At 54.3% G+C, this 70,497-nt stretch overlaps 1 long non-coding RNA gene across 1 annotated transcript; it reads left to right on the top strand.

Annotated features, from left to right (window-relative positions):
- The first annotated feature begins 39,483 nt into the window (after positions 1 to 39,483).
- On the top strand, positions 39,484 to 69,793 carry LOC147917254 (uncharacterized). The gene is made up of 3 exons (XR_015552078.1): positions 39,484 to 39,643; positions 67,401 to 67,491; positions 69,659 to 69,793. It is a non-coding gene; the product is annotated as an uncharacterized LOC147917254 (long non-coding RNA).
- Positions 69,794 to 70,497: the final 704 nt, after the last annotated feature.

The raw sequence follows: 70,497 nt of genomic DNA, 5'->3' as shown, positions 1-70,497 counted from the left end.
TGGGGCTGATGCACAGGGCTCCTTAGGGGTGGGGGAAGGCCAATCAGAGGTGGAAGGGGCTGTGGAATGGGGACTCTGTGACCTTGGGCATATTGTTATTTCTCTCTGGGCTTCATATTATTATTATTCATAATGACAACAGCAAGCCTTTATTGAGCAATTACTGCGTAAATCAGTTCCCAGCACGCCTGCTGAAAACCTCCAATGGTTTTCTGTGGCCCTTGGAATTAAAGCCAGACTCCTACCAAGGTCCTTGAGGACCCCCAATACCCCTGCCTGTACATTCCCTGCTTCCCCTGCTCTAGCGCACCAGCCTTCCCACAGAGCAAACTCTTCCTGCCTCAGGGCCTTTGCTCTTGCTGTTTCTACTCCTTGGAACACCCTTCCTCTGCCTTTCAGCATGGTTGACTCCTCCTCATTATTCAGGTCTCGGCTCAAATGACAACTCAGAGACAAGGTCCCTGACTATCTTATCCAAAACCACCCTCCCCACCTCCAGTTATGCTGTTGCATTATCCTATTTGTACTTTCACTGCATTTGTCATAATGTGAAATTCTTTCATTTACATATTTGTAGTTTACATTCATTCTCCCTCCCTCTCTAGAATGGAAACCCCTGAGACAGGGGATCTTGTCTGATTTACTGTTGAAACCCCAGTGCCTAAAACAATGCCTGGCACATGGAAGACACTCAATAAATAGAAAATGATTAAATAAATGAAATTCAGGCATTCTGTTAAGTACTTCATCCAACCTAATTCTCACAAGAATCTTAGAAAGTTGGTATTATCTCCATATGAGGTGAGGAAGCAGAGGCTCAAGAAGATTCTGTGACTATAAGTTATGGTAACTGGAATTACCCCAGGACGGTGTGACCCAAGAGGTGTAAGGGCTGTAGGATGATTGTGAAGGGCTCTGCCAACCTGGCTGCTCAGCTGAGCATAGGCTGGTGATAGGGGCATGCACAAGGGTAGGAGGTCGCTCTGGGAGCTCAGCTGACGGCACTCCAGGGAGCCTCTCCTGGGTCTGGGGGCGTCTTAGTCCATTCGGGCTGCTATAACAAAAATACCATAGACTGGGTGGCTTAAACAACAGTTATTTCTCACAGTTCTGGAGGCTGGGAAGTCCAAGATCAAGGTGCTGGCTGATTCAGTGTCCAGTGCAGACCTGCTTCCTGGTTCATAGAAGGCCTTCTCACCCTGTCCTCACATGGGAGAAAGAGGGCAAGAGGGCTCTGTGGGGTCTCTTTCATAAGGGCACTAATCCCATTAATGAAGGCTCCACCCTCATGACCTAAACACATCCCAAAGGCCCCACCTCCTAATACGATGACATTGGGGGTTAGGATGTCAATATATGAATTTTGGGGGGACATAAAAATTCGGTCCATTGAAGAGGCAGAACCCAATGTGCTGTGCAGGGAGGTGGGTGGATGGGGTTGATGGTGCACTGGGGACATTCACTGGGCCTGATACTTTCCCTGCCCCAGGACAGGGGTGAGGTGTGAGATGTGAGGGAGGGAGGCAGCCTGGGGGGTCTCAAAGCCTCTTCCTCATCTGCATCTACCCTTTAGGCCCCCTCCTGCCTGTCAAAGTGGTGGCACCTGGGCCTGGCATTCAAGGCCCCGCATAATCCAGCCCTTGCCTACCCTTCCTTTCTCCTCTCCCCCTGCCGTCCCTGACACTCTGAAGCAGGCCCTGCCCACTGGTACTTCAGTCACATGTCTTGTCACTTTCTCTACCCATCTTTTGAAGCCCAGCCCCTGTGCTGCCACCTCTAGGAAGGGCTCCCAGGGCAGTGTTTGTGCAGTGGTGTCAGTAGGTCTGAGGATCTCTGCCAGGCTATCAGCACCCTGTGTCACCCATCACATGGTTGGCACAAAGCCACTCAGTAAGTATCCTGCTGCCTCCCATCCATCCAAGTACCCCAGGTGAGCCCATCATTCTGAGTTCCCGGGTCTCTGGTTCCTACTCAGTGTCTGGGTGCCTCCAAGCCTGAAAACTAAACCTGGAGTTCGGGAAAGGGCATGTTGTGGGCTGCAAGATGCCTCTGCACATCACAGTCCTCAACTGCTGACACCTCGTGGCCAATCAGAACCCAAGACACTCATCACAATGATGTCTGGGTCCAATCAGGACAGGTTATTGGTGTCTGGTAACTCATGTGGGTCACACCTCCTCAGCCAATCACAGCAGCTCCCTTCTCCTACTTCCTCATGTCAGGGCCTCTTAGGAGGCCCTGACCTGGTTTGAGGTCCACGCTGAGGCCAGGCTGTGCACACTCTGCCCCTCTTCCCCCAGGATCACAGAGCCACAGTTTCTTTCTTCCTAGTCCTTGCTACCATCTTATTACCGGCATCTCTATTTCTTCCTGTCCCTTCCCTCCCGTCCCTCCAGCCCAAGCAGCCATATCTGAAGGGTGTGTACATGTGAGGTTGGCTGTGGGGGAGGCAGACTGGCCCTGTGTGAGGAGAGGCTGGGGTGTGAGGATCCTACTGGGGGGCAGCCCAGCCATCAGCAGCAGCAGCAGCAGCAGCAGCAGCAACGCCTCCTCCTTTCCTTTCTCCTGAACCTCTGTCATGGGGTGGCAGGCACCCAGACCCCAGATGTTTCCTGCTGCACACGTGCTTGCGCCGCTGGCTCCCCTGCCCTGCCCCACCACACTCCATCCCCAGAAAGGCAGGCACGAATCTTCCCATCTCCATCCCCACAACATTGGAAGTAGACAAGCTTAGGTGGACCCTAAATGTGTTCTCTCCAAAACCCCTACCCCCTGTTCTGGGTCAGCAAGGTGGGGGGGCATACCAAGAGGGGGAATAGGGTACCATGTCCTGGCCTCTGTTCATTTTGATGTTATGTGAACAACATGCAAAGCAGATGCAAATATTATGCAAACTAGAACTTTTATTTTTCTAGTTAACAGCTCTGACAGCCTCTGAAATGGGCAATAGGGGGCCCAGAACCCACAGGGAAGTGTGGATGTGAAGGCAGGCATCATCACTGCTTTATCAAGAAGATGCTGGGCCGGCCCCGTGGTTTAGCGGTTAAGAGCGTGCTCTCCGCTGCTGGAGGCCCGGGTTCGGATCCCGGGTGCGCACCGACGCACCGCTTCTCCGGCCATGCTGAGGCCGCGTCCCACATACAGTAACTAGAAGGCTGTGCAACTATGACATACAACTATCTACTGGGGCTTTGGGGGAAATAAATAAAAATAAATAAATAAATAAAAAAAAAAGAAGATGCTGTGTCCAAGCAGTACTTGAGCACCTACTGTGTACCTGGCACCAGGCTGGGCTCTTGAGGATTCAGGTGAAGACTCAGGCACACAGCAAAGTTGAGGGAAATAAGGGCAAGATCTGTCTCCACAGGACTTTGGTTGAAGGCCTTTCAGAGACATCCTTCCATTTAACACCATATGAGAACAGATAGCAGAATGGTTACGTTTTCCTGTTCTGGCCTGGTTTTATTCCCAGTTCCACCATTTAATCGTTGTGTGGTCTTAGGCAAAGCACATCACCTCTGGAAGCTTCTGTTTATTTGCTCATAAATTAAGAACAGTAACAGTATTGACCTCATTGGGTGGTTGTAAGGACTCAATGACATGTATGGACCAGGGCATGTGCTTGGCCCTGGGTAAAGGCTCCATAACATGGGAGTTGAGACTGGAGTAACTGCTTCCCCAAGGGAGCCCCCACGCCTCCCCTGTCTCCTGCCCTGCTCTGAGCTCCTAGAGCACAAAATATCATAACTAACAGCAATTGAGTTGTCCAGGCATTTGCCTGGGGCCAGGGCCTGGGTTTGCTTTGCTTTGTCCCCACCACAGCCCTGCCTGGAGGGTCACTCAACTGATTCAAGGAATGATAATTGAATGCTCTCAAACTCCTCTGACAGGCAGGGAGGGCAAGCCCATATTAAGACCACTGAGGGGCTCAGAGGGTTACCCCAGGATGGTGAGTCCAGGTCCTGGGATGAGGAGGGATCCCAGCAGTCAGTTTAGTGAACAAAGACTGGGTGGGTCTCTTCCCAATGATCCCCAACCCCTGGACTGCCCTCCAAACAAAGGTGTAGGGGGGAAATGGGAGGAAGAGGAGCTTCTGCCCTCAGCAAATGAAAACAAAGCCAGAGGTGGGGTGGGAAGGCCGGGGATGGTTCTGGTACAAACATGCAGGTGTGTGTGTTGGCGGGGGTAGGGGGTGGGGGGCGTGGCATAGCAACAACACTTACAATAGCCAAAATTTATTGAGCACCTACTAGTTACCAGACTCTGTGATAAACACTTTTCACATGTTATATCATATTCAAACCTTACAATGACAATCTCGATTATCATCTTCCTTTTCTTTTTAAATGCTTGAGGAAATTGATAGAGATGCTTGCCCAAGGTCACTCATTGGTGAATATCAGCACCGGAATTTGAACCCTGGCATTCTTGCTCCATAGCTTTACTCTTCACCTCAAAGCAGCTCCTCCACGCTCCCAAAGGCTGACCTAGGTTCAAATCCTGACTCTCTCGATCACCAAGCTTCTGTTGCTCTACCTCACCCCCCCATCCACTTCATCTGCCAAATATATCATTAATCCAGTAACCCCTCCTCCACTCCCACTCTCCCCTCCAGCCCCATCCTCTGCCCCTCCTCCCTGGTCTCCCTGCTTACACCTTTGCTTTCCTCTGATCTACACAGTAGCCAGAGGGATCTTTTAAAAATTTAAGTCAGACCATGTCACTCTCAGTCTAGAACCCACCCAAGGCTCCCACTGCACTTTGCATAAACTCCAACCCCCTGCTCTATCTGCTTCCCCTTTGGGCCTAAGGTCATGTCCACAGTGGCATGCTCCATCCCCTCTCCTTTGCGTGGCTGGCTCCTCCTGGACTTTTCGGCCTCAGTTCAGACCTCACCTCCTCAGAGAGGCCCTCTCTGATTACCATAGCTAATATGGTCCCTTCCCTGAAGTCAGTCTCACATGACCTTTTTTGCTATCTTTAAGGCTCTTCAGATGCTCTGAAATGCTCTTGTTCAACTAGGTATTTATTTGATGGTAGTCTGTCTCCCTGAAGTAGAATGTAAGTTCTGTGAGGCTGGGGAACGAGACTATTTTTGTTTTCTGGTGTCTGCATAGTTTCAATAGTGCCTGGCACTTAGTAGGCACTCAATAAACGTCTGAAAGAATGTTGTGGTTGGTGTGACCTGGGTCAGGAAGTCCTAGCTCCTCTCTACCTCAGTTTTCTTTTTCTGTTGGGCTCTGCCTCCTCTCAGGGAGCCCTGTGGATGAGATCAGAGATGGCAAAAGGTTCTCTCCGGGGGAGGGAGGGCACGATGCCCGCCTGGGGATGAGGTCAGTGCGGCAGGCACCTCTCTGCAGTGCAGGAGGCAAGCAGAGCCGCAAAGATCCTCTTGGCTAGACCCCTGCCCCGGCATGAGATCCTAGACGGGCAGGGGAGGGCGCGCAACCCTTTCCTCCGGTGGGAAGCTCCTCCCGGCGGGGCCTCCTCTTCCCCCCTCCCCGGGGAGGCAGGTGGAGCTGCGTCCTCATCTTTGTTCCCATCTGGAGCGCGTTTGGCGCGGCGTGGCGGAGGCGGGGCTGCGCCCCCGCGGTGCCCGGAGAGACGGGCCCGCCCGCTTATCTGATCTGCGGCTAATTGAAACTCCCTGCTCGCGAAGGTCAGCTCGGTCCCCTGACAGCTGCCGAGCCGGGCCGGATGGAAAACCCGGGCTGTGCAGGGCCCGGCGGGGCGCGGGGGGAGGGGTTGTGGGGGGCTGCCTCTGAGGCAAAGTAGACAAAGGCGGCCCCTCCCGCCTTGTGCGCGCTGCTGGGGGTCGCTAGAGGTAGCGGCCTTCGCCCTCACCCAGCGGGGCGCTCCGGCCTGGGTCACATGGCCTAAGGCTACAGAGGAGGGGGGCACCCTTAATCCCTACGCGCCCGCCCACCCCGCTCCCACGCCGGGGCCCCGTCTGGGGTCTCTGGGAGAGTCACCCCCAACTTCCTGCCCCTACCCCGCCTCCACGCCCCGGCTCTGAGACTTCCTGCCTCCCCGGCTCCGGGCAGCTCAGGCTGTGGGAAGTTGGCGGGGCGGGGGCGGCCTGGTCCCCTCCCCCTGAGCGCTCGACGGGGCGCTGGGGGGGGTTACGGAGGAAGTGTGCGCGGTGGGGGGCAAGGCCTGGCCCCGGGGCGGCCATCCGGTGGGGCAGGTGCGGTCTCAGCCCTGGGAGGGAGGGTAGGCAGGCCTGTTGCTAATGGTGCCGGCGCGGGGGTGGGTGTGGAGACCGCGGGGAGCCCCCTTCCCAGGGTTCCGGGTGCGGATGTGGCTAGCTAGGGAGACTCCAACTCCGCCCGCCGCGCCCCAGGCGGGCCCAGGCCCTACACCGCCGGCACGCGTCCCTTCACCTTCCGCCTGTGAGTCTAGGCTGAGGTGCTGGGGAGCTCCCAAGGTGTAACTGCCAGCCTCCAGGCTGACCGCGCTCGTGAGCAAAGCCTTTTGGGCCTTGGCTTCCCCAGCTGGGAAAAAATAACCCCAACCACAGCTACCATTTTTCAGAACCACGTGCCAAACATAGTGTTAAGCGTTTGACGTACTTTGTCTCAGGCCTCACAATAATTCCATTTTACTGATGTGAAAGCTGAGGCGTAAAGAGGTTGTGACTTGCCCGAAGTCACATAGCTAGTAAGTTACCTAGGCGGGACTCTGCTGACTCCAGAGCCGGCGTTCCTAACCACGGGTGGTCTCGTTTTAGCAAGAGCTCTGGAGTTGTGCGCCAATATAGGTCGATCTCCCAGTGCATTCGCAAGTGCCTTGAGCCCCTCGGCGGCGTCTTGCCGCACGTGTTCCCCTCTTGGACCTGGGCGCGTGTTTCTTGGCGCATTCCCGCGTACCAGAGCCCGGGGACAGAGGCATAGCCTAGCGCACTGGTGCCCAGGTGCGCCGTTCCGGGTTGGGACCTGGCAGAGTCATACGGCCTGAGCCGCGGGCGGAGTAGAGCGGGGGCGGGGAACTCGGAGTAGAGTCCACGCGGGCCGCGGCGCCTGGGAGGCCGCAATCCCGGCGCCTGCAGCGGGCGAGGCGCGGGGTGACGCGCGGGGGCCCAGCTACCGTGACCTCCTCCGCGGTTTCCATGGAGACGGTGCACTATAAATAAAAAAAAAAAACCGAGGAATTTCAAACCCGTTTTCTACGGCGCTTGGCGGGAGGGGGGAGGAAAGCTCTCTTTGAATCGAGTTTCCCATTTCACCTTCCCAGGCGGTGGGAGCGCTTCCCCCGCAGCCCAGCCGGGAAATTGCCGCCCCTCACGCCGCGTGGCGCCCCCCGAGGAAGCTAATTAGCGCAGCTTGGGGAGCTGGGGACTGGGGACCTGGCCCCAGGGGGCCGGGGCCCGCCTCTTGTGTGTGTGGGGGTAGCGCCTACAAATTGCCACACCCCCAATCTCTCCAGGCGCGCACGCAGCCCGGCGCGGGCCGGGGCACAGGGCGCAGGCGGGAGGTCGCATCTGCAGCTTTGGCGCAATGAATCAGGCGCGGCCGCCGCCGCCGCCGCGGAGCGCGTCTGGCATCCGGAGTCTCCCGGGATCGAAAATAATTTGGGCAAAGCGGTGGGAGGTGTGTGCGCGCGCGCTCCGAGGGGAGGGCGGGGGAGCAGGCCGGGCGGGGTGCGCGGGGCGGGGGGAGGTGCCATCCGACAGCCCCGCTGTGGTGAGAACAGAGTTGACACTTCTTTCCTTTCCATTTACTGCGGCAAGTACCGCGAGGAGGCTTAACCCTCTCGCTGCTTGGAGGATTAGAGGCGCCGCGAGCGCCCTCATGAGGGCGCGCCAGGGTTGAGGGCCAGGTGTGCAAGCTCTTTTGAGACCGGACATTGCGGCCCTCTGGGTTCAGCTTTCTGGCTCCTCAGACCGGCGCTCCCACCTGGACATTCCTCAGGGCATCCTCCCCGGGGCTTTTCTCGATCCTTCCTTTTACCTTCCTCAGATGTGGCTAGTGTCAGCGCTATGGCCTCAGTTTCCCCACCTATACAAGAGGGTGGGGGGTTTCTGTACCAGCTTCCCTGTTTGGCGCCCTTAGTTTTGTGACCCTCTGGCTTGGGCACTGGGCAGAGGCGGGAGTGGGCGGTTAGGGTGGGGGGTGCAGTAGTCGGAACCCCATCCTCCTTCATCTACTGCCCGCACTTGGGGTGCCCTTCATCAAAATGGCCGGGTTCCTGTTTTTGCCTCTGAAGGCAGAAATGTCACCGCCGGTGCATTAAGCACGCTTGGTGGGAACTCGGTTTGGATCGAGGAGCTGGCGCTCAGCCCTGCCAAGCTGCCTGCCGCAGGTGGGTGGGGGTGGGCTAGCCGGCCAGTCAGCCTGGCTGGGGTCAGCCTTTGTCTGAGCAGGTTTCCACCTTCCTGCCTCTCCAGTCCCCCAGGCTCCTCCTCCCTCAGCTATGCGGGTTGCTCCCACCCCACTCAGGTTTTTTTTTGGGGGGGGGCATCTATTCAGACCCTTCTGCTGTCTGACTCAGGGATGGCAGGGGGAGATGATTGCGGGGCAGAACTCACTTCTTCCTCCTCTCCACCCCATGATGGGGAGCACCTCTGGAATTCACATATCTTCCCATTAGTATTGCCCATTAGATGAGGAAGGAGTGATAGTCAGGCCTCAGAGCATCCCCTGCTTTGTGACCTCAAGTCCCCCCAGCAGGACTTGAGGGGAGGTTCTTTCCACTTTGCCCTAGCTTCCTTCTGATCAAGGGACTCCACCACCCCAGGAATTCTCAAACCTTGGTGCACAGCAAACCACTTGACCTTGTGAGCTTGCAGATGTGGGGAGAGATGGTGGTGGGACAGGAAGTATTGATGTTGGGCATTCTGAGAGCAGGACTAGGATAGGAATAGGATACTGGAATGGGAGAGGCCTTTGGGAATGTGGGATCCCACCTCCCTCCTTTGTAAAGGCAGAGTGGGGGGAGCAGAATGAGGGCGTAGGACCAACATGTGCCTGGAATGTAGGGCTGATGTCTGTTTCATTCAGGGGCTTTGGGACTGCTGGTTTCTGAAGTGTCACCCAGGAATTGTGGTCAGAATGCTGGAAGGACTTCCTGAAAACCAGGGCTACACCCCGAGGAGGGTCCTGGGGTGGATCTCTAGGCACAAGAGCATTCCAGTCTGACCTGGGGAAGGGATGTGTGTTTCCTTGAGTCTGGAGGGTGGCTGACATGGCCTCTCAGAGCTCCTTCTTGGCTGTAGGCAGCAGAGGCCACCAGCTTTGGGCCACACTGTTCTCGCATACACTTGCCCACATCTGCTCTTGCTCAGCCCACTCATCGAGACTCACACCAGCCCATATGTTCTCATGCCCCCACATGTACATTTATGTACACCCACACATGCATGCACACATATCAAAGCACAACATACGTGTACACCTATGCATGAACACACACAGGTATGCACTTGGGCACCCAGATGCACACTCACATGTGTGTGCACATGGACATCCTGATGCACACGTGCACACATTAACACCTATGTACACACATATGCATATATTAACACCCATGTACACAGATGTGCGCACATGGACAAACGCCTAGGCATTTGCTCTCCCATCGGCTGATTTGTGTGTATGTGGATTCTTGTCTGTTTCCCATGAGGATAAGGCTATCTTTGTTCGTAGCCAAGTGCTCAGAGGACAGAGATTTGTTCAACCTTAGGGCCTGGTGCCTGGTGCACAAAAGGTGTACAGTACAATATTATCTGGAATAGATGAGTAAATGTATAAGTGTATGCAGGAATGTATGAGTGAATAATAACCGTAGCAGTAAAAGCAACTACCATTTATTGAGTACATGCCGTGTGTCTAATCCTGTGCTAAGTGCTGTCTTGACAGGTACCACCTCGTCTAAGCCTTGTAGCAACCTATGAGGCAAGTACTGTTATAATTCCTGCTTAGGCCTATGGGAACTGAGACTCTGAGAAACAGTCACTACCTGTGTTAGTTTCCTAGGGCTGTTGTAACAAAGTACCACACACTGGGTGGCTTAAACAATGGAAATTTATTGTCTCACAGTCCTGCAAACCAGACGTCCAAAATCAAGATATTGGCAGCCTCCCTTTGAGGGCTGTGAGGGATGGGTCTGTTCCAGGCCTCTCTCCTTGACTTGTAGATTGCCATCTTCTCCCTGTGTCTCTTCACGTCATCTTCCCTCTATGCATGTCTGGATCCAAATTTCCCCTTATTGTAAGAACACCAGTCCTATTGGATTAGGGCCCAAACTGATGACCTCGTTTTAACTTGATTATCTCTGTAAAGGCCCTATCTCTAAGTAAAGTCACATTCTAAGGTAGTGGGGGTTAAGGACGTCAACAAGTGAATATTGGGGGGGGGCACAATTCAACTCATAGTGCTACCCAAGGTCGCACATCTAGGAAGTAGAGTAAGTGGGATCTGATCCCAGGTCTGGAATGGCAGAGCCCACAGTATCATCCTGCTATGTGGTACAGAGCGTGTGTGTGTGTGTGTGTGTGTGTGTGTTCTAGTGGTCACTCTCCACGGCTCCCCATCTCCCACCAGCATGTGGACGTGTAGTGCCTGCTTGCATGAGGGAGTTCGCCCTTTGCAGCTTTGGCTTGCTGGCATTCTGGTAGCTTTAATTCTCCTTCGGCGATGAATTGGGCACCCAGAGCCATCCCCCAGGACCTGGTGGCCAACGCTGCTCAACAAGTCAACATGACAGGAGTGCCTGCAGATACACACAGGGGGCCAAGGGGCTGCCTGACTCCCCCCACCAGCTGCCATCTCAGATTCTGCGGCCTCATTTCAGAGACTGCTGGCTTTGAAGCGCTGAGCCCTGTCAGGTGGGAAGCTGGAGCCAGTGCTGGGACAGGAGGGGCAGTCACGAGGCCTCCCTGCATCAGCTGGGGCAGCTAGGACCAGGCAGGCCTCATGCCGACCTTTGTCTACAGCCTGAGCCTCTTGTGCTGCAAGGAGGCAGGGGGCTGGACCGCACCTCCTCCTGCTCCACTGAGCTTGGCTGGGGGGTGCTGAAAAAGAGACCTGGTCCCTGGGCCAATAAGAGAGACAAACCCCTAGTCTGATGGGGGAGGCACAGCCTCACTCCTATGGGGAGCCCAGACTTGGGAGGCATGGCTTCTGCCTTCAAGGATTTTTCAGTCTGAAAAACCCTAGCTTTTCTGAGCCTCATTTTGCCCATCCAGGAAGTGGGGATGACATTTTAGTTTGCTGTGAAGGTTCTGGGAGTTACTGTGGTACAGAAGGACCAGGATTAACAGGGACGTCTTATGCCATGAAGAGCTAGAGCGTTTAGGGGAATGATGATGATGATGATAATGATGATGATAATCGGTAATATTTATTGAGCACTTACTGGGCCTCAAGCTGAATGCTAAGTGTATTCTTTACCTAATTATTTCATTTTATCCTTCTAAGAAATCTGGGAGGCAGCTACCATTATCATTGCCATTTTATAAGTGAAGAAACTGAGGTTGAGTGAGGTGGACTTGCCCAAGGTCACAGAACCAGAGGGGGGCGGGGGAGGTTGACTCTGCTCTTAAGGTTTCACAGCAGGCCCTGCAATTGTATGAAGATAGGGGTCTCAGGGTGGAGGCCTAGAGGTGAGACTTCCATGGCTGATAGTGGCCCTGGTTCTAGGGGTCCCCAACTTCTGAGCCCTACCCTGGCCTTGGTGGCATGTCCATGACAGTGATGATGTATATCCTTTATCAAGGTGAACCAAGTGCCAGTCTCCACACTTGTGAATTTGGTCCTCACTCAGTGAGGTCAGCAGAGTGGGAATTATTCCTGTTTTACAGAAGAGGGTACTGAGCCTCAGAGTGTTGGAGTCGGTCTCCTAAGCAAGTCAGAAGGGTGGTGCAGGTCTCAAACTCAGGTCTCCTAATTCCATGTGGCTGTTCTTTCTGCTAGAGGCAGGTAAGTGTCTTCAGGTCATTTTAGAACAAAAGCCCTCTCTGGTTCCCTTCCCCACCCCAGGTTGCTGGAACTATGACTGAGGGTAGGTGCAGGAAAGGAGAAGGTACAGGTTCCCAAGAACCAACTCCCAATAGCAACATCAATGTTAACAGTTGACATGTATTGAACCCTTGCTTTGTGGCAGGTGTGATGCTTATATGTGTTATGCAGCCTCAGAATCCTTCTTAACACAGTGCTTCAGGCAGCCACTGCTGCCCAACACGAGTAGGCACAGGAATTCAGTTCAAATGAGCCAATATTGGTGAACACTTACCATGAGCCAGGCACTAGGCTGGGCCCGAGGGTTGCCGGGGAGAACAAGGGCAATATCTGGGAGGCAGATGTGAGATGACTGTGATAACATAGGGGAACGGCTAGATTGTGGGGGCACAGATACAGGGCCCCTAGTGTCAAACTGAGGGGCTAGGAAAAGTTTCTTAGAGGAAGTAATGTTTAATCTGAGGACTGAGAGTTCAATAGGACTTAGCCAGGCAAAGAAGAAAGGATGTGAGGAAGAGTTCTAGGCTGGGAGAACGGCCTAGAACCACAGAGGCCTGAAGGTGGGAGGAGAATAACCCATCTGAAGAACGTAAGGATGATAAATGTGGCAGAGGGAGGAGTGGGAGGGGGAGAGGGAGGGCAGGGCATTGATTCAGGGCGCTGCAGGCCAGGATGAGAGGTCTGATCTCGCCCTGCAGCACGGGGGCCACTGATCCAGCTTCCTGCCCCACTTCCACATGGAACTTTCCTGCCTCCAAGACCCTCTCACATCAATCAGAGTTGCCCAAGACCTCTGAGCAGTAGGTGGAGCAGGGGTCACCACGCCCATTTTACAAACGAAGAAAATGAATCTCAGAGGTTACAGGGTTGGTGCATTTTACCTGGCTGGTAAGAAGGGCATTGGGCCTGGGCCTCAGACCTCTTCAGGGTGGTACTGAGCTGAGGGCCTGGACTATTTGCGGGACATCTGTGTGGATACTGGGATGATGGTATGGGGTGGGGTAGGAGCACAGTCTGGTTTGGGGAAGCCCTGGGGATGTAGAGGGAGGGTGGGGATACCTCCTCTCCAAATCTCCAAGCTGGAGAGGGCTGCTGCCGCTTCCCTCTTGCAGTCCATCCCCAGGGGCTGGCTGGGGGTGAGTCAGCCTGGATGAAGTCACTTGCTTCCGCGCAGCCTGTGCCCCCTGACCTGGGAGGCGCCTGCCAGGGGCACCAGCGGAGCCGGAGGACGGGCTGGGCAGCTCTCCAGGTCACTCCATCGCAGCTGATTTAGGGGGGCTGGAGGTGTCCGGAGCCATCAGAAGCAGCTGGGCGTCTGGGGCTGCGAGGCCCATAAGTCATGCCGCCACCCGCTGTTCCCTGCAGTGCTCCCCGAGAGGCCTGTGATGTATCGCCAGGGACTGGGCTCATCAAAATCAGTTTATGCCAAAGGGAAATTAATTTCTGTCTCTCTGAGATGGGGTGTGGGGAAGGGAAGGGCAGCTTCAGAGGCAGGCCTGTGACAGTGCTGCAGGGAGGAAATGGGATCCTATAGGGTGGCCGTCATAGTCCCTGGGCTGGGGGCCCTGCCCATTCTACAGAGGGGGTGACTGAGGCTTCAAAGGAGCCTCCTAGTCTTGGGGACAAGAACCCAGATTTTGTTCTTTATTATCTCTTTCTCTCCTTCCTCCCTCCCCTTCTCCCTTCCCTACACATAAGTATTTATTGAGCACCTGCTGTGTGCCAGGCATGGTTCTGTGGTGGCGACACGATGCTGTACAAGACAGTCACAGTCCTGCACTCTTGGAGCATACATTCTGGCTGGGTAAGCCAGGCAGACTGGTAATGGAGAAATAGGGAAGTAGACAGGGAAGAATGCCAGGTGAGCATTAAAACAGGGTGATGTGGCCAACCTACCCAGCATGGGCAGGGAAGATCTCCCTGAAGAGGAGACAGGTAAGCTGGCACTTGAGAAGATAACCCTTCAGTTGTGAAGCAGATTTTCTGAAAATCTAGCCCTCCTGGGGCTGGGGCTGGGGCTGGGATAGGAGGAAAGTGCATTTCAGGGGAAGTAATCAGCAGATGTAAAGGCAGGGAGCTGCCGCCAAGCACTCGCCTTGTGAGGCCAGCCCCGGTCTGCATCCATGACTCCATCCACCTGTGCCCCTCAGCCTGGGGCCTGGCTGTGTGGGCGGCTGGGGGGCAGGCTGCATAAATGGCACTGCTTCCTGGAATGTCTCTCTTACTGGGGGAGAGTTCAGTTAATTTAACACATTATTTTTATTAGAAACAAGCATGGCTTGCTTATAGGGAAATTTACAAGACTCTTTAAAGATAAAACAGGAGATGTCAAAGACACCTCGGGTGTGGCAGCTGGCGCTGACCCAGGGACCTGCTTCCACTCTTCTGAGCCCAAGGTTCCGTTGTGATGAGGTATGAGCAGCTGAGTCAGTCCTTTCCCAGCCTATAGCTTTTTTTTTTTTTTGTGAGGAGGACCAGCCCTGAGCTAACATCTGCCAATCCTCCTCTTTTTTTTTGCTGAGGAAGACTGGCCCTGGGCTAACATCCGTGCCCATCTTCCTCTACTTTATATGGGACACCACCACAGCATGGCCTAACAAGCGGTGCGTCGGTGCGCACCCGGGATCCAAACCGGCGAATCCTGGGCCGCCGCAGCAGAGCGCGCGCACTTAACCGCTTGTGCCACCGCCAGCCCAGCTTTTTTTGAGTCCTTCTCTGTCAGGAGTCCTCTGTGGCTCCCCATTACCCAGTAACAAGAACGCCAGTTGTCAGTCCTTGACTGATTATCTAAGGCTGGGCATAGTGTCTGTCTGAATCCCTCAGAACAACGCTGTTAGGCAGAAACTATTATTATTTCCATTTTACAGATAAGGAAACTGAGGCTTGGAGAGGAGAAGAGACTTTTCCAGGGTCCAAGGTGGCAAAGCCACGACTCAAACTCGGCCTGAGCCATGAATTGCCACTGGTTCTCCCGTAGCTACGTCCTCACTCTTACCTGCTCTTGACCCACTTTCCCCTTATCCTGTGCTCCACAGACTGAGCAGACAGCCTCTTTGCTGCTCCCCAAACATGCCACACAGGTTCCCACCTCCAAACCTTTGCATGTGCTGTTCCCTTCGCCTGGAGTCCCCTGCCTCCCATCTCTGTTTGTTGAAAGCCTAACCATTCTTCGTGGTTTTGTTCAGCTTCTTCCTCTTCCGTGAAGTCATGTGCTTATTCCCAGAAACAAGGGCTGCGCTTTATCTCTCATGCCCCACAGTTCTGTCTGCCCTGTTCTCTGGGCCCTTATCACAATATTTTGTGTGTCCAGGGATTGGAGTGTGATAGACCAGGATTTAGGTTCAAGTCTAGTTTCTGTCACGTATCTGCTCTGTGATCTAGAGGAAGCGACCTTTGTCTCAGCTTCTTCATTAGTAAAGTGGGCCTATGGTGGGGAGCAAGTAGACGATGAATTAGAAACACTCAGCATAGGGTCTAGTTAGTGCTGAATCAATGGCAACTGTTGTTACATAGCCTGTCCCTGCCTCGGTTTCTTCATGTGTAAAGTGGGGGAAATACAGTAATTCAATGCTCCCTTGTAGGGTGGTCATAAAAGACGGCAAAGGACATCCGGCACACAGTCAGTTGGTGCTCACTCAGAGAGTGCAGATCCAGGGACTCGTCACATCTCTCTCTCACAGCCCTAGCCCAGGGCTTTGTGGTCTGGAGCATATTTTTTCAGTTGGAGTTGAGGTAGATTTACGTTTCCAAGGGATGTGGCTCATTCGGTCCAGGCAGCCCTCACACCAGCCTGGTGGGAGGGGGGAAATGACTTGGCGTCCACAAAATCTCCATCATCATCATAATGACAATAATTAATTTTTTGTTAGAGGCAACTGGCATTTTCTTCATTTTATGTAAAGAACTTTTGGAAAACTTTGCTATTTTTATTGATCTGTAACCTATTATTTAAGTACAAACGGCGGCTGCACACACAGCTTCAAGCAAAGCCCGCAGCTCCCTTCCAAACAGACTGCTGCCTGAAGTCCTTCCTGAGTAGAAATTTGGGAGCTCCCACTGTCTAGCCACTCCCCACTCCACCCTCCCTTGGTTATAAAGCAAATTCTCTGGAAACTGCCCTTTGGTGGCTGGGGTTGGGGGTTGGAGTAGGGGAAGACCGCAGGGGAGACCAGATCTGAAGAGCATTAGCAAAAAGATGGGCTGACCCAGGGACAGGCCTGGAAATGTACTTTGAGATGGGGGAGGGGCTGTCCTCTGAAGGCCAGTGGGGCCTCCATCCCTAGAGACCTGCAACCTTTCCCACCCATTCTTCAGAGCACCTCAGCCTAATTTCAGAGCTGGAAAGACTGAGACTGAAGTTCCAGTGGCCCCCATCTTTGGGCTATTTCTCTGGGCAGTGGGATTGATCCTACTTTAGAAGTGCAGAGACAGCCAATGGGAAGTTGGGGCTTGGTTGTGTCTCCTTTTGGGGCCACAGATGATGGAAATGGAGCTTTTCAGAGGAAGAGACTCTGTCCAGAGGGCAACCCTTAAGTGTGAGGTCCCTGCAGTCTGGCTGGTCCACTGGGTGCCCAGGTGTCCCTCTCTACTGGTTGGGGTCTGAGCATCAGTTTGAAAACATTGGATAGGAGCTGGAGAAGCTATCCAATAGTTTGGAAAATTGGATGTAAGAAGAGAGAAATTGGGCAGCAGACCCTAAGAAGGCTCTGTCTTTTTGGTTCATGGTACCAGAGGATTTCAAGTGACCTTTGGCTGGAGGGACATGGAGACCTGAGAGCAGCTGGGCCTCCAGGTGTCCCTGTAGAGCCTGGTAGCCCCTTCCTCCCTTCCCAGTTTTCCATAGCCCCGTGTACCCTGGGACAGCCTTGCAGTGAGTGACAAAGCAGATGGTGTGTGGCCTCGGGAGGAGAGAGAACTCCTTGGGCCTTTCTAGGCAGCTCCTTGCCTCCTCCCTGCTTGGGTATTGGGAGTCCAGCCATCCTTATTGTGCTTAAGGTTTCTTGAGAGTCTGCGTGGCCCAGGTTTGTGCTGGGTATGTACCCCATGGGAGCCCTCAAGGGCTCACTGTCAAGAGAGGGGAGCCAAACCAGTGGACAGCTGATTACACCTCACACAGGTCTGAGGTTGGGGATGTTCACAGCAAAGGCCCCTAATCTGGTCTGAGTGGCCAGGGAAGGCTGCCTGGAAGTGACATGCTGGGTTCCAATTACGGCTCCACCACTTACTTGCTCTGTGACCTTAGAAGAGTTCCTTAATCTTGCTGTGCTTTACTTTCTTCATCTTTAAAATGGGAATAATAGAACCTACTTCAAAGGGTTGTTATGAGGATTTAATGAGTTAATATATGTAAACATCCCTTAGAACAGTGCCTGCTGCACAGTAAGTATTCTATAAATGTTAAATAAAAAATAAAAACAGCTCCCACTTGGATGAGTAGGACTTGGCAAGCAGATGGATGGGAAAGTATCCTAGGCGAAGAGAACAAGGGCAGGGATGTGAGAAAGCAGGCTCCTCCATGTAACTCCCTTTTGTGTCACCTGCGGGGGTGGTGACTGGTGGCTGTTCTGGTCTGATTTGGACTGGGGACTCCATCCTCTCCCTCCACTGCCACAGTGGGCTTTTGGGGCCTGAGATGCGACTGAGTCCATGGGCCTGGCCATGCCCACTCATCCATTCCTCTGCCAGTCCTGCCACTGTCTGTGAGCAAGGCCCCGGGCTGGGCACTGCTGGGCGTTCTCCTGTGGGCATCTGGAGCTCCCCGTTTGGTGGGGAAGCCCAGGGGTCAGGAGGGCTTCTTGGGGGAGGTGCTCTCTGAACAATGTCCTAAAGGAAAATGAAAACTTCCCCAGACAAGGGGAGGGGAGGGAGTTCCAGGCAGAGGGAATGACCTGTGCAAATGTTGAGAGGGAGGGATTCGAGGAGAAACAAAAAGACCTTGGGTGCAGTTTAAACTCTGGGCCTCGGGGCCTTTCTGGGTCAGTTTTATCAGGACGTCTGGATTGTCCTCACCTTGCCCTTTAGCCCCAGCAGGGGTGGTGGCCTGAGAGGTTAAAGTCCAGTCTTGCTCCAGGGCCAGCCCAGGAGCTGAGGGTAGGGGCGTCAGTTGCCCGGGTCCCTCCCTCCCACTCCAGAGCCGGGAGGGTTTGGCAAAGCAACAAGGCAGCCTTTGTGTCCCTCTGTGGGTCTAGGCACGTCTGGCCCAGCCTAGGCGGCTGCTGGTTTCTATGCCCTGTGATTCCAGCCAGGCAGTGCAGGGTGGGGCAGGCAGGGCGTCCTCAGGGTCCCCAGTGTGGCTGCCTTGTGTCCCCTGCACCCCAACTAGGGCTCCCCAGGTGAGGCTGCCTGTGTCTCGGAGAACTTGGGGATGTGTGGGGCTGGCAGTGAGAACCCAGAACAGGTAGCGGGTGGGCAGAGGTGTGCACAGAGGTGGGGGGGTGGGGTTGGGAGCCAGGACCATCCGAAAGCTCCTGTGTGCTGCAGCATGGGCCTGAGGGCTACACCATGCTGAGTCTGTGAGTGTGCACTGGGGTGAGGATGTGCTTCGGGGTGTGAGGGTCTGGGCTGGAGCACATGAGCAGCCCCCAGCCTGCTCAGAACAGAGCGCTGCTGTCTCTCTGGGCAGCGCCAACAACGAGGCCTCTCTCCCAGCACATAATGTCCCCTCTGTATTGTCTGCTGCGCAGTGGTGACGATAATTTTAAGGCCCAAATCCTTTTCATGGGTGGTAGGGGGGAGGATAGAGGCTGTCTGGGGAGGGCTAGAGCTCCGGGGCACGGTTTCAGCCCTGTGTGTGGGGAGGTCTGTTGTGTATTTGGGCCTCCCGCTTCATACTCACAACCCTTACAGAGAGGTCAGGGACCCCCAAAACCCTCTGCCAGAATCCCCACCCTGAAGTCACGCGGCCTCTCCCTAGCTGCCCACCTAGACTTCAAGGCCTGGGCACGGGACCTCTTCAGAGGAACTAGCTCTGGTAGCCCATTTTGGTCACTGCCTGTCTCTCTGCTGATCCAGATGTTTCTTCAAGTCTACCCCTAGTCTTTCCTGCTGTGGAAGCACTAGACCAGCAGTTGTGAACCTTTTTGTTCTCAGGATGTTTTTACACACTTGATAATTATTGAGGACCCCAAAGAGCTTTTGTTTGTGTGGATCATCTGCATCAAGATTTAACATATTAGGGCCGGCCCCGTGGCTTAGCGGTTAAGTGCGTGCCCTCCGCTGCTGGTGGCCCGGGTTTGGATCCCGGGCGCACACTGACGCACCACTTTTCTGGCCATGCTAAGGCCGCGTCCCACATACAGCAACTAGAAGGATGTGCAACTATGACATACAACTATCTACTGGGGCTTTGGGGGAAAAATAAATAAAATTAAAAAAAAAAAAAAGATTTAACATATTAGAAATGAAAACTGAGGGCCTGCCCCGTGGTTTAGCGGTTAAGTGCTTGCGCTCCGCTGCTGCCGGCCCGCCTTCGGATCCCGGGTGCACACCGACGCACCACTTCTCCAGCCATTCTGAGGCCGTGTCCCACGTACAGCAACTGGAAGGATGTGCAGCTATGACATACGACTATCTACTGGGGCTTTGGGGGGTAAAAATAAATAAATAAAATTATAAAAAAAAAAAAGAAAAGAAAAAACTGAGAAAATTTAAAAGCATGTATTTATTCATTCATTAAAAATGACGGTAATAATTCCATTACATGTTAACAAAGATAATATATTTTTATGAAAAATAACTTTATTTTCTGGAACAAAACAAAATTAGCAAGAAGAGTGGCATTGTTTTTACATTTTTGTAAATCTCATTAATATCTGGCTGCTTAGAGCAAACAGCCCTCTTGGGCTTGGATTCGCATATCTGCTTTTGCTTTCAATCTGTTGTGATGTTTTTGTTGTTGTTATTGTTGAAGTATATGAAGAAAATCTGGCCTCACACAGATTTCTGGTTGGAAAAGTGAGGAGTAGATTTTCATAGCCTTTTCAGATAATTTGATACTACACCAAAACTTGACAAGTGGTAGTTTCTTAAAGGTTAGTTGCCTTGTAGAATCTGAAACCATGTCAATGAGCTTTTCATATTCTCTTACATTAAAGTCCATTTATCTATCTTGCACTTTGAATAGGTCTCTTGCCCATGCATGATTTTATAACATCACGCTTTGGTCATTTAGAAAACATTTGTTCACTGAGTTTTGTGGATCTCTCAAATGTTAACACATTTCATTATATAATATTAAATAATCTCCTCCACTGTATCACCACCAATTTCATCAGAAGTGTACCAGGAAGCTGTCAAGCTCATGGTCACCTATGCAAGTATTCCAAAATTCGAATTTTCACTTAATAAAATAGAATTTTATCATTGGCAATAAATACTGCTAATTGTTTTTCTTGAAGTGACAGGCTCGCTTTATTATTTTTGAAAGATATCTGCCAAACATCCAAGTCTAAAGTTTGTCTGTCAGTCTTTCTTGTCAAGTAAAAATGGTGTTCCATCAGAGAAGCATCTAGTTCAGCTTGTAACTCAAACAAACTGCGCAAATGCTTTTCCTTGAGGCTATAGTCACACTCTGCTGTATTACAGAAGGGCTTCATGTAAATTTCCCATGTTATCACACATAATGTTAAATACATGTGTACGTAAAGGTTGGGATTTAATAAAATTACTAATTTTACTGCTTCACTTGAACAGAGACATTCTTTTTTTTTTTTGTGAGGAAGATCAGCCCTGAGCTAACATCCGGGCTAATCCTCCTCTTTTTGCTGAGGAAGACTGGCTCTGAGCTAACATCTATTGCCAATCCTCCTCCTTTTTTTTCCCCCAAAACCCCAGTAGATAGTTGTATGTCATAGCTGCACATTCTTCTAGTTGCTGTATGTGGGATGCAGCCTCAGCATGGCCGGAGAAGCGGTGCGTTGGTGCGCGCCCGGATCTGAACCCAGGCCGCCAGTAGCGGAGCGCGCTCACTTAACCGCTAAGCCACGGGGCTGGCCCGAACAGAGACATTCTTAAAGTGAAATTAGCTATTTGTTTAAAAAATGGAAGCTCCTAACAGTGACAAATATAATGACTTGCGATAGAGTTTGGTGTCGCTGCTTTGAATCATGCTAAGGCACCAGCAATTTTAGCCACTATTGCACTTTGCACCATCAGTGCAAATCTCAACACAGTAAAAAATTCAAATAATCTCTTAGTATTACTAGTAAAACAATTTTGACCTCACCCATCCCTGAGAAGTTCTCAGAGACTCCCAGATGTCCGTGGACCCTGCTTAGAGAACCGCTGTGCCAGGTTATTCTGCCTCATTCTATTCTCAGTGGTGATGGACTGTGTCTTACATATTTCACTGATTAGAGGCCCAGCGGAGCCCCACATGGGTCCTCGTCTCTCATTCCAGCACTGAAGTGAGAATTTTTTTTCTGGTGGCGATTGGGGAGGCTTCTCAGGGGAGGTGGGATTGATTTGACAGAGGGGCAGAACACCAAAAGGTGGGGGTGGGGGCCTGGGAGTGCAGTCTTGGTGGAGGAAACAGCATTGGCAAAGGCCTAGGGAAAAGAACACAGGATGAGACCAGGTAGCTAAGGGCCTCATATGCCAGCCCCAGGGCAATGGGCACCACAGAGCAGTGTTGACAGGGGAAGCAATGGATGAGATGTGCCCAGAAGCAGGGAGGATCAGAGAAGAGGGCCCTGGTCCTTTACCAGGAGGCCTTCCCAAGTCGGGTGGCCTCAGGGCTGTGTCCTTAGGGTGGGGTTGACATGTGGCCACCCAGATGGACTCACCTGTCATGACCATGACTGGCAGAGTGTGGTCTGCTGCCCAGAATTGCCTGCCGAAAAGTGTCTCCACAGGTGTTTGCATTGACTGTCAGCTTCTCTTTTCCTTTGTATTGGTTTTATGGTGACAGTGGCTAGCCCCATCCAGTTTCTTGTGCCACGCGTGAATGTGAGGGTGACCTGGGCAACAGGTCGCGGCTGAAGGGAGAGATTGGTAGTGGTGGTAGGTCAGTGTGTGATGGGGGCCTGGGTCCGAGTCCTGTGAAAGTGGGGACTGTAGAGCTGACTCGGAGCAGGGACTGCTTCCCATTCCCACCTCAGGCCTGGCTGCCCTTCTCCTCCGGGCCCTGTGTCCCTGCCCCAGGTTGTCCCCTTGAGCTGCTGGGGCTCAGCTTCTGGCCAGGTCTGATATGGGGCGACAGACCTCAGTTTCTATGCAAGACAGGCATCTCTATCCTGCTGCACACATCTGTGCCCCTGGGCTGGGTCCCTGGGCCTGTGTGTGCCACACACATGTTCACGACTGTGTTGTGGGACTGTGTGGGATGTCCGGTACCATGTGTTTGTGACTGTGGCACATGATGTACTCTGCCCCAGAGATGCTTGTGAGCTGTATACCCTGCCGTGCACATTGAGTCATGTGTGTGTTTGTCTTTGTGCCTTTAATTGGGTGGTGTGTATTTGTGTTTATAGTTTTATATATCTTTTAGGGGGTGTGAGTGTCACTGTGGCTGGTACGTGTTTTTGTATGATCGTTTGTCAGTGTAGATCTTGGCTCAGCCCCAGAAGAAGGCCTGCTGAGGTGTGGGGGGTAGGGACTGTGCCGGGATGGAGCCCACAGGCAGGAGGTCAGACTGGGAACAGACATGTCCTCACTCGCCCAGAGAGCGCCACAAGCCCTGAAAGAGCCCCTGTCCAGCCTCACCACCGTTGGCCAGTCAGGCTGGATGACTAGAAAGGGGGCATGAGGGAATCAAAACAACCTCAGCCCCCCTCCCTCACCTTGTTGGCACTTGACCCTAGTGGTGATGGCCCGGTGCCCTGGGCCCGTCCTCCTAAGGCTCCAAGCACTTTGTGTTGTGGGGTTGGACAGGGGACAGAGACATGGCTCAGTTTGGCTGTTGTGGCCAACTTCAGCTTGTAGTGGACCATGGAGGCGAGTACCCCAGGTTGCTGCACTGGGGACCAGCCCCACTGAGATAGGCCTGAGGCTAAGTTCATCACATGTGTCACTCATTCAACAAATATTTACTGAGCACGTGCTCTGTTCCAGGCCCTGCTTTAGGTGCCGGGAATATGCCAGTCACCTCACTGAATTAGAGGGGAGGCGAGGGGGACTGCTGCTGTGCATTTTACAGATGAAGAAACAGATCCTGAGAGGTTAAGTGATTTGCCCAAAGTCACAGCAAAGCTGAGATTTGAAACCAGGCTTGTCTCATGCCAGAGCCCCCCTCCCCCTGCCCTTGATGATCACAATTACAGCCTACATGCCCAGTGAGCTAGGACCAGCAGGGCAGGGCGAGGGGGTGGGCAGACAATGCTTGCCTAGCCTTGTGCCCTGGGCTATTGGCTGATACAGGAGAGTGGGTAGAGCAACTAGATAGTGAGCTCCTAACTGCTCTGCAAGGAAGGTGGGTTGCCTAGGGTGGTCCCTAAGGCTGTGCATAGAGATGGTCAGGTAGAGATTCAGGTGTGGGGAGGGAGTGGAGGATGCGCCTTGTGTCTCCAGGGTGCACTGGGACCCAAGGGAATAATTCCTCTCTGGCTGTGTGGCCTGGGATGGGCCCATGCTTCACTCTGAGCCTCAGCTTTCTCATCTGTAAAGTGGGCACAAGAATTGCCCCCTCCCAGTGGTACCAAGGCTCATGGCACAGTGCCTGGTGCACAGTAGGGCAGCTGGGGGGATGGGGCCGAGCTGGAAGTTGGCAGGGCCTCCCCAGGGCTCTCTGCTCAGCCCCAGGAAATGGGTAGGGGGTAGGGAGGAGGAGGAGCAGATGTGCCCGCGTCTCACAAGAGCAGCCGCATTTAGCCATGAGTCGGGATTGAAATATTCCTGAGGGAGAAGAACCCTGAGGCTTTAGGGCGGCAACAGCTCGTCAGTGGGGAGCGGGGAAGGGATGTTGTCACCATCTGCCTCGTGTCTGTCTGCGACTAAAATAATACTGGGGTGAGACTCGCCGCAGGCACGGGCCCAGCCGCAAGGTTCCCCGGAAGAGGGAGGGGCCAGGGGGTGCTGGAAGGCTTGTTGGGGGATCAGCCTCATGAGTGCAGGGCCAGGGGACCCCCTAGACACTGGAGTCTGCCCCAGAGGGGAGACCAAGCATGTGCTGAGATCCCAGTAAAGCAGAGGCAACAACAGAGACAAAACAAGAGGGACAAATTGCCTGATTCAGCTTCCATGAGGTGATCCAGAATATGAAACCAGAAAACGTAGCAAGAAGCTATTTTAATTTCAGTCGACGTATAAGTTTTGGGTGTATGGTTTACTGTGGTTTTTATTTTGAATTACATATGGAGGCTGTTCCATAGTCTCTTCAGAGCTCAGGGCTCTGGGGATGGAGTGCCGGCCTTTCCCACTGGGCACGGTAGTCACACGCCATTGCCTCCAAGTGTTGGTACCCCTGGGCCTGGGCAGGTGCCCCTTGAGAGCGGGACCTGGCTGGGAGCCTGATGCTTGACCTCTGGGTGGTGAAGCAGTCACGTCTGGTCTTTTGCTGTGGGTCTCACCAGACGCGAGCAGTTGGGTATTTTTGTTTTTGCAAAGAGAACAGACCCATGACCTCAGCAGTTTATTTTAACTGCACAAGCATCCTAACTGCTGGTTGCTGTGTGCTGACAAGGTGCAGGACTATCACTTCAGCAGACAACACTCGTACACCTACTGTGTGCAGGCCCTGAGCTGGGGCAGGCTGGGCCCACTCTCAGCATACAAGGCCAGCCACCTGGGTGCCAGGGAAGGTGGTGGGGAGGTCAACAAGGGGTCCTGGATATGGCAGGAAACCACAACTGTCATCCTGGAGGAGGTGGCAGATGTCCTCAGCCTTGAAGAAGAGACACGTGGTGATAGCAAAGGAGAGTGGGGAGGATGCCCCAGGCAGAGGGAACTGCATGTACACAGACCACCACGTTATGGCTGTCTCTTTGTGGCAAGGGCATCCGCATCGTGATCTTAGCTGCAATGTGGAGCTCTTCCTATAGGCCAGACCCCATGCTAACTACTTTATGTGTTTTCCCAGTCAATCCTTACAAACACCCCATGAGGTTGGTACACTTAGTACCCATCTTACAGATGAGGAAACTGAGGCTCAGAGAAGTCTAGTAACTTGTGTAAGTGGTAGAGGCCTGGCCTTGGGTCACTGTGGGCCACTCCTGCACGATGCCCTCAGGCAGCAGGCAGCAAATGAGCACCTACTATGTGCAGGCCCTGAGCCAGGGTGCTTCCTGGATTCAGACCCTACAGTATCCTCCAGAGTGTCCTCAGATGGCTGGAGTCTCTCATCTCCATCCGAGGACAATAACCAAAGGAACCTCCCTCCAGGGTGTGTGCATGTGTACATGGGGAAGAGGGATGCAGGTGGGAGCCTGGAGACCCCTGCCCTACAACCTTGAGGAAATCTCTTCCTCCTCTGAGCCTGTTTCTTCATCTGTAAAAGGAGGCTACGGTACCTGCCGTGCAGGCTCCTGGAGAGGATTAAGAGTGAAAGCTTGTGTGAGAAGTCCTCTGTGAGTTCCATGAGCCCCTAGTCAGGGCCGTTTCTCCTCAAAACACCTGGAGCCATCTTCCCAGAATAATCCAGCCACCAAGCTTTCCCTGCAGCTGACAGCCTGCCCCCTCACTCCCCCCCCCCCACGCCACCACAGCAGCCACTACCCTGAATTATTCAGGACCCTCCAGGCCTCTCTGGCAGCCCATCCCCTCCTCCTGCACACCAGGCTGTCAGCATGAGCCTCTGAGCCTCTGCCAGGGCTCTGCTGACCGTCAGGGCTCCAGAACTTCATCCTGTTCAGGTGGGGCCGTCAGTGTGAAAGGGTGAGTGTGACTTAGTGTGAGAGGGTGATGGTGAGTGTGTGACAGCATGAGTGTGAGTGCATGTGACAGTGTGCAAGCGTGTAAATGTGAGTGTGTGAAGTGTGACTATAAGTCTGCAAATGTGTGAGTCTGTGTGAGAGGACAGCGTGAGTATGTGTGAACGTGTGAGGGTGAGTATGAGTTTGTGTGTGAATATGTGAGTGTGTATGAATGTGTGTGAGTTTGTGTGAGGATGAGTGTGTGAGTGAGGATGGGAGTATATCTGGAGCCTGGGCCCTTCTTAGGTGTGGGGAAGCCAGGTTCAGAGAGGGGGTCTCTCTGGCTCATGAGTACACAGTAATCTGGGAGTCAAATTCCAGCCTGGAGAGGGAGGGGTCAGCTCACTTCGACTTCCAGAGTCCCTTAAGGGTTGAGTGCAGGGGAGAGGCAGAGGTCTGGGGAGAAGGATACAAAGCGGTTGGATCATGGACAGGACCTGGAGTTCACCGCCCTGGGGGAGTTCACTGCCACACTATTCCTGGTGTGTCTCATTGCCTGATGAATTGAGACCCTCAGAGCAGAGGCAATTCCCTCCTACTGGTCCCTTTCCTCCTCCTGAGCCTGGGAGAGCTGAAAGCCCCTGTGAGTGAGAGGTGGGGACTATTCTCTTGGATCTGTGGCCAGGTAGCAGCCCCCCAAGGTCTTAAGGGGACATGGGGGGGTCCACTGGCACTCTCAATGGAGGGCCCCCACGCATAGGCAGGGAGTACAGAGCAGACCTCTGTGTGCTTGACCCCTACTCCCATCTACACACGTGCCCCGCCTGGAGGGTTACGGTTGAGTGTGTGGAAAGATGGAGTACCTGGGGGGTGGGGGTGGGATTTAGGAACTTGGAGCTGGCAGTGCATGGAGGTTGGGAGTGGACTGTGTGTGAGCTTTGGTGTGAGCAGTGAGGTCTGTGTGTTGGTGTGAGGATGTGGGTGGCTGTCTGTTTGTATCTGTGAGTTTGTAAGTGTACAAGCAGTGTATGTGTGACTGTGCTTATGTTTATCTGCAAGTCTGTGTGTGAGTACCTGTGTGACCAGATGAGTGTGTGCCATCTATGTTTGAGAGTGCATGTGTGTGGAAGCATGCTGTTCGTGTGAGGGGGGTGAGAGATGATTGACAGGGAGAGGGGCAGATGGGGGGACACACTGAGCCCTGTGGCTTCATCCTTTCTCAGGCCTTGCTTGGCATGGCCTGACATCCTGTCAGACTGCTCTGGGACCATGCCACCAGGAGTGTGTTTGCCTGGCTTTCGCTGGCAGAACCTCAGAGCCCCATGGGAGGAGAGCTACAGGTAGGGGAGGTGAGGGAGAGGGAGGCCTTGATAGTCGTGGGGGACAGATAGAACTGGGTACAGAGCTAGAGCTGCTGTGCCTGATGTCTGGGTCCAAGTCCCAGCTCCTCCACTCCCTGGAGTGAACTGGGCAAGTTGCTTCCCTCTCTGAGCCTCAGTTTCCTCCTCAAAACAATGGGGATTACTGGGATTATGATGGTTATGAGACCTTGGGGTACAAGGCCTGCATACTAAGCATTACCCACCAAATATCCTATGAGCCTGCCTTCTCCTGGCTCTGGAAAGATGGCCAGTTGGAGGCCTGGACATAGGCCTGCCAGAGGCTGGGGAGATGGCTCCTCTTCCCCTTCCCCCAGCCCAGAAGGCCAGACTTGTCCCTACTGTACCCCTCCCATCAGAGGGATATGTGTGCTGTACATGTAGACAGCTCATAGGAACATAAGTCAGCAGGTCATTCTGTCCATCCCCCTGCATTCTGGGAAGGTCAGCCCCCAGGCCCCAGCCCAATGACTGTTTTCCATTCCTCTGCTCTTTCCCATGGTCAGAAGCAGAAATGGAGCAAGTCCTGCCTGTTCCATCTCTGGCCTCACTTTCCCCCTCTGTAGAGCCACACAGGTGGGCTGTACTGGGTGGGAGGAGTGTCCCTGCTGCCAGGTCCTCAGAGCTGGCTAGCTCCCCCAGCGCCCCGCACCCGCTTGCCTGCAGAGCTGTGGCCTGGGCAGCTGTCCGGCTGAGCGGGTTAGCAACACAAGACAGATGGCGAGGGATTATCTCAGCTTCTCCGAGTGCAATGGCGGCAGTGTGGAGGGGAGCTCTCACACCCTCCCTAAGTGTATATACATATACACACACAAATGCATGCATGCACACGAAGCTCCCCACTCCTGCCCCAGACCCAGCCCAGCCTCCTGCTATTTATGAGGTACGTAGGGAGGCAGGAGGAGAGATGAGATTCTGAAAATGGTGAGAACCGGGGGATTTGGCAATCTTGTCCCACTGGACTCCTGGACCACAGGCTGAACCAGCTGGGCCTCTGAGAGGCCCTCCCAGGCCCCTCTTGGACTCTGCCCCTGCTTCTAGGGTTTCTCTGCAGTTGCCTCCACTGGGAATGGTGTGTTCAGGAAAGCATGGACTTATAGAGAAGCCTGAGGCTCAGAGATGTGTAAGCTGCGCCCTAAGTCACACAGCCTGTTTGGTGCATCAGCAGGCTGAGCTCTGGGGCTTAGCAGGTGGCAGATTCTCTCAGATGTCAGGGCACTGGCTGGGAGGGCACTGGCTGTGGGATCCCTGGGTCTTCTGCAAACAAGATGTGTTTGCCCCCGCACTTGATGCTGCTGCCCAAGGTCCCACAGAGCTGTGTGCATTACCTGTCACAGGAACAGCTGCATGCCCACAAGGACGCAGTCACAGCCTCTCCTTCACTATACTTCAGGCTCTGGATGAAGGCTATTGGCGTTGAGTGACAGAGCTGGGTCTCCAGGCTATATCACCAGGAAAGAATTGGGGTGCGGTGAGAGCCCCACTAGAGTGAATTCTCCCACCTGTCCCCCAATTCGCCATAGGCAGATGGTGGAGGAGCTTTCTTTTCAGCTTCAGCCACTGACTCAGCACAGTGCCCCCATCCTCCTTTAGACACCTTCCCCTCCCCTCAGGCCTGAGTCATCTGTGCTGGGCCCCAGGGAGGAGTGTGGGCCGGGAAGCTGGGCAGGATTTGCAAATGGCAACCCCAGGGGACCCTTTTCCCAGCATGGGGGGGGGGGGCAGGGTGGAGGCCTCATGACAGAAACTGATTCTTTGCTCATAGCTGCCAAAGTCCAGACCTCTCCTCCCTCTCCAAGAGTGACTAAGGGCCTGCTGGACCCAGGAGTGCGGATTAGGGGCAGTGCGAGGCTGCTAAGGTATCCTGGCCCCACTCTTTGCACAGAGCAAACTCACTCTTCTAGGCCACTGAGGCTTCACCCTGTCACGGGGCTCCCATGTGTTCATGTGCGCCTGTCTAGGACTCAAGGTCAGGCTGGCCTGGGGGTAAGCCGGGGAAGGAACTGGGCCTACCTTTGAAGCTGCATTATTTGTGGGCTTGCAGAACTTGGTGACACCACCCACACTGTTGCTGTCACAGACAAGACTCTGTGCACCACAGGCTCCCCATCCCTAATCCAGGTCAGCCCCTCTCTTCCCCTCCTCCAGTCTGAAATGACCCCTGACCACACATCTGGGTATCTGGAGATGGGCACATGGAAGGGTCCTAGGCCAAACCTAGCGCATGGGTTCAGGCCAAGCTCCATCTCTCTGACGCTCTGGCCTCAAGCTGGTCATCTATATCACGAGGGTTGGGTGAGACCGTGTCTAAGCTTTCCCCTTCCCCTCAGAGCTTGGCCTGGAGGGCCCTACGTGAACCTGAGGGGTCTGAGCTTCCCCCTCTCTCTTATCATTGGGACTTGGTTCGTTTTCTTAAGTTTTCAAAGTAACATTCTAAAGAGGCACCATGAGAGCCAATCAGAGAGCCTATGTAAATGTAGACTCGCTGATTGGCTGTCTCCTTCACGCCCTTTAGGAAACTTCAACTTCATCAACTCAGCAAAGATTTTTCCCTCTGGCCTCTAGCGCCTGGCAGGAGGCGGAGCTGGGGGTCACCTGGGCCATCCCCCTGCCGCAGGCAGCCTGGCCCGCCCAGTCCGGCGGCGTAGGGACAGGCGGGGCGCACCGCTCCGGCCCGGGTTCTCCGGGACTTATTCTGACACAAAATGCCCGCGGGGGCGGCCCGGGGAGTCAGCCCCCTCCTCTTCTTTGTAGAACCGCCGCGGAGTGGGCTGCAGGCCGCGGGTATCGAGCTTGGCTGGGTGGGGTCGATATCTGCCCGCCGGACTGATGCGCGAGGGAGTCGGCTCGACAGGGTGGGCTCTGCGGCAGCGTGATGGCAGTGCAGCTCCCACCCCCCACCCCCACGCCATCGCCTTCACTGGCACTCCCGGGGAAACCGAGGAGGGGAAGTGGTGTTGGGATCGAGGGCGCGGCCAGGGGCAGCGACACTCCCGCGTTCTGGGCCGCGGCCCTCATGGTGGGGGTGGGGGTAGCTCAGGATCGCTCCCTGCTCCCCAACCTCTGCTCGTCGCCAACCCCCACGAACGCCCGCAGCTCGAGGCCATCCCCGCCTGTATCTCGTCCCTTCGTCCTATCCTTCGCCTTCTTCCCACTCTCTTTGTGTTATCTCCTCTCTGGCCCTCCCTCCCTTCTCTCTCTGTGGGTGTCTCTGTGTCTACCGCTACATCTCTGTCTCCATTTCTCTCTCTGTCTGTCTGTCTCTAACTGTCTCTGTCCCTCGGTCTCTGCTGGGTCTCTCCTCGCCTCTTGCTTATTTTCGCTTTCTCTCTTTGTCTGGCTCTCTTCTCTCTCTCCCTTCAGTTCCCCCCACCACACACACACCTCACAGCCCTGTTTACATCCCCGGGGCTGGCAGGTGGGCGGGGCTGCAGCAGAGATGGGGTGAGGGAGGGAGACGCAGCCTCCCCCCCAGCTGTTAACCTTCACGCTTCAGGCCTCTGCAGATTGCAGAGGAGGGGGAAAGCCCAGCTGCCAGCTTGGCGGAGGTGACCAGGCGGGGGCTGGGGCTGGGGCTGCCCCTCCCTCTAGGCTCGTCTCTGGGGAGATCTGGGGCTGGAAGGAGTGTGACGGAGGGCGCCTCTGGCAGAGAGAGGCTATTGGCGGATGAGCCGCCTCCCGAAGGCTTTGGCTGGCCGGACCGGTGCCCAAAGGGGGCCCTGAGCGGCGCCGGCCCAGCCCGCGGCCGGGCCGGACGTGGGGGCCGGCGTGAGAATCCCGCCCATCTGTGAGCCGGCCTCACGCCGTCAGACCCAATTTATCTCGCCGCCAAAGTTTCACAGCCATCTGCTCGAGTGGAACGGCTTCCAGCGCTGGCCCCACCGGGCCCCCCAGCCAGCGCGGGGATGTTTTCCAATACGGCAGTATCGCAGCCCCCCCACCCCAAAGCAAGGAGGGGGTGTGGAGGGAGGCGGCAGAGCGCGGTGCGTGGGGCTGGCAGGCAGCCCTCTCCCGCGAGCGAGCCGACCCTGAATTTTAAGCGATTGATCAGGAAGCGCAGGCCGTTCCCATCACTTAGAGCAGCCAAATGCGACGGCGCAGGGATTTCAAGGGGCCTTTGCGGAGGCGGTAATGAGGTCACCGTCACCGCGCTAGCCCGCGGGCAGGAGGGAGCGAAGGCCTGGGGGTACACGTTTGTACACACGCCTGTGAACACACACGTCTGTATCCACGTGACTCCCCGGACCCCAGCACTGACCCAGGGGAATTGGGCATTTGGATATGAGCTGATCATTGTTCCCCACCCCCACCCCCACCCGGTAGCGCGGTCAGAAAGATCACGGTAGCACCTAGTCCCTATCCCATCCACGAACACCTCAGACAGGTTCGGCACAGGAACCCCAACCGTCTTCCCCTCCCCGCTATGTGCCTAAAATACAAACGTTTGGGCACCTGCCCATCGCACTTCTGAACAAGCCTGCAGAGACAGATGTACCCCAGGCACCCGGTAATCACACAGGTGCATACATTCCGATTACACACCTGACCTCAATGTTCATGCACCGGTACACTCCCAACCACTGCCCCCCACCCACACCCCCATCCTACACAAACATGGACACAGGAGCTTCACCATTCTCAACCTAGCACCCAGGAACATCCGAGCCCCACACACCCTCCTCTGGACGCACACATGTGCACACTGGCTCCCAAGATCCGGAGCTTGCTGCTGTGTCCGCGCGGGTGGGCGCCTCTACTGCCCACCAGGCAGCGCGGGTGCAGACCTCAAAGAGAACAAAGGCCGGTCTGGTGGGAGGAAGGGGGGCTGAGCCCCCGGCCTCGTCCTCCTTGGCGATGCTCCTCTGTCTCGGCTCCACAGCCACCGCATCGAGCGGTTCTGATTGCCGAGTAAATCACCGCGATGATCTGAATAATTATCGTCTCCTGAAAAGGGAAAAAACAGGGGAATAAATAAACAGAGGAGAGAGCAGCCACCTGATTTCTCAGAGCCCTGGGTGGGTAGAATACATGGGAATGGGTGTCAGTGGTCCCCTGCAGGTGCCAGTGAGGTGGGCCTCAGGGCAGAGTCCTTCCATAGAGGTGGCAGCTAGGATCCAGTCCCCTCTCTTCATTCATCTCTCAGGGTAAGTCAGGCCAACTCCCTAGCTGGCCTCTTTCCACTCCTCCTGCAATCAGGCCCACCTGCCCTGTGGAGCTCCTCCAGTCTCCAGGGCTTGGCTCCAGCCCATGTGCCCTGGGACACCATCTCCCTAGCACTCTCCCATCTCTGAAGTCCATCCCCAGGCTATTCCCTTTGGGAGGTTCTTCCTGACTGCCCAGCCCTCCAGGATCCTCCTCTTTCAATGTTCCAGTGTCTGATTCCACATAGTCTCACTGATTTGGGGGTGTTCACCTGGCCTCCTCAGCTGGATGCAGAGCTTTGGTGGGAAGCACCTATATTTTAAACAAATAATGATAATAATGACAATAGCAGCTATTTCCCCCACTCTGAGCATTACTGATGTGCTGTCTTCATACTAAAACATCTCACCTTGGATCCTCCCCAGAATCCTGTGTGGGAAGTAACATTCCCATTTTGCCAATGGGGAAACTGAGGCCTAGCGAGAATGAAGTTTGGCCCTGCCCTTTCCTCCAGAATTAAAATGCTGGTCATCTTTTGGATCCTTTCTGGAGCCCCCCCAATCCTGCAGGTTGGAGGAGCTGCTCCTCCTCCAGGTCCCAGTACCATGACATAAATACCTCAACCCCATCCTGTCATTCCTGCTCCTCCCACCTCTCCCACCTCTGTTTTCCTATCCTCAGGAGGGAGTGCCATCCCTGCATTGTGACCCCCGACCCCCCAAAGGGCATGACCCTTCCCCACAGCCCCAGCATCAAAGGAGGGGCAGCTCAGTGCTATGCTTCTCCTGCCCGAAATGGTTCCAGATGTGGGGCCTGCAGGAGCCTGCAGAAGATGCAGGGTGACAGTTCGGCACATGGCTAGGTTTCCTCCTGGAGGCTGCCCTGAGGGAGGCCCTTCCAGCCCTGGCACCTGGTCAGTAAATGAGAACAAAACATGGTTCAGGGAGGGGGTCTCCCTGGAAGCTGGGGAAGGAGGATGCCTGTGGAGCCCAAGTGTCTGGGCAGGAGAGAAGCTGAAACCCACTGTGGGTTTGCATTCTACCATCCACGGCGGGAAGCTGCTGGATCTGGGGCCTGGGGGGCCATATTCATGGCTGGGTTCTCCAGGCTGTGCAAGGAGGCCCAGCACTGAGTGGTTTCGATCCCCTACACTCCTCCTCAGAGAAATGCCATTGTAGATGGGGGAAACTGAGTCAAGGGTCCCAAATTGGCTCCTGGCTAACGGTGATTGTCCAGACCTCTCCCATGGGGGTCCTGATTCAGGGCCGCAAGTATTCCTGGGGGCATGTGAGGGCCTGAAAGTCTTTGTCTGTGGCTTGGATAGAGAAGAGACATGTGAGACCTGGTGTTGGTCTAGAGACACATCCAGATGCCTAGAGACACAACCCCACCACTGGGTCTGGCTGAGGATGACACAAGGCCCAGCCTGGCTTTTGGAAACCCTCAGCCCCTACTCCCCAGCCCTCTCTGGGGCCCAGGCAGCACCTCCTCCCTGGGAGGAAGCAGAGGTGGCCAAGATTCAGGGGGTGGTTCAAAGGCACCCCACCACCCTCACACCTCTGCTAGCTACTCTTAGCCTCAGAGCGGGACAGGATGTCTTGGCTCCCTACTCCCTCCAACATAATAGATATTTCTTTGGCATCCACTATGTGCTGGGCACTGGGGGCACAGCAGCCTGGGGTTCAGAGAGTGCTCAGGCAGATGGGGAGGCACACTCACCCATCCACACATACTCACACTGACTCTCTTCCCCCCACCCCGCAGACTGTGACCACTGGGAACCCCGGGAGGGGCTGTAATGAATGTGGCAAGACCTTTGTAATTAGACAAACCCAGGTTCAGACTCTGGCTCTACTACTTATTAGTTGCAAGCAAGTCAATGAGCCTCAGTTTCCACATGTGCAAAGTGGGAATTCTAATAGTACATGTTTCATTGTGTGGCTGTGAGGGTTCAGTGAGATAACCCAGATGTAGGATTTAGCTCAGAGCCCAGCCCAGGGTGACTGCTCATCACTGTTAGTTATTAGGGAGGGAGCAACTCCAGATTGCTCCTTGGTCACACTAGGGCAGCCCCTCTACTCGGAGTTAGACGTGGTCTGTCTTGACAGGTCCACTGAACTGCACAGACTCCCACTCTTCTGAAAGCTTGGTTCCCCTACCTGTCACAGCTTCTCCCTTCTGGCCTAGGCTGGCTCTCACTGTCTCTCTGCCTGCCCATAATTCCATCCATCTGCGTCTCCCCCTAAATACACAGAGCTCTCCCCAACACGAGAACATCCCCCACCCCTACATCCAGCTTAACTCATCAGGCCCATGCACATAACAATCACAAACATATGCACTCACACCTGGGTGCACACAGGCAAGGAGACATGCACAGAGGCAACATGATGGAGAGACACAACCGTGCACACACTCATACTCAAGTGCACACAGGCATGAGGACATCCACCCCAACATCCACACACACATAGGTGCACACACAGCACACGTAGGTACAGACAGGTACATACAGACACAGTGACTAACACACAAGGATAAGCAAGCATACTGCACACACAAGAATCCATAGGCATATGTGCTCACCCCTACACACACGCATACATAGAACAAACAGGCACAAACAGGTACACACAGACACGCACAAGGACACAAGCACGTCTGCACAGTAAGGCACACACACACATGTACACAAAGTAGGCACACATCAACTCTCTTGCCTCACCCCCTGTGGGGAGCTGGCTGCCCGCCAAGTGCGGCGCTTTCTGCTGGGTGTGCACAACCTTTCACAGGCTCTAATTGAGTCGAGGGTGATTTATAACACAGCAGCGCCCCTGCCTGAGTGGGCTGCCCCCTCCTACTGCAGCCCTGGTCAGAGCCTTCAGCCACCCCCCATCCTAGTCTCACAGGGTCACACACACAGGCCCCTTGGAGGGAGACGGGGGCCTCTCCCTCCTTGCCACCAGCTCCTTTCTTTATTCTTGCCTTTCTCTGATGCCAGACACTCGGCTCTGAGAGGTTTTGCCTCAAACCACCCCCCCCACCCCCTCCACCACCAAAGCCAGCATTGCATAGCCCAGAGGCCGGGAGACCAATCACAGCCTTTCTAACCTGTCTGGCTAGGGAAGGCCAGGACTTGACTCCAGATCACATGTGCTTATTGAGCTGCAGCAGGGGAAACTGGATTTAGACATGAGAAGGGACTTCCCCAGTGAGCTGGGGCTGGGGGTGGGCTCTGGTCAGCAGGGGCTGGGAGAGCCTGGGTTCAGGATGATGGGAGAGGCCACTGAGAATCTCATTTCCTGCGCCTCCATCCTTTTGGGTAACTGAGCTGACTGTGACCCTTCCTCCCAGCTGTCCCCATGGCTTGTGTGGCTGGGCCTGTGATTAATCGCATTAATTAGGCCCTGAGGTTTGGCTCATAAAGTCCCCTTGTCCACCTAAGAAGGAGCTGCAGGGAGGGCCTTTGTCCTGGTGTGTGTGAGGGAGTACGCATCCTGACCCCTCACCTCCGACTCCAACACGGACTAGCAGCTCCAGCCATGGCCCATGAGCTCAGCCTGAGACCTATTTCATCCTCCCAGCAGCCTCCTGTGTTGGATGCTGGTGCTGTTAACCCATTTGATAGTGCAGGCAACCAAGGCTCAGAGAGGCCAAGGCCTTGCCCAAGTTATGCAGCTGGTTCATGATGGAGCTGGGATTTGAAATCAGACAACAGAACAAAGCATGCCTGACCCAGGGCCTGACCCCATGACAGAGCCCCATCTGGCCCCCAGGGCCCCTGGTGCTCAGGGTGCTGTGTTTTGGAGCAGGAGAGGCTCCTTGGAGGAACTAGCCCTCTCCATTCCCAGAACTGGGGTTAGCTTACAGCATAAGGGACTCAGCTTAGATTTAAGAGGGACCTCCCTGGTAGTAAAGAGTTTGGGAGCCAAGAGAAGTATGAGTGTGTGGTGGGGAGATGTGCAGTAGAGGGTCTGGGCTGTCCCCAAGGGAGTCCACATGGTAATGGCAGCCAACATATAATACTTGACTATTGCCAACTGACTCACACAATCCCATGGGAGAGGAGTTGAACTCCATTTTAGAGATGAATAAAACTGAGATTCTGGGGCAGGCCCCGTGGCGCAAGTGGTTAAGTGTGCACTCTGCTTAGGTGGCGGCCCAGGGTTCGCAGGTTTGGATCCCAGGCGCGCACTGACGCGCCACTTGTCAAAGCCATGCTGTGGCAGCATCCCATATAAAGTAGAAGATGGGCATGGATGTTAGCTCAGGGCCAACCCTCCTCAGCAAAAAAAAAAAAAAAGAGGAGGATTGGCATCAGATGTCAGCTCAGGGCTGATCTTCCTCACAAAAAACTAACAAGCTGAGATTCTGACAATTTAAACCATTAGCCCCAGCCTCATGGATTCAAGGCAACTGCACCCCCTTGCCACCATGTCCTCTGGCCTCTGTGGCCCAGTGACCCCACCTTGGCTCTGCTGTGGGTCAACCCAGCCCTTGGCCCTCCTGAACTCACATGAACACACGAACACATATCAGTGAGGGTGGGAAATGGGTGGCCTTGAGGGCATGGGTGTGTCCCAGAGACTCTGTTGAGGTGGGGATTTGTGCATAGATGTGTGTGTCACTGTGTGTGCATCGGTGACCTAGGCCTGTTTGTGTGTGTGGGTGTCTTTGGAACCCTGTGTGGGTTTGTGCTTGTCTCTGTGTATCTTGGCATGTCTGTGTTTGTCTAGAGATCTCAGTGTGTATCAATCTGTCTTTCCCTCTCTGCATGGACTGTGTGATGTGCGTGTATGTCTTTGTGTCTCTGTGTCATCCTCATTTGTCTCTGTGTGTGTATGTGTGTGTGTACCTTTGTCTATCTCTGTCTCAGCTTTTGGATGTGTCTCTATGTGAGCATCTCTGCAGACCCTGCTCGGTGTGTCTCCATGTGGCTCTGTGTCTGTTTCTGCAAGTGACTTTAGGTGTGACAGTGTGTGTGATGGTGTGTCCGTGTGTCTGTATCTCTGTCTGACTGTGTGTGAGACAATCTTAACTGTATCTGTGTGTATGTGAGACACTGTGTGCTTGTCACTGAATGGTGCAGTCTGTGTAACTGTTTCAGAGCTAGGACTAAAATTGTGGGCACAAAATTTCTCAGCAATCAGGAAAATTAGTGTAATATTTTTCAAAATCACAATTAATACAAAGAATCTTTGATGAAAAAAGTATAAAAATATTAAAGCCAGGATCAGTATGTGTGCGTGTCCGCGTGACTGCGTGTGGCTGTGCCTGCGTGCCCTCCCTCCCGCGCCGCCAGGTGAGCTCACCCCCTCCAGTCACGCTGCGCTGGGCTGAGCCGCGGTAATTTCCGAGTCGGCGGCGGCTTTGTGTGCACCGGCCGCTGTCTTGGGGGCGGAGATGGAAGGGAGGGTTATTTCTCCCCCCTCTTCCTTTTTATTGGGTCATTAACAACGGCCCGGACTGCCGCTGCGCCCCCCCCCCCCTTTCATGTCTGCCGCGCCTCCCGCCATTATCTCCCTCCGCCGCGCGGCGTAATTCGATGCCAATCAGGTTTGGGACGCTGAGGCCGCCGGATCAAAGACGGGGCCGCGGCGCGGGAGGGGCTGGGGTGAGGGAGCAAACTGTGCTTCCCCCCGGGTCGGGGCACCCACCGTGGGTCCCACCCAAGTGCCCGGGGTCAGACTGGGAGGGCCCCGCCCAACCCGTGAGGGGGGTTAGAAGGCCGCGTGGAGTCCGAGGTGGTCCAGCGGGGCACCAGGGCCCCTCGAGGGCTGGAGGTTGGGGGTGGTTTCCTGGCGGGCTTGGCCTTTTGGCGGAGCTTTGAAAGCTTTTGGTAACAAACGTGGAGCTAGCAGAGAAATGGCATTTTAGGCAGAGGAACCAGCTTGGGCAAAGGCTGGGAGGCAGGAACCAGCAGTGTTTTAGCAATAGAGAGAATCTGGCAGACTTCTGGCTAGGCGTTTGTGCTGTATTCCGTGGGCACGGAGCAATGGAGGGTTCTTGAGAGGGGAGGGACAGCATCTCACTTGGCCTTCAGGACAGTTTATCTGATGATGCCCTCTCCCTGCTGGAAGCCCTATCAGCTCCCCCTCAACCTCCTCCACAAGAGACTAGTGAGATGGTGAACGTGATAAAACAAGCAAAAAGAAGCACAACTCTCATTTATCGAGCACTTACTGTTTGCCAGGCCAGGCCCCAGTCTTGTTTCATTCTCACAACAGCCCTGCAAGGTTGGAACCCATTTTACAGATGAGCAAACAGAGGGACAGAGAGGTAAAGTGACCTAAGCAAGGTTCCACAGCTGGTAAGGTGTGGGTTGAGATCTGAACCCAGATCTCACTTATACACCCAGAGCTCACTCTGCTGGGTGGGTCCCTGCCCCAGCTATCTGCCCTACTCCCACCCCACCTGGGCCTTGGGGAAGGATTGGACTGCCTGTGTGGAGAGGTAGAGTGGGCTGGGTGAGGAGTGGCACCAGAATCATCCTCCTCAGACTCGCAGTCATCTGTCTTGGGCAAGTCACCTGCCAACTCTCCAGTCTGCTTCTTTGTCTGTGAAATGGGGTTAACAAGTTTCTTGGGTTTGTCCCTGAAGAGTCAGTGAGTGACTGCAGCAAAGGGCATTTTGAAAGTAAGATGCAGTATAAATGGGAGTTTTTATTATCTCCATCAGCCAAAGACTTGGGGGGAGGGTGGTGTCTGCCAAACAGTCCCGGCAGAGGATGGAAAGCCCCCTTCTCCCCCAAAGAAAATGTAGTGTTCAGTCCCAATGATTTTGAAGAGACTTGTTCCCCTACCCCCATTCACGAGAGAGAGAGAAGTAGATTTTCTCTCTCAAATGTTGCTGGATCTTCACAACTCTAAATATCTCAGACCTCAGAATGTTCTGAGCAAGCCGTGGTATACGTAATACATGCTTCTGTTCTCAACTAAGAACAGGCCCCAGACCTGAGGGCACCAGCCAGCAAGGGGCCCCACCTCTGTCCTTTACCCACTACTCTCAGATCTGGGCTTTGGTAAACGGGGGGTTGGGGGTTGGGAGGAGTCGGGGGTGGAGGTTCCTGAGCCCTTGGCGCCTTCCAAATGGTTTCATGAGTACCTTGGGCTGGGTCTGCCCTGGCCTGGGGAGATAGATGTAGGAGGCCCACAGAGAGTGCCCATTCTGGTGGGAAAGGCCAGAGAGAGCACAGTTCCCGCACATGGGGATCCATGCTCACATGGGTGGGGTTCCCAGTGGGCCTGGGGTCACCCTCCCTTCCTGGAGGGACAAATGAGTTGGATTGAGAAGAATGAATAGAAGTTCACCAGATGAGGGCTGGGGACAGAAAGCACGTTTCAGGAATGCAAAGCCTGGAGGCCTGAAAGCATAGTGCACAGTGAGTGTTTCCGGAGGTGGGGAGGATGAGCCGTGGCAGGGTGGGGGGGTGTGTGGGGGGGTGGAATCTGGCCTGGAAAGGGCTGCTGGACCCTGAAAAAGCAGAGCCTGAAGGAGCTTGGAGGTAATCCTGAGGGTGCTGGGGACCCAGAGCAGCTTCAGAGCAGAAAATCACCCTACCTCAGCCTCCTTGTCTGTACTGTGGCCCAAGACACCCTCCTACCCCTTGCAGGGCTGGATAGAAGGTAAATGAGATAGAGGAAGGGGAGGCTCTTGTGCCTGTTGACCCCCCTCCCACTCAGGGAACTAACGGATGGGCAGAGGCTGAGGTGAGGAGGCAGGGATGGGGGGCTCTGTCCCCACTGTTCTGCATGCACAGGGAGACAGACCAGGGGTCCTGAGCCACCTCCCAGACCTGGAGGTGGCCATGACTAGCAGCCCTAGGTGATGTGGGCAGGTGGCTTTGGCAGTGTCTACTGCTTGGGATATGGGATCTTGGCTCTAGCTCTCAGGTCAGGAAAGCTGCTCTCAGCTGGGGGGCTCTGCAGGGCCCGGCCTCAGGCCTGAGCAGGTTCTTTTTGCCGTCTGTTGGTTCTACATCTCCTACCTTCCTGCAGGAGGTCCGTTGCCCCCCATCTTCCCTCCTTCCTGGGGAGTCCCTGCCTGGCTAGAGCTGGGTGCCTGTGTGTGTTGGGGAAGGAGGTGGTGGCTGCGCTGCACACCGCAGATCCCAGCAGCCTCTGGACGCTGAAAAATCCAATTTTCTTACTAATTGCCACCGCCCGCGCTCTCTCTCCCCTCACAGCCTACTTCTGCTTGCTGGTGCCTCGTTCCCCCCCCCCCCCGGCTCCCCTACTCCTGCCTCCCGCTGCCCACCCCACGGCGGACGTTGCCCCCCTACCCGCGGTCACCCGTGTCGGGACGCACCATATATCATGTCTGCAGCCGGGAGGGGCTGGGGGAGCGGACAGCCCCCGCCCTGGGCTCCCTGACGAAATCGTCCTTTTCCGCGGCGGATGACAGGTTGTGGGAACAACAGCTTGAATTACGGAAAGAAGTTTCCCCACTGAGTTAATCTGCAGTGGCTGGAGGTGACCTTCTGGAGACGGCGATTAATCACGGGCCGTGGCGGGCGCCGCGCCACGCCGGGCCCTTTGGGGGAATACTAATTCCACTACAAGATAAATCATAATTTGACAATAATCATCTGCCCTAATCACTCCAATTCTTCCGTTTAATTATTTGTATACACCGTATTTCTTCAGCGAGGACCCTGTGTGCCCGTGGGTGGGGAGAGGACGGCCAGCTGGGCACAGACCCCTCTTTGGCCCTCAGCCTCATGGCCCCGTTGGTATGCCTGGGGAGGCCTGCTGCAGAACTGCTAGGGAGAATGTTGGAGCTCTGAATGTGACAGCGTGACTGGGGAAACTGAGACTCCGGGAGAGGCCAGGCCTTGCCCAAGGTCCACAGCAAACTTGGGATGAGCCAGGCTGAAGACTAAGGCCTCTGATGTCCAGCCCCAGGGTGCACTGCCCTGCTGAAGCATTGGCCCAGAGTGCCTCACTCCCACTGCCCTGCTCCCTGACCTCTGTCCCCACTCTCCTGTGATGCCTGCTCCCACCCTCCATCTGCCAGCATGGACAGGGGGGCTGGCTGCTTCCACACCCCCTACGCAAGCCCTGCGCCTGGCTGTCCACTCAGGACATGAGGATCAGGGGTTGTGGGCATCTGAGCAGGTGTTGCCTGCCCCCACCTACCAGGTACTGTGTGATCGCTGGCAGTTGACAGGACCTTTCTGAGTCTGTAGCCTTTGCCTGTAAGTTGGGTGGGCTCCCTTGCTCCCAGCGTGGTGGAGACCTGGCCAGGTGCCAGATCGACAGGGGTGCTCACAGATGCCTCCCGCTGTCCCTTCCTGTTCTGTCAGGGCCCAGCCACTAGAGCCCTGCATTTCTTACCTCTACCCCCTCCCAAATCTGGCTGCTGGGGACACTGTGCTCAGCCCCTGGGTTGGGCTGCCAGGAGAGTTTCAGGGACCTAACTCTGCCCCTGATGTCCCCCTTGGAGGGGCTGGCTGGGCTGCCTAGCTCTGGCTCCCTGAAGCGGGAATCAGAAAGATCCAGTGTGTTTCTTCTTCCGGGCCAGCTCCTGGCACCCCACGGTGGGCGGTAGTGGTGATGGAAGTAAAATGGGGGCTGCTGGACCCAGCGTGACCCCATAGTTGGGGCTCATGTGGGAACTGTGGTGCATGTTTGCAGCAAGCTAAGAGGGGATGGCTTCCCTAGACAAGAGCCAAAAGCCTGGCTGGGTGTGTGCTGACGGGGCGACAGCCATAGAGAATGATACACTGTTGATAATGAAAATAATGATGCCAGCAGTGAAGGTTCATTCCTGACAGCAGCCTGCCTGGGAGCTCCTGGTCCCAAGGACAGTGGATGGTGGGCTGATGGTAGAAACACAGCCCTTGTCTTCAGGATGCCCCAGTCTCAGGGAAGAGATGTGACCCCTTTGCTCATATCGGAGAGAGAAGAAAGAAGCTGGGAAAAATACAAACCACAGTATTACCTGCCGACATTTCTGGAATTGCCACCGTGTGCCAGGCCTCGTGCTCATACTCTGCCTGTTTCATGTCTCTTGAGTCCTCATGGCCATGTGGAGTGAGGTGTGAATGTCAGCCCATTTTACAGATGGGGAACCAAGTCGCAGAGAGGAAAAGTTACTTGCACTGTCACCAAACTTGTGAGTACAAGGCTGGGATTTAAACTCAGCCTCCTCTTCCATTCCCTCGTGTCTCCCAGAAATCTTGACAAAGCCACTTCATGAGTATTGTGGAATTTCTGGTCAGAGGATTTGGGAAAAGCTGAGCCAGTCGCTTCGCCTCTCAGGGTCTCAGTCTTCCCAGCTGTGAAAAGGAGTCTAGGGCAGTTGTGAGACTGGGGATGTGAAGGGTCAGCTGGTCCCTGCCTCGGCCCTCCATACCTGTAAGTCCCTCATGGGGTCTGACTTCCCTCCCTTCTGCTATGGTTTCCCTTCACTCATCCTCTGTGGACACAGGCCTCCCCCCTTCTCTGTCTTTGGCTAGATCCATGCCCTCCCACTCTAGCTCCTCAGTGATCCCTGCCAGGAGGAGGGCGTATGTGTGGGCCAGGCAGTGTCTTGTAGCCCAGTAGACTCCATCCCTGACAACTCCTGGGCAGAGATGCCATGGCTTGGGACCAGTGGAGACACTGCTGGCTTTGTGAGATGTGTTTTGATCAGGCACCCCCTGGCGATCCTGCAGCCCTTTTTGTGTGTGTGTGTGTGTGTGTGAGGAAGATTGGCCCTGAGCTAACATCCGTGCCCATCTTCCTCTACTTTATATGGGGTGCTGCCACTGCATGACGTGACAAGCGGTGCATCGGTGAGCACTGGGGATCTGAACCAACAAACCCTGGGCTGCTGAAGCGGAGCGTGTGCACTTAACCGCTTGCGCCACCGGGCCAGCCCCGATCCTGCAGTCCTTATCCCACCCAACCTGCCTTTTGGGTATTCCCACACACCAGGCAGGGCTCTGGAGGGTGGCTGTTCAGGAGCTCCGACCCCGGCTATAAAGGCCTGAGGGGGGTCATTTGACCTTTCTGAGTCTCAGTTTCCTTATCTGCAAACCAGAGGTAACAATACTGCCTGGCACACAGTAAACACTCAATAATTGTTACCTATTGTTAATATCAGACTGCATGGTGAGATCACAGTGGGGTCAGCCAATTGTCGCCCTCCCCTGACCCCTAAGTTGCCTTTTTGGGGTGTTCAAGAAGGGAGGGGCATCCCCCTTGCAGACAGTACTCCACTTGGCTGTGTCAGCCCCCTCTCAGCCAAGCCTGCCTCTCCTGCCAGGGGATGGCAGGTGGGGGGAGGGCTGTTGGGGAGGTGGTGGAGCTGTGGCAGGAGAGGGGAGGCAAAGGTTGGCTGAGTGGGGGAGAGATGGCCTGGGGGGAGAGCAGCTGAGTCGCTGGGGAGGGAGGGAGGCTGTCGCACTATAAATACCTCCCAGGTAACAGGACCCATAAATGAAGGGAGGGAATTAGTCACATTTCGAGGCGCCTCGGAGAGAGGACAGGGAGCGATGACCTGAATCCATGAAAGAAAAAAATTAGGCTAACCTTGGGAGGGGTTGGTTAGGGCTGGATACTGGGCCTCCTCAGAGGGGTGCCCTGCTCGACAGGGGGCAGGGAGGAATAACCGTTGCAGAAGGGGTCCGGAAGGGACAGCTTGTCTACTCCATGCCCAGATATGTGAGGGCCTCTTTTCTTCTCAAGAGTTCTCTGGCCTCTCTCAGAAACTCAAACCAGTTCCTCTTGGAAGTCTTTCCAGGGGTCTAGCCCTGGTCTTTCTTCATGTCACTCTGAAGTGTGTTTCCATTTGCTGCCTTCCTGAAGCCCTTGTTCTCCCTGAGGCCCCCACGTTATCATGTATCTAGCTCTAGGGTCATCCCCTGGGTTCCTGGTTCGGGCAGAATCTTTGCTTGGGAAGGCAAGAAGAATGTGTCTTGCTTCGTCTCTGGACCCTGCTGCTGGGGCTGGGTCCACTTGTCCCTCAGTGGGATGATGACCAGGGCCTGCTCTCCAGTCTCCCAGTCCTAGCTTTACTCCTCTCTGGGCAGCCCCTCCCTGTGGTTGCCAGAGAAGCAGTCAGTGCAAGCCCTCCCTTGCTGACACCTTCCTGCTCCTCTAGGAAGGGAGTCCAGACCCCTTGGCCTGGCATACCGAGCCTGCCAGATTAGCCTCCAAGCAGCTTTCTAACCACATCTTCTGCCCTTGCTCTCCCTCACACCCAGCCTGCCACTCTAAATTCTCCAGATCTTTGCATGCACTGTCCTTTCCGCTGAGGGTGCCTGCCCTTGCTCTGCCTGGCAGACTTGCATTTTCTCCCAGGCCCCAAGCTTGAGTCTGAAATTCTCCCTGCCATCTCCCCTGCTGAGTTGGGTCCTCCCTCATCTATGCTCTGGAAACACTTCTGGTGGGGGTAGTGTGGGGAAGCAGTTAAGATCCAAGTTAGAAGGCCAGCCCTGCCTCATAGTACGTCACCCCGGGTGAATAAATGAGCTCTCTGGTACCTCGGTTTCCTCATCTGTAAAAAGGGGTTCTCACAGTGCTTCCCTAGGCTGGTACAGTCTGGGTGAGACCCGGCGTGGGGAGGGCTTAGCACACAGTCAGCGGGTGGCTATTGTTGGGGTCACCGTATTGATCACGCTGTTTCTGTGTCTGCTTCCTCAGTGGGCTGTGAGATGGGTAGGGATGGGGTGGGGTGGCACTGCGTCCCCATGTGACTCGTCACCGCAGCCGCAGTGGCCAGCTCTTGCCTGGCACTGAGACGGTCGGCAAATGTTTGCTGAATTAATGAGTGGGGGCTGTAGGGGGAACTTCGGCTGCAGTTCCGCCTGGGCTGCTGCAGCTGGGGGGCCTGTGTACATGTGTATGCGGTGGGAGCATGAGTGAGGGGTGTCTGTGGGTGGGGGAGCCGTATCCGTGTCCCGGGGGTCTGGCGGCGCCGTGGGCAGCCTGGCGCGCCCGCTCCCTGGGGTCTCCGCCGAGCGCCTGCCTGGCTGCGGGACCCCGTTGCCAGGAGCAGTCAGGATGCGGCAGCGTCTCCATGACAACGCGGCATCTCGAGCCGCGCGCCGCCCTCCCCCGGCGCCCCGCAGTGGGCAGGAGGCCGAGCCTGGCAGCCCCTCCCGGCCCAGCAGCCAGCAAGCTGGGCCAGGAGGCCGAAGCCTGGGGGGAGGGGCTGAGGAGGGGGCTCCGTGTTTTTCTAGAGATGAGGGGCTGACCTGTCTTTACTTCCCTCTCCATCTGGGGGAGGTAGACAATATGAGGGCTCTGTCCTCTGTCCATGTGCAATGCTCCCCCCACTTCTGGCCAGGAAATCAGGAACAGGTCCTGGTCAGGGCAGGAGACCCTCACTGGCCAAGGGACATCTCTGATCTAAGTCCTGGCTGTGAAAATGGCACAATGATCCAGGTTCGAGGGGCTGCAGTATGGGGCACTGAGGTACTGCTGGGGGGAAAGTGCCATCCTAGTCCAGGGTATGAGTGCAAGCCAGTGACTTCCAGTACCTACCCAATGTCTGCCAGTATCCCCACTTCTCACCTATAATGCCCATGTCCCCAGTACTTGCCAAGAAATATCGTAAAGCCCCTTTACCCTCTCAGTCATGCCATATCCTGAAAACCACTCAATGCTTCCCACTGTGGCCTCAGTGACCCCTCACCCCAGGTCTCCCCTAGTGCCTCTGTTACTCATTCAATATCTTCCCAGTGCCTCCCGGTACTTCCAAGTACCTCCTTGGTGTCTCCAGTTGTTATTCACTATCCCCCTATGCTTACTCAGTATTTTCAAATATCCATTCAGTCTCCCTCAGTTACCACCCAGTAACTATCTGGTGCCCTCCTTCCAGTTTAGGCTTGGTGCCCCTTAATATCCCCCAAGGTCGATCCACTGCCCCCACTACCTACCTAATGGCCCCTAGTGCCCTCCTATTTACTACCCAGTACCCTGCACATCCAATGTAGTTCCCAGTACCTTCCTAGTACTCCTGTTCACCCACTGCTAACCACTACAACCTCATTCTGCCCAGTATACTCTCATACACATCTCCTGCCCCACTCTGCTTCGCCGTAAATCTCTCTTATCCTTCTGCCCCCTCCCACCCGGCTAGCTTCAGCTTTGCCAGACCGCAGTGCTAACAGCTGCCAGGAGGGGGCGCGCGAGCGATCAGCCGAAGACCGAAGCGCGGGGCGCGGCCGAGGTGGAGGTCGAGGGGCTGCATCCGAGGCCTTTGTCTTACGAAGCCTGAGTCGGCACCCAGGGTAGGGCTGCATTTCAGGGGAGTCCTGCCGGGAGTGGCCGCACCCCCACCCCTCACTCTCTATTAGTCCCGCCGGGCCCGTCGCCGCGGCCGTCGTGGCTTCGGCTCTGGGAGGGAGTGCGCGCCCTCTGGTGGCCACGAAGCAGCGCAGCTCCCTGGGCTGCTGCGCGGGGACCGGGTGGTGCGTTGCTTCCCTCGTTCTTCCAGCGTCCTAGTTTATTGGGCCTGTCCTCCAGCTGGCATGCGGAAGGGTGAGAGGTGGGGCGTTGGGCTTGTCGGCAATCCCGGCCCCTCTCTGGGGGCAAGGCAGAGAGACTGGAGCCTGGGAGGAAGGAAGAACACTGGTTAGGGAGCTTGGGACAGAAGGCCCCAGGGGAGGGACTGAGGGAGCAGAATGGTGGTGGTGCCGGGAGAGCTGTCTGCCAAGAAATGGATCTCTACTCAAGGATTTAGCAATTCGGGCTTTTATCCGAGTGTGCTGCCTGCAGAAGGGTGGGAGAATGAGGGGGTGGTGGTAGGGTGAGGCATCTCCATTCCAGGCCTGGAAGCTCCTGCCTATCCCTAAGCTCTTAACAATGGGATCCCTGTCCACCGACCTACTCCTGAATAACCCCATTACTGCCTCTACCCACCTGCCATCCCTAAGTACTCTGCCCACCTGCCTGGGCTTGTTCCCAATCTTCAGCAATCCTGAAGGGGTAGGGGCATCCTCTCCCCCTCCCACAAGATGAGGTTTCCTCTCCTCTGTGTATTGGGGAAATAGATGGAGCTATGGCATGAGGGATCCAGGTTAGACTCCTGCAGTCTGTCCTGGATTTGGGTGAACCTGGCCTGTAGGACCATCCAGGGTCAGATCTGTGATCTTGTGCCCATCCCTGGTCTGGCCTCAGGACAGCACTCAGCAAACCTCTGCTCAATGGATTAGTGAGTGAGTTCCCTTAGACTTATAGGTCCTTAGCGATGTCTCCTCCCTCTTCCTCCTCACTGCATGAGTGGGGAAACTGAGGCACTCAGTAGGTAAAGAATTATTCTAGAATCACCAAGAGTGGATGGGTGGATGGCAGAACAGTGAAGTGTTGAAGATCAGGGGTCTAGTCTGGGTTTGGGCTCAGTTCTGATACTTGCTGAAGGAGCTTGGGCAAGTCACTTCCTTCTTTTGAAGCCTCAGTTTCCTCATTTATAAATTGGGCATAAAAACTCTATCTACTTCCCAGGGTAGTTGTGAAGATCAAATCTGATAGTGGCGATGCTGGGGAGAATGATACCCGATCACAGACACTGTTAGCTGAGCACTCACTTTGTGCCACGTGCTGTGCAAAGTGACTCAGCACATGAGAGCCAAGAGGTTATTATAAGAGGTTGACAAAGGCTCAGGGCTTTCCTGAAGAGGCTGTCGGTAATGACCAGCTCACAGGCAGGATGACAAAGCCCCTACCAGGCCTGGTGCTCAACTCCAGGCCTCCAAGATGAGCTCCGGAGCGCCTCTGCCTGTGCTTGGCCGGAGGCAGAGGGAGGGACAAGATGACCTTGGGCTGTCCTCTGTGCAGGGCTCCCTTGTTCCCTAGGCCTGGATCAGATTTCCGGCCCCCGGGGAGGGCAGAGGGGGCTAGTTGATGGAGGAAGCATGTGTCCTGGCCTGGGCAGCTGGATCTGGGGGCCTTGCCCCGGAACCTGGGGCCTTTCCTGCAAAGGGAATATCCTAGAGCAGGAAGGAAGGAAGTGGGGAGGGGGAGGAAGAGGGAGGAGGGAGAAAGGATGGGACAGGCCCCAGCTGGGAGTGAGTTCTCTCTGGGACTGGCCAAGAAAAGAGAACATCTGGCCTGGCCTGGCTCAGAGGCCGTTGGGCTGGTCACCCTGGCGGAGGCTTGGATGTGTGTGTGGTGGGGTGGGCGAGAAAAGAGCACAAGTCCCACCGTCCGTCTCCCCATCTGTGGAACAGGTACAAGAACACCCGCCTTCCTGGGCTGGATGGGAGTGAAAAATACGGTCAGGAATTTAAAGCGCCATCAGGGCCTGGAACATAGTAGATACATCATGCCTGTCGATCCCTCCTCCCTGGCCTGATCTGTGAGACAATAACTCAGACAGAGGGGCTCCCACTGCCTGAGAACTCATGTGTTCATTCCACAACCATTATTGAGCACCTACTGTGTGTTGGGGTCTGGGGCTATTAACCTGAACAGGAGCCAGTCCGTGCCCTCAGACAGCTGTCTGTAGTGAGGGAGGATGAGGAATCACCCAGCAGTGATGGCAGAAGCACAGGGCCTGTGACAGTCCAGGAGAGGCACCTGACCCAGCCTGGGAGGTGATGGAAGCCTTCTTGGAGGAGGCAATATTCATGTCAGGACCCAAAGGGTGAGTATGCATTAGCCAGAAGAAGGGGCATGGCAGAGAAGAGGGTTCTAGGTCCCAAGAAGAGGGAAGGGCAGGTCCCAAGCCCAGTGTTCCGAGCTATGGCTGCCACAGAATGTATGACAATGAACAGTGGTGGGAGGGGAGGCAGAGCCTTGGGGCTCAGGCGTGGGGCTGTGGATTTTATCCTGAGGGCATTGAGGAGCCACAGAAGGTTCTAGGCAGGGGTGGCATAGTCAGAGTGGAATAAGGCCCAATGGAGGGCACTCGGGGCCTCCATGGTGTGACCTGCCACATCAGCTCTCACATTTCCTCCATGGGGAGCAGCCAGGCTCCTAGGAACTCTTCAGGTTTTGCCACCCCTTTCTTTGCCAAGGCCACTCCCCTACCTGGATATACTTCCCTGGATAAGCCCACCCCTTACGCCGACCAGCACAGGGAAAGATGGAGCAACCCACAGCCCTTTTTCCTTTCTGTCCTTCCTTACTCTTCAGTCAGCCGAAGGTAGAGAGTGTGGGTAGAATGTGCGTGAAGCAGGAAGTGAAATAAAAACAGTTAGTTTGTGTGGTGTTTCCACTGTTCAGGTAAAATGAAATGCATATGCATGCACGAGCTACAAAATACAAATGGTATGATTTCGATAATTCGAAATGCCCTTATAGTTGCGTTTAAAACTGGCATGGCACAATATAAAGATGAACGGTAAAATTCACACCAGTCATTTAAATTTTTAATTTTTCTTTACTTAGAATGATATTAAATAGCAAATAAAAATACATCGTGACAAGTCAAGAGACAGACCACATAGGAAAGGAAAAAGCTTTATATATATTTAGTTTTATATTTGAGTGCCTTTAAAATTAGGCACTTTTCCCTTGCTTTTCGGACAAGCGGTTCTGCATTTTCATTTTGTGCTGGGTCCTGCAGTGTAACCAGCCCTGGGTGGACCCCTCATGTCTATTTTAGGGTGGGGAGCTGTGAGGGTGGGCCCCAGGGCTGCAGCCAGTGTGGTGAGTAAGGCTCTCGATTCCTTGAGCCCAGGAGTGCAAGCAGGAGACAGAGCTGCGTCCCAGCTGGTGGAAGGCCTCAGCCCTCCCGGGGGTCCTGCTCTCTCCCAGTTTGCCACAGTCCAGGATCTGGGGCAGTGCAGGGCATGTGGGGGAAACCAGCCCCCTCGGGCCTGAAGAGGATGCTGCCCCTGGCCTTGGGGGGCATTTTCACTGACTGCCATCTATCCTGGCAAGCCCCATGGGGCTCCTGATTCTCTCCCCTTAAGATGGGGCTCCTCAAGGGCAGGGTCTGCAGATGGGCCTCAGAAACAGGCTATTATTGAGCCAGAGATGGGCTTCTGTCTTCCTTCTCCCAGCACCCAGCTGGGTGAGGGACAGGAGGTGGGTTCTCTCTCCTCAGCTTGCTTTTGCGGGACAGTGAAAGGAGGAGTGGAAACCCCTTGAGTGATCGGCCAGCAGACCAGCTGCCTGTCGGAGGCCCTGGCACTTAAGGCAGAGGGCACTTAAGGCAGTGCAGCTAGGTGGGAGGAAAGAGCCTCCTCAGACAGGGTCCCTGAGGGGGACGGGGGCAGAGCAGGCAGCACAGGGTGGTTTCTCTCCCACTGTTTTCCCTTGATGTTACTCCCAGACCCACCAATTTGCCCAAGCTCTCTGACCCTGTTTCCTTCTTTATGCTGCAGGATAATGACTGTACCTGCCCCAAGGACTGTTGTGAGCATTCTCTGAGCTAATCCACAAAATGCATTTAGTGTGGAGCTGGGTACTTAGAGGCTGCCATTCAGAGAAGCTCACCTGTTGTGGAAGAGGAGCTTGGTGACTTGGTGAGGCCTTCCTCTTCTGCCACCAGGAATGCCCTCCATCGCCTCTCTATCACCTGGGTCCTCCTCCTTTTTTCTCTGTCCTGCTTCTCCCCTTCCTCTCTCTGCTGTTCCTCTAGCATACCAGGCTCATGCTCACCTCAGGGCCTTTGCACTTGCTGTTCCCTGTCTGCAGCTCTGGTCTCCCAGGTGCTTCGTGACTGACTCTATCGTTTCTTGGGTCTTAGCATAAATGTCACCTCCAAGATGGTATGCCTGACTACTTTAGCTGATGTCCCCCTCATGCAGCCACTCTGTTACACTTCACTGTTCTAATTTTCTGCCTGGCACTTGATAGCTGATAGTTTTGTTTACTTGTTTGTTCAGTGTCTTTCTCCCCTCCCCCCAGGCTGAGGGTCAGGTGGGTGGGCACCTTACCTGTCTTGTTCCCCATGTCCTCAGTGACTGGCTGCACGTGGGTGCCCCCACACAGACAGAGGCTGCTCTTATGGAGTTCACAGTTTAATGGGTCAGGCCGGATCAAACAAGCAAGCAAATGTTTTGATACATATTTTTTATTTATTATTTTAAATCGTGGAAAGATACACATAACATAAAAATTACCATCTTAACCATTTTTAAGTGTACAGTTCAGTGACATTAAGTACGTTCCATTGTTGTGCAACCATTACCACCATCCATCTCCAGATCTCTTTTCATCTTGCAAAACTGAAACTCTGTACCCCTTAGACAACAACTCCCCACTCCCTCCTCCCTACAGGCCTTGGCATCCACCCTCTTACTTTCTGTTTCTGTGAATTTGACTACTTTAGATACTTCATATACGTGAAAGCATACAGTATTTGTGTTTTTGTGACTGGCTTATTTTGCTTAACATAATGTCCTCAAGGTTCCTCCATGTTGTAGCATATGTCAGAAATTCCCTTTCTTTTTAAGGTTGACTAATATTCCGTTGTATGTAAATGCCACCTTTTTGTTTATCCATTTGTCTGTTGATGGGCACTTGGGTTGCTTCTACCTCTTGGCTATTGTGAATATGCTGCTATGAACATGGGTGTACAAATATCTCTTCAAGACCCTGCTTTCAATTCTTTTGTGTATATACCAAGAAGTGGAATTGTTGGATCATATGGTAATTCTGTTTCTGATTTTTTGAGGAACCATCACACTGTTTTCCACAATGGCACCCTTTTACATTCCCACCAATAGTGCACAAGGGTTCCAGTTTCTCCACATCCTCACCAATGCTTATTTTCTGTTTTTTTTTTTTTTTTAATATACTAGTCATCCTAATGGGTGTGAGCTGCTATCTCATTGTGGTTTTGATTTGCATTCTCTAATGATTAGGATACACATTTTGAAGGAAACGTGTTGAGAGAATGGAGGGTAGGGAGCCTCTTAGCTCCAGTGTTCTGGAAGGCCTCTTTGAGAAGGTGGTATTTAAATTGAGGACTAAAAGAAGGGAAGGAGGCAGCCAGTGGAGGATCTGGAGGAAGAACATTTCAGCGAGAGGAACAGTAAGTGCACAAGACCTGAGAGTGAGTGAACGCTGCATATTTTTGCTGGAGAAATAGTGAATAATGACGGGAAAGGGGGTGGTGGTGGGAGGTGTGGTCTGAGGGGCGGGCGGGGCTGGCCAATGCAGGGCTCAAGGCCATGGGAAGGAGTTTGTCTTTGCAATCTATAGTAAACACTGGTTTCCTCAGGTGTTGGGGAACAAGGGGGAGGAGGGACGACACGGGGGACAGAGGGATGGATGAACGGAAAAGCAGGGGCTGGTTGGTGGGTGATGTCGCTGTGTGCGCACGGGCGCGTGGTGCTTGTGGGTGTGTGCCCGTGTGTGCTTCCACATGGGGGCATGGTGTATGTGGGTGCTGACGTGTTTGTGTGTGTGTGTGTCTGGACACCCCCAGCAGCCCCGGATCGTTATGTGATCTCTCTCAAGAACATGCTGTGCCCACCTCCCTTCTGCCCACAATGGCCCCCCGCTCCGCGGAGTACTGGCCGCCCCAGCCAGGAGGGCGCAGTGTTGCTTTTCGGGCTCCTACTACTGTCTGGAACCAGCAAGAAGGATCCGGAGCCCATACCTAGGGGTTGAGACTAGTCTCTGAGAAGGACGAGCTGATTTTGAAGGTTTGGAGACAAGGGCTTGCCCGCCTGAGTCGAGGAGCTGACTCCACGCCCCACCGCAGCAAGGCAGCCGGGGACGTGGGGCCCACGGACTGGGTGCGCCGGGCCGGCTGCTGCAGTACCGAGAAGGGCCGCACGGGGGCAGCCGAGGACGCGAGCCGCGGAGAGGAGGGAGAGAGGGGTGAGAGAGGATGGTGGCTGGGGACAGAGGGGCGGGCAGGTGGGGGCGCATGGCTGCGGGGCTCTGCGATATGTTTCCGCCAAGCGGCTGTGTGCGCAAGAATAAAATGAAGGCATGAGCTCATCGCCATCCCAGTGGCATCCCATTTCATGCTCACAGCAGCATACATCCTCATAGGTCCAAAAAAGTGGAGCCACTTGCCCAAAGTCACTCAGCACGGGGATTCAGACCAGGCCCGTCTCACCTCTCAGCCTGTGCTCTAACCACTGCCTCACCCCGAATGAGTTGATCTGCAGGGAAGTGCCGGTTTGTTTATCTGTCTCCTGGCCTCACCTCACCCCCACCACTCTCTGCCTCATCAGAGGCAGCGCCAGGACAGCCTGGGGAGGGAGGCTGGGACTTGAGACCCCTCCCTGAGACCCCTGGGGAGGAGGGGTTCAGGGGTAAGGTGAGATATATGCCCACAGTTCCTTGGTAACAACCTGGGCATAGTAACATCTAGTAACACTGGGCCTCTTTTCTGACCTTCCCAGAGGCTGAGGGCTGGGGAGGGGAACCTAGGGAACCTGGCTGAGCCCCTGGCCTGCCTCTGGCCCCGTGCTACCTCTGCTGAATCTTCTCTGAGCATCAGGCCCAAGTCCCAAGGATGGTAAGCTGGGATACAACCAGGGTCCCCCTCAAAACCCCTCCCCCAAGTGTAAGTGTGTGACGGTGGCAGTTTGGCCATCCCTGGGGGAAAAAGCATGGATGGTTTCAGCTGAGACCATTGAACAGAGGGGCAGACTGAGGCTCAGAGAGGAGCAAGGAGTCATCCAGGATCACGACTGAGGCCCTGTTCATTTTTATCCAGAAAGGACTAGAGGACCCCAGACAAGGGAGTCAGTAAGATATATACCCACAGGTTGGAGATTGAGGGGCCAAAGGACAGTGATCTGGCCTCTTCCTCCAGAAAGTTCTCCCTGACCACCCCCTCTGCCACCAATGTCAGAAATGGCCTCAGAGCTCCCTTGACACCTGTCTGGTCAGGGAGGCTAAAAACTCACTCCGAGTTGCTTTAAGGGACCTCAGAGACCCTCAGTCCATTCTCTTGGTCAGCTCAGAAATCCCCTCTCTAACCCTCCTGTCAGCTGCCCATCTTACTTGCACACCTCATGTGACAGGGAGCTCGCTGCCTCAAAAAGCATCCTGTTCCATCGTAGGACAGCTCCTTCTAGTGAAACCAAACTGGCCTTCTTGTGCTGTCCAACTGTTGGAACTAGCTCACCATGTGGAACACAGAGCAGTGCCTCTGTCTGCAGCACGCAGGCCCCGGTGAGCTGCAGAGAGGTCTTGACCCTCCCACCCCCACGCCAGCCTTCCCTCCAGCGTCAGTGGTCCCAGTTCCTCATAAACAACCTTTCCAGCTCTTCACCTCCTGAGCAGCTCTACATTGGGTATATACTGGGTGGGAAGGCCCCTTCTGTGGTGACTATTTTTTTCTCAATACACAAGAAAATATGTGTTCGTTATAGGAAAATTAGAAAATACACACAGGAAAAAATATCCAAAATCCTGCCACCCAAAGACAACCCCTTTTAGCTCCCTGGGGACTTTCCTCCCAGACTGACGCCACTGTGTGTGTCAATAAAGTGGGAAGCAAAAGTGAAGTTATTCAAAACTGGTGGTAGGAGACCTTTTATGGGAGAAAGGCAGTTTTTTTTTTTTTTTATAATTTTATTTATTTATTTATTTTCCCCCAAAGCCCCAGTAGATAGTTGTATGTCATAGCTGCACATCCGTCTAGTTGGTGTATGTGGGACGCGGCCCCAGCATGGCCAGAGAAGCGGTGCGTTGGTGCGCGCCCAGGATCCGAACCTGGGCCACCAGTAGCGGAGCGCCCGCACTTAACTGCTAAGCCACGGGGCCAGCCCAGGCAGTTTTTGTTTAATACCTTGAAGTGTCATTTGGTTGTGAAGACAGGTCTGCTCTAGAAGACTGAGGAATGGGACAAAGAGAATGAAATAATTCTGAAAATAAAGAAGAATTTTGAGTTTCCAAGGGCCATGCCAGAGACATGGGGGAATTTTTCCGTAGCACTGCCTTCCCCACGAGCTCCCAGTGAGCATTCGCTCTCACCCTCCCTCACCTGCCTCCTCCCAGAGCCTGGGGCGGTGGCGTGGGAGCAAGGCAAACCCTGGTTCCAACTGGCAGTGGCCCCTTTAGAATGGAGGAGTGAAGGTGCAATCCTGAACCCCAGGGAAACCCCCGCAAGATCCAGTTACGCCACGAATGCTCCCCTCGCCCCTGCCTTGCCCCAAGTGTCAGTCAAGTTGTGTGTCCAACTGGTGGCACTGGAGGTGTGGTTCCTGAGGGCTAGTGCAGGGGGAACTGGGACAGTGCATGCAGGAGGTGAGAGGCAGATGGGAAATGGAAAATTTCATGGAAATAAGAAAAATAAGTCATGATAAGGAGAAATCAAAGCCCCCAAGAACTCCAGGGATTCTGACGGGGGTGGTGTGTTGAGCATCCTACATCACGGGATGGGGCCTCTAGTGAAGGGAAGGGTAGCCCCAAAGACCAGCTTTTTCTTCTAGACTATATGTGTAGAGAGAATGTCTTTCCATTTCAGCAAATATTTGTGATCCACCATTTAAATTGCTGCACAATACTCTAGTGCATAAAGACCATGATTTCTTTAACTAATGCCCTATTTTAGGGCATTTAAATTGTTTACAACTTTTTCTCATTATAATTAATGTTGCAGTGAACATCCTTGTAGCAATATCTTTGCCCACATCCATCTTTATTTCCTTAAGATAAATTCCTAGCAATGGAACTGCTGGGTTGAAGAGCAGGAACATTTTTTTTTTTAATTTTATTTATTTTTTTTCCCCCAAAGCCCCAGTAGATAGTTGTATGTAATAGCTGCACATCCTTCTAGTTGCTGTATGTGGGACGCGGCCTCAGCATGGCTGGAGAAGCGGTGCGTCGGTGCGCGCCCGGGATTGAACCTGGGCTGCCAGCAGCGGAGCACGCGCACTTAACTGCTAAGCCACAGGGCCAGCCCAAGAGCAGGAACATTTTTAAGGCTGTTGATACATGTTGACAAATTGCTTCCCAAAAGGTGGCATCAGTTTTGGCTGCTAAGAGGTTATAGCTGTGTGAATGTGCTTCCTCATACCTTAACCATCAGTTGTCTTTTTTCCCCGACATTTTGTTATTACAATTTTAGACATAGAAAAAAGTTGAACAAGTTTTACAGTGAACACGCATATAGCCACCACTCCGATTTCACAATTTACATTATGCTCTGTTTGCTTTATCGTCATCTCCGCATCCCTCCTCTGTCTGTCAGTTCATCTCTTTTGGTCATATTGCAAAGTAAGCTGCAGGCAACAGGACACTTCACCTCCAACACTTCAGCATGCACATCACTGAATTCAGTATTTGTTCAGTATTTGTGTATGGCTCTTAGCTTTTTTGAGGCAAAATTTATAAGTAATGAAATGCAGAAATCTCAAGTATGCCATTGGTTGAGTTTTGACAAATGCGTATACTTGTATACCCCAACTCCTACCAAAAAGTAGAATATTTCCATCACTACAGACAGTTTCCTACTCACCCTCCCCCCACTGTTCTGATTTCTTTCCACAATGGCCCATTCTAGAACTTCATAAAAATGGAATCATACAGTATCTACTCTTTTTGTGTCTGGCTTATGTCATTCAGTATTATGTTTTGGAGATTCATCAGTAGTTTGTTCACTTTTATTGCTGAGTAGAATTCCATCGTATGGCTGTATCACAGTTTGTTCATCCATTTGCTGCTGGATGGACACCTGGGCTGTTTCCTGTTTGGGCCGTTGTCAGTAAAGCTGCTAGGGACACTCTTGTACAAGTCTTTAGGAGAACATATATTTGCATTTCTCTTGAGTACCTAGGAGCACAATTGCTGGGTCACAGGGTAGGTTTAGTTTTATAAGAAACTGCTCAACCTTATTACAAAGTGGTTGTACCGTTTTACACTCCCACTATCAAAAGATGAGCTCCACCACTGAGTTTGAAGCTTGGAACACAATGGGGTTGTCACCTCCTTAGTTTTGGATGCTACACCTCAGTGAATACCACTGAAGGTCATAATAACAGGGTTGGCTGCAGTTGCCCTGGCAATCAACTGGACACCTTGGGCTGTTTCTCATGGACAGATGAATGGATGGATGTCCAGCCAGGTCTCCCCGACCCTAAACGTGTACAATTGCTTTGTTGGAACCTGAATGTTGGGTTTTCCATTTGTCCTCATTAGATTCCATCTTGTTAGTTTTGACTTGACTCTCCAGCCAGTCCCTATAAATGATGAAAGCAGCAAACTCACATACACCTACCACGGGCCAGACCCTGAGTGAACACATCCAGACTTCAGATCAACCCTGTGAGGGAACTACTATTATCCCCACTTCAGAGATGAGGAAATTGAGGCACAGAGAGGTTAAGTAACTTGCCCAAGTTGACCCAGTCATAAATGCACTGCGATTAGAACCCAGGGAGTTTGGATCCAGACATCGTGGTCTTAACTGCTCACTCTGGTGTCTCTTTTTGGCTTCTGCTGTCATCTCCCTCCATCTTCCAGTTTCTGTAAACATGTTGAGTATGCCTCTAGGTCTTCATTCAAATTATTGGGTTAAAAAACAAAAACCAAAGCCAAAACAAACAAACAAAACATGTATGGACCAGGTAAGTCCAGGGCCAAGACAGAGCTTGGTGGCACGCTTCTGACGGTCTCCTTTTGCACTGACCTCATTCTATTTGTCAGTAAGCTTTGATGGTGATAACTCCACCAGCTGCAAAGCTGCAGAGCTGGGAACCAGCCGGGGCTCTCCACCATGGTCTCAGGCTGGCATTCATCAACTATCTCTCTGAAATCTCCACACAACCAGCATTTCATTTCAGTCCCCAGATTTCCCTGCCCAGGGGCCCGAGGAACAAAAAGAACAGAATGGGGCTGGGGTAGCCCATGTTTGAGCCCATGTGGGCACCCAGTGGCCTTTCATAGCCCCTAGGTCTTGGCTCAGTGTCTTGCATGTAGTAGGTGGTCAACAAATGCTTGTTAATTATTTTTTTGAAGGCCATTTAATTTAATTTTTTATTGTGGTAAAATATACATAACATAAAAACCATCATTTTAACCATTTTTAATTGTACAATTCAGTGGCATTAGGTACATTAAAAGTGTTGTGTAACCGTCACCACTATTTCTAGAACTTTTTCATCATCTCAAACAAAAACTCTGTACCCATTAGACAATAACTCTCCGTTTCCCCCGCCAACCCCTGGTAACCTCTATTCTACTTTCTGTTTTTATGAATTTACCTATTCTAGATATTTCTTATAAGTGGAAACATACAATATTCGTCCTTTGGTGTCTGGTTTATTTCACTTAGCAGACCTTTCAAGGTTCATCCATGTTGTAGCATGTGTCAGAATTTCATTCCTTTTATGGCTGAATAATATTCCATTGTATAGATATACCGTGTTTTGTTTATCCACTTATCTGCTGATGGACACTTAGGTTGTTTCCATCTTTTGGCTATTGTGAATAATGCTGCTATGAAGCTTTTAATTGTTATTTCATAATACCTTCCTAATCAGGTTCTCCCCAACCCTTTCCACTAAGATGGCTCTTGTCAAGGCCCCCAGTGATCTCCATGTCACTAAATCCAATGTCCAGTTTTCTGTCCTCATCTCACTTGATCCATCAGCAGCATTTGACTCGGTCCATCTCTTTCCTCTTTCATATTGTTTCTTCATTTGGTTATAGGATCCCACACTCCTGCTCTTCTTCTACCCCTCTGGATGCTCCTTCTCAGGCTCCCTTCTTGTTTCTCCCCTTTCTTCTCCCCCGGCTCTTAATGCAGGAGGCCCTCAAGGCTCCATTCTTGGTCGTCTTGGGGACACCCTGTCCCCACTCCTGGGTGGCCTCATCACTCTTCCCGAACGTACATCTCTAGCCCAGACTTTTCTCACGTAGCCATCTGCTTGTCTGACATCTCCACCTGGGTGGCCAACTCACCTGTCCAAACGCGAGCACCTGCTTTTCCTCCTCAAATATGTTCTTCTCCACGTCCCCGCCTTGGTTCCTGGTAACTCCATCCTTCCTGTTGTTCAGGTCCCCAGATTTCGCTTCATGTTGACTCCTCTCTTTCTCTTACACCCCACGCCCAATCCCTCAACTCAGCTTATTGGCTTTACCTTCAGAAAACATCCAGAATCTGGCCACTTCTCGCCAGCTCCACTGCTACCACCCTGGTCCGAGTCCCCATCAACTCTCCTTGGAATTCTGCAGTAGCCCCCTAACTGGTCTCCAGGCTCAGCCCTGACCCCTCCAGTCTATTCCCAACACAGCAGCCGAGGGATCCTTTAAAAAGATAAGTCAAGGGGCCGGCCCTGTGGCTTAGTGGTTAAGTGCGCGCGCTCTGCTACTGGTGGCCCGGGTTCGGATCCGGGCGCGCACCGACGCACCGCTTGTCCGGCCATGCTGAGGTAGCGTGCCACGTACAGCAACTAGAAGGATGTGCAACTATGACATACAACTATCTACTGGGGCTTTGGGGAGAAAAAGGGAAAAAAAGGAGGAGGATTGGCAATAGATGTTAGCTCAGGGTTGGTCTTCCTCAGCAAAAAGAAGAGGACTGGCGTGGATGTTAGCTCAGGGCTGATCTTCCTCACACACACACAAAAAAAAGATAAGTCAAATCAGGTCAGTTCTCTGCCCCAAACCTTGGGTGGCTCCTCATGTCACCTAGAGTCAAAGCCAAAGTCCTCACAATGGCCTACAAGGCCCTATGTCACCTGGCCCCAGCACCTCTCTGCCTCATCTCCTACACTCTCCCCTTGTTCCCATTGCTCCTTACTGTTCCAAGAACATGCCAGGCACACTCCACCTCAGAGCCTTTGCACTGGCTGTTCCTGTTCCTCGGAAATCTCCTCCCCAAGATACCTACATAACAAAGTCCCTTACCTGTTTCTTGTCTGCTCAAATTCACCTTCTCCAAGTGTCAGCCAGGAGCACTCTATTTAAAGTTGCTGTACCCCTCACCCTGGTCTCCCTCCTGATCCCCTTTATGCTGCCCTATTTCCCCCTGAACTACTTTTCACTGTCTATAATATCATAAACTTTATTTATTTATTGTGTTTATTGTTTCTTTTCTCCTCCCACCTCCATTGGAAGTGATTCAGGAGGGCAAGGATTTTCGTCTTTTTTGTTTACTGATATGATTCACCTAGAATAGTGCTTGGTACATGTAGGGCCTCAATAAAAATTTGTTGAATGAAGGAAGGAAGGGAGAAAGAAAGCATGATAATTTGGGAAGAGGTCTGCAATCTAAAAATGTGTCAGAGCCAAGAAAAGGTGAGTTTCTGGCATGGCCAGGTGTCATGCACATTCGTGCTGTCTGCCGTGCAGCAGCTGTTCTCCTCCTGGTGACTCTGCCTATGTTCCTTTGGGACACATCCCCTCCTACCGTCGGTCCATATGGACGGCCTGGGGCTGACCCCACTCCTCACTCCAAGGTGGGGCAGTGACTCTTCAGGCCGCAGTGATTGGCTCAGCACTGGGCATAGTCCACCAGCTGGACCAATGAGACTGAATCCTGAGACTTTTGCTTATATTCTGGGGATGGGGAGGGTTTCTTCCCTCAAAGATAGACATAAGCTCAGAGCTGCCTTAGCCATTTTGACACTTTGCTGGAAGATCCTGCCTGGAATGAAGCCAACACAGAGGAATACTGGGCTACAGATGTGGAGAAAGACCACATTTAGGGGCTTGGATTCGGTACTGCCTGCAGCTGGATCTACTCCTAGACTTTTCATTTACATGAGCCCCTTTTCACAGAAGCCAGTGTCTGTCACTCACAACCACTGACACTGTACCTGCCTGAGCTCTTGAGTTGGGACGTGAGGAAGGGGCTGAGTAGGGCCTGAGGGTGTAAGGGGTGGGTGGGCTCAGTGGCAGTCCCAAGTGAGAGGGGCTGAGCATGCAGGGGGCATTCAATTATCAGTGCTGCAAGGAGGTGACATGGGAACAGATTGGCCTGGGCTAGAGGGGCTCTCAAGCTGTCAGGGGAGACGGATGTGGACACTCAGGGGACAAGACAGACTGACAGATCCTGCCATACCAGCTGCAAGCTAGCTGAAATGGATTGTGCCCAAGGTTGGGGTGGCAGATAAGAAGGGGGAGATCTCCCCCAAGGGCTCATTCCTTAGCTTCCCCTACCCACTCACCAGCACAGGTGGAAGAGACCAGTTAAAGTACAAACCAGGTATAAAGTATACTAGGGATAAAGAGCACACCAGGGATAAAGCGCACACCAGGGATAAAGCGCACACCAGGGATAAAGTGCACCCCAGGATAAAGTACACACCAGGATAAAGTACACACCAGGGATAAAGTGCACCCCAGGATAAAGTACACACCAGGATAAAGTACACACCAGGGATAAAGTGCACACCAGGGATAAAGCACACAGCAGGGATAAAGTACACACCAGGGATAAAGTGCACACCAGGGATAAAGCACACAGCAGGGATAAAGTACACACCAGGGATAAAGTGCACCCCAGGATAAAGTACACACCAGGATAAAGCACACACCAGGGATAAAGTACACATCAGGGATAAGGTGCACACCAGGATATAGTGCACACCAAGGATAAAGTACACACCAGGGAGAAAGTACACACCAGGGAGAAAGTGCACACTAGGAGAAAGTGCACACCAGGAGAAAGTACACACCAGGGAGAAAGTACACAGCAGGGAGAAAGTGCACAGCAGGGAGAAAGTGCACACCAGGAGAAAGTGCACACCAGGAGAAAGTACACAGCAGGGATAAAGTACACACCAGGGATAAAGTGCACACCAGGAGAAAGTACAGAGCAGGAGAAAGTACACCACCAGGGATAAAGTGCACACCAGGGATGAAGTGCCCATTGGGTTTTGCCACTTACCAGAAGTGTGTTCTGGGGTAGGTCACGTTCCTAGCTTCTGTGTCCTCCTAGGTAAAATGGATGAATGATGTCCACCTCATAGGGTTGCCGTGAGGATGAAACGAGTTGATGTGTGAAATTAGATCTGCCCAGAACTTACCCTGAGCCTGGCTCACAGAACAAAGTCAGCTGCTCTGATTATTGTTCCCTGAGGTCTCTCATAGCCAGTGATTGTGCTTGGTGGTGCCAGTGCAGTTCTTGTGGACACCAGCAGGTGACGCTCTGATCTCAAAAGAGAATAATCCTGGACTGTTTTCTGAAGGGATCTGGAAGGGGTTGGGCAGGGCGGCCTCTGGGATCTCGGTCAGTTAGACCCCTGCCTTCTCGGCTGCGGTGGGGAGAGGTACCTGCACTCCCCTCAGTTCCAAGGAAGAGACGACCTGGGTCACCATGGGATAGTCAGTGGAGCCTCGGTTTCCCATTCGTATTGTGGAAGAGCATGGGCTTCGGAGACAGCCTGAGGAAATACTCAGGTTGGACCAGGTAAAGGACTTCCAGAACAAGCGAGCGTCACAGCATGGAGGCTGGTTACAAAGGGCCTGTGGCTGGACCTCAGGCTGCGGCTGGGCCTGGTACTGAGGCAGGGGGATGACCCATCTGACCTCTATTCGCTTCTTTTCTGGATGAGAGAGAGAGAGCGGGGCTGCCTGGCGCCAAGGACCGGGGACCTGCTTGGCCCTGTGACGCGGGACGCTCTGGTAATTCTGGGTCTGGCCAGCAGAGGGAGGCAGAAAAACTCCTGTGCTTCGCTCAGCTCCCCTCCCGGCCCCCGAGCTCGCCCTCCCGGGAACCTTCCCGGCTTGGCCACGCCTCCCTGGGCAGGAGTTGGCGTATCCCGTATCCCGTGTCCCTTTGCTTTGGAAAAGGCTTGCCCTCCTCTCTGCCGCTGGGCTTCTTGAGGGGAGCGCGTGGGGTGAGGGGAAGGTCAGCTTCAACCCTAGCTCTGTGCATCCCCCCGGCTGAGCCCACCCTCCCTGGGCTTCAGTAACCGGGGTTTGATTTGCTGGCTACTCTAATCCTAGCTGCTCTGACTTCCTGGGATGGGCTGGTATTTCCCCAAGGGTAAGGATTTGGGCGCTCAGAAGGTGATCCTCTCCCTAACCCTCCCTTAACCCAGGCCTGGATGGCCAGCTGGGCCTGCGGAAGCAGGGGAGTGCCCACCCCATACTGCCGTGGCCAGTTCCCGGCATTCTCCTGGACATGCTCCCAGAGGCCCACAAAGGCCCTCAGACAAAGTTCTGGGCCAGGCTTTGCCTGTGCCCTGGGCCTGCAGCCGGCTGGCTCTAGGCACTGCGAGTCCCTGGCACTCCTGTGGGGCTTTGTCCACCAGCCCTGGACCAGAGCTGGCAGGGCCCTGTTGCTGGGGGAGGGGGTGAGACAGGGAGCTCTCAGAGCTTGAGCAGTTGCCCTTCCCTCCTGCCCATGGCCCTGCTCTCCTCGGGGGGACCTTCCCCCTGCCTATCACCTGCTCAGGCTGTGGCCTTTCCCGCTTGCCCTTCTCTTGGCTGCAAGTCCAAGTCCTTGCCAAATCCTTCAGGGTCCTGCTCATATTCTACCACTCATTTGTTCATTCATCCATTTATTCAACAAATATTTATTGAGCTCTACTATGCTGCAGGCCCTTGCTACGTGCTGGGGATCCAGCAATAACAAGATACACAGTTCCTGCCCCTTTTGGAGTTCACAGTCCAGGGAGGTAGCAGGCAGGAGACAGTAAAACTCATACCTAAAATTGATTTCATCTTGTGGTCAGTGGGGTGAAGCAGATAAGCTGCCTGCTCCAGGAAGCTCCACCTACAGGGATATTTCCCCTGGGAAATCCTCTGATGGACTGTGAGCTGTGGAGGGAGGAACTTTGCCTGCCCCCTGCTCCCCACTGCAGGGCCTGGCACGCAGTAGGTGCTTAGTAAATGTTTGTTGAATGAATGAATGAATCATCCTCACGGCCAGGCGCTGTCCAGTGAGAATTGCCTTTCCTCCCCACGCTGCCTCCCAGCTAACCCAGGAGGTGTAGGTACTGTTGGGGATTGTACAGACAAGACCCTGAGGCTCCAAGGATTCTGCCCCAGGTCTCTGTGGCTCCCTGCCAGCTCCTCATTGCATGGCTTCCCTCCCTCGGGTCCTGTCAGAGTCCCACGGCCCATGTGTGGATTTGTCTGTGACCTCTCATTCCTCCACTCTTTAGTTCATCTCCTTTTGGAGGCCTACTGTGTGCTGGCCCTGGGCTCAGCTGCTAGGACCCAGAGAGGAGTGAGAAGGGTCCTTGCCCTCATGGAGCATCTAGTCTAGACAGTAACGGCACAGTGTGATGCGTGCTCTGATGGGGAAGGATAATGGCACTGTGTGAGCCTGAAGGGGTGCGTGCCTGGGGGCACCTCCTCAGAGAGGCCTCCTCTGACCGTCTTGCTGAAGCAGCCCCTACTCCTCCAGCTAGGTGCTATCACCCCCCCATTTTTTGTTTCAAAGCACTTTTTAGTATCTCCAGTTTTCTTCCTTTATCTGTTGGTGCATTCATTATTTGGGTGCTTTACTGAGTGCCTACTATGTGTCAGGCACTGTTCTAGGGGATACAGAAGTGAAAGAACAAACTTCTTGCCTCCTGGAGCTTATGGTCTAGTGACGGTAGTGGTGGTAGGGAGATAGCCAATAGGCAGGATAAGCAAGTAAACATGTGGTATACAAACGTGTGTTATGGAGGAAAAAAAAGCAGGCAAAGGGGAGGCATGGGTGAGGGAGGGGGTGGTATTTTAGGTAGAGGGGTCAGGAAGGTGACATTTGAGCAGTGCTGAAGGGGGTGAGGGTGAGTCATGCAGCTACCCGGGGGAGGAGTGTTTCAGGCAGAGGGAATGGCAAGTGCAAAGCTGGGAGCATGCCTGGTGTGTTAGAGGAACAGCGAGGAGGCCAGTGTGGCTCGAAAGGAGTGAGGTCAAAGAGGTGCTGGGGGCCGGATCAGGTAGCCATTGTAAAGACTCAGTTTAACTCTTAGTGACATTGGAGCCACTTGAGGATTTTGAGCAGTGGAGTGACATGATCTGACATACACTTAACCCATCCCTTTGGCGGCTGTGTTGGGAATGTCAGAAGTGGGGCTGGGTGGACGCAGGGGACCAGTCAGGAGGCTACAGGAAAAGTCCAGGTGAGAAAGGATGGTGGCTTGGGCCAGGTGGTGGCAGTGGAGCTGATGGGACATATGTTGCAAGTAAATCCGATAGGCTTTGTGGAGGGATTGGATGTGGGGTGTGAGAGAAGGAGAGGTGAGGGTGACGCCTGGGTTTGGGCCTGAGCCGACGGAAGGATGGGGTGACATTTGCCGCAGTGAGAAGAGGAGGTCAGTCTGGGTGGGGAGGAGGTAGAGCTGCTCTTGGGACACCCTCATGGAGACTTCGGGTCAGCAGTTGGGCATGAGGGTCTGACCTCAGGGGAAAGGCTGGGGCTGGAGAGTCAAACACCGAGAACCATCAGGGGTTAGGCGGGCTCTGATGTGAAGGCGGGACCACCCCTGGGGAGTGAGAGGGAGAAGAAGACAGAGGACTGAGCCCTGAGGGCTTCGGCATCTGGAGGTAGGTAGGGGAGGAGGAACAGCAAACAGGCTCAGAAGGGACAGCAGGGTGAGAGGAGGAAAACCAGGGCCTGGAGGCACGGGAAGAGTATTTCAAGGAGGAGGGGGCTCAACTGTGTCAAATGCGGCCAACAAGTTCAGATGAGGCCCAAGAATTGACTTCACGATTTAGCATTGTAGCAGTCATTGTGGACCAGGCCACAGTCAGTCTATCTAGCCCCTTTGTACAAATATTAGAAAGAGGTGGCTCCTCCAGGTGGACCCGGCTGTGCAGACACACAGAAGGAAGATACCTCTGTGTGAAGGAAAAGGTGTCCCTCCCCAAGCCCGATGTAGCCTTGCATACAGCATGGTGAGAGGACAGCAGGCTGGATTGCAGCTCCCTCTCCACCCCTTGTGCACCCCAAGTGCCCTTGTGCAGTGCCCAACCTGTACATCTGTACTCAACAGCTGTGTTGGTGACCTTGATGAGTGGTGTCTGTGGAGTGACTGTGTGTGGGGGATGAGAACCAGATTGGAGTGCATTCAAGAGAGAATGGGAGAGGAACTGGAGAGCATGGACAACTTTTTCAAGGTGCTTTGCTATAATGGGGAAAAAGAAATGAGGCAGTAGCTGGAGGGGGCTGCAGGGTTGAAAGGAAACAGCCAAGTGAGGGTGGTGGGTGAAGGAGAAGGCACCCCAGGCGGGGGACCAGCATAAACAAAGCAAAGACACCATTGCCTTAGAAATTGTTGGGGTGTAGTAGGGTGGGAGGGGTCCTAGAACATCACATTTGAAGTGGGAAGGGTCAGGAGAGGACACAGGGCAGGTGGGCTGGGGCCTCTACCTTGGGGGGCTAGGGGAAGGGCAGAGTTGGAGCATGGCTGGGCACACAGTAGGTGCTCACTGAGCACTCTGGGATTGGTCTGGGGAATCCCTACCCAGCCTCCCCTCCCTGGGCTTCAGCCTCCCAGCTGGAAGATGGGAGAATTGGGTGTTTTAGGTGCTCTCCAAGCCGAGCTTCCTCTGGGCCCAGGGTGGGACCCAAATGCCTTCCTCCTGTTGGCCTGGGGAGGCAGGAGGTCAGGTAGAGGCCTCACTGTGGCGAAGGCTGTGGTGGGCTGAGTGGGCCGAGAGCTGGGCCCCCTGCTTCTGCCTGGGGTGGGGTGGGTGGGGTGGCCACTCCCAATGCGACTGGGCCCTCCCATACCGCGCTTGTGCTTTCCCTGGAGACCAGCCAAGGGCCAGGCGGTGAGCCATGGGGAGAGGTCCCGCAGTGTGGGGGGGTCTTTGGTCCAGCCTCCCGCACCTGCCTTCCTGAGACTCACCGTCAGGTGGGTGGGGAGGAGGAAAGGGAAGTCACTCTGAGGAACGGGAGAAGCCGCTGATTCTTCTTTCCCTGGAGGGAGGCTGGGGAATAGAGTGCATTTTGGCTGTTGGGTGGGGGACGCTGACCCTGTTCTCTTTCAGGAGGCAAAAGAACCTCTTTCCTGTGTCCATGGCACCCAAAGGACTGTCTCAAATAGAGCCCGCCTGTGGCCTTGTGACAGCCCTTTGAGCCCTTTGAGCTAGTTCCACTTGACATGGGAAAGTGAGGGTCAGGGAGGGGATATAGCTGCCTGTGGCCACACAGCCAGGAGCAGCAGAGGCCAGACTAGAGCCCAGGTCTCCTGGCCATGGCCACCTCATGCCCACTGCAACAGGCTCCCCGAGTTGTGAAGGACAAGAGCAGATCCAGGTCAGGGACTAAGTTCTGTGCACCAGCCCAGCCCAGGTTAAGTGGAGAGACAGCTCCCTCCCTCCCTCCCTCCCTCTCTCCCTCCCTCCATTCTTTCCTTCCCCCTATATTTATTAAGCTGTACTATGTGTTAGGTGCTGAGGATACATCGTGAACAAGGCAGACCTTGTCTTCGGGGGCTCACAGTCCATCTAGGTGGACCGAGATGAAACAATCCATCCACGAGTAAGTCACTCCCTACGACTGGAATAGCCATGGCCTGTTGAGTGCATCTGTGTGCCAGGTCTTGGGGTGGTGGTGGGGGTGGGCACTGAGCACATCAGCTCCTTTCATCCCCACCCCAGCCCCACAGGAGAGGGGCTGTTACCATCCTCGCTGGGTGGATGAGGAAGTGGAAGCTCAGAAAGGTGGTCCAGCTGTGACGTGAGGTCATGGGATCTGAGGATGGGGAGTGTGGAAGCAAAGCCCTGTCACCTCCACTTCCCCTCACAGCCCCTGCTGGTTGCTGGTTGCCCTCCATCCCTGCCCACAGGTAGCAGAGGGGAGAGGGTAGAGGGCGGGGCGGGACAGCAGGGAAGCCATGCTCCCTCTGTGCCCTTCAAGAAGATCCTGGGCACCTGCAGGAGAGCGGCCCCCTTGTTTCTGGGCTCTGTGGGAATGTCCTAGGGTTTGATGGGCAGTGAAGGATTGTGGCCAAAATGCCCTCTCAACTGCCCAGCTGTGTCCACAGGATCAGACCTCCTGGAACCTTAAGCAAGTGGCCTATGCCTTTGGAGCCTCAGTTTTCTCATCTGTAAAATGGGTTGTAGGATTGTCTTGAGGGTTAAATATAACTCATGGAAAGCACTTAGTGTGGACTCTGGCATGCGGTAGATGCATACAGTTAATAGCAGAAATGTCACCATGGTTGATGAAACCCCAGCTTGCAGAGGGAGGAGACTGATCACTGCTCAAACCCTGCACCTCCAATTACTGCTGCCCTGCACAGCTTAGACCCCTCTCATAGGTCAGCAAATCCTCTCTCTTGCCTCACCCTCTGCTCCCTAAGAAGAGCATCCCTAACTGTCTGTATGTGAATGGGTGTAAGGAAAGTCAGAGAAAGCTTCGTGGAGGAAGGGGTATTTAAGCAGGGATTTGACGGTTGAGTCAGAGTTCACTGGGCACAGCAGGATCGAGGCGTGACAAGGCGGAAGGTGGAACACCTGCAAAGGTCCGGAGGTGGGAAGGGGCTGGGTGTAGTGAACAGCCCCTGGGGGCTGGAGTGGAAGGAGGGAGGTGGAAAGTGGCTTACTGCAGTTGGGCTTAACTCTAACCTGATCTCCCTTCTCTGTAGGACTGCTCACCCTCCCCTCTTCCCCCTAGCTCCTGGTGTCCCTAGGTTCCTATGGGTGGGGGGCCCTTTATTACCTCTCTGAGACGTGGAATCTTGCCCTGCAGGAACCTCACAGCCAGAAAGTTCTTCTTGGTGTCTAGCACCATCTTCAGAGCTAGGATCCTGGGGCTGGGGGAGGGCTTCAAGGTAGTGATTAGCATGGGGGAGAGTCTGTGGGGCAGGTTCCTTAGGAGATGGTTTCCACAGCCCAGAGCACCCTATATCTCTCTGCCTAGGGGGGGCTTCCCCCTGACCTGGCACTGGGACAGTGCATCCTTGATTGGACCCACTCCTCACCTGCCCCTCCCTCAGGGTCTCTCCCTTTTGTCACTCTCTTCTGCAGCCCCCCCTCCAGCTCTGTCCCAAGCCCCACTTCTCACCCCATACCCCAGGTCTGTCTGTCCCTCTGTCTGTCTGGGTAGGTAGGTAGGCAGGGCTCAGTCTCCCACCCTCTGGGATCGTCTACCTTGCCCCCGGCACTCCTCGCTCCTCCCCTGTCCGGGTCGGGTCTTGGGTGTGTTGGGGGGTGGAGGGCAAGGAGTCAGACCACCAACAGACTGCAGGAGGAGGGCAAGGACCTGCTCCCTCCTTCACTTCGAGGAGGGCTGAGCGGATCCGGAGGGCTTGAGGGCTCAGGGTCTGGGGCCCGAGGGTCCTGCCGAAGGGGCGGTGGTTGGATCTGGCCCGCTGGCCCGGGGTTAGAGGACAGCTGGGGCCCGGCTGGGCTAGGAGGGGGCGGAACCTCGCAGCGCTCCCCTCCCCCACTTTCTTAAAGGGCCGGGCGCGGGGACGTGCGGGACCGGGCTGGCTGCGCCCTCCCGGGCCGGGTCAGAGCACGCTGTAGGATCCGCGGTGCCAAGGCGCGGCGGGCCAGCCGGCCAGAGTGGCCACTGTCGCCTCCCGGCTCCGCTCCGGCCGCCCCCCGCCCGCAGTCCCCCCGCCCTTCCCGCTCCTCCCTCCCACCTTCCTTCCCTCCCTCCTGCCGTCCGTCCCCCCCATCTCTGCTCAGCTTCTCCACAGCCGCGGCTCCGACACCTGAAGGGACAGAAGCGGCGTGGGAGCCCCGACAGGCAGCGGCGGAGTGGGACGGTCAGTCCAGTGGCGGCCTCCGCATGGCTCCGCCGTGAGAGGCTGGACCCAGCGACTGGGACCAGGAGCGGTGAGTGGGGCCGCGGGGCCACCGTGTCCCCAGGGCCCGCGTGCTCCGGGACCCCGCCCCTCCCGAAGTCGGGCTGGGGGCCGGGAGGGGGTGCTGGGGGGGACGCAAGCTGGGTGGCGGGCGCCGCCCTCCGCCCTCCGTGCCCGCCCGGGTCTGCTAACAAAGCTACAATTTGAGATCAATTCCGTGGCGGCTGGAGCATCCGAAGGATACGGTTGTCATGGAGATGGGGCCGAGAGAGGAAGCCCGGGTCTGGGCCGGGGAGTGGGGGCGCCGCTAGAGAGCCTCAGGCCAGCCTGCAGGGAGGGTCAGGGCTGGCCAGCCCAATTGTCTCCTGGACTCTGCCTCCTGGTCCCCTTCTTTTGTATAATCTGAGTGTATATCTGTGTGCTGATGGGGGGCCGAGGGAGCTTGGTGGCTGAGGACTTGGGGTGTTGGATGGGGGCCCTGCCGGCAGCCACCTTTACCACCGAGCAGCTTTGAGGATTTATTTCTGTTTCCAGTTTCCCAACTTTGACAGCCTGGCTTGGCGGCCAGGCCTCACCGGGTCTGAGCTCTGCTGCTGGAGCAGGGGCTTGCATGGGGGCGTGGCAGGCAGCAGGCAAGGCCGAGGAGGCACATAATGGCTGTGGCAGCGGCAGGCAGAGGGAGGGAGGGGTCCTTGGAACCCACTGCTGGGGCTGGGGTAGGGCAGGGAGTC

The sequence above is a fragment of the Ceratotherium simum genome, chromosome 4 (assembly GCF_057802395.1).
Source record: "Ceratotherium simum simum isolate JZ-2026a chromosome 4, ASM5780239v1, whole genome shotgun sequence".
NCBI classification, from domain to species: domain Eukaryota; kingdom Metazoa; phylum Chordata; class Mammalia; order Perissodactyla; family Rhinocerotidae; genus Ceratotherium; species Ceratotherium simum.
This window is presented reverse-complemented; position numbering and strand designations above follow the sequence as displayed.